This window comes from Vulpes lagopus, chromosome 13, assembly GCF_018345385.1.
Source record: "Vulpes lagopus strain Blue_001 chromosome 13, ASM1834538v1, whole genome shotgun sequence".
NCBI lineage: Eukaryota > Metazoa > Chordata > Mammalia > Carnivora > Canidae > Vulpes > Vulpes lagopus.
In genome coordinates this window covers 11,020,437-11,091,367 of record NC_054836.1, presented here as the reverse complement: position 1 = coordinate 11,091,367, position 70,931 = coordinate 11,020,437, and the positions used below count along the sequence as shown (strand labels likewise).

Genomic DNA, 70,931 nt, shown 5'->3' with positions numbered 1-70,931 from the left:
CAGCCCATCCCTGGACCCTGACACCGCAAGCCCCAAACTTGCTCTGTCTGAGGACGGGAAGAGTGTGAGGCGGCTATTCTTTGACCAAGACCTGCCTGACATCCCCAGCAGATTCGACCAGGACCCCTGTGTGCTGGCCCGGGAGCAGTTCTCTGCTGGGAAGTATTACTGGGTGGTCCAGGTGGGGCACAGGAAGGCCTGGAACTTGGGCGTGTGTCTGGACAGCTTGGATCCGAAGGGAAGGATCCCCAAGGCCCCCAAGAATGGACTCTGGGCCCTAGAACTGTACAAGCAGACATTCTGGGCACTCACCTTCCCGAGGGTTCGCCTGTACCCTTCTGAACCCCTGCATCAGGTCGGCATTCTCCTGGACTGTGAGGCTGGCAGAGTCTCCTTCTACAATGTGGGCAGTGGATCCCTCATCTACACATTCTCTGGACTCTCTTTCTCCGTACCCCTGAGGCCATTCTTCTGCCTTTGGACTCATGACCCTAACCCCCTGACCATTTGCACAGAATGCCAGGACTTAGAAGCATTGGGCTTTCCTCAGAGCCACGGACAGAAGGTGGGGAGCCTCCTCCATCAAGACCCATGATCTCTCCCCTCTGGCCCATCATAGATTTGGGGAAACCATATCCATTCTACATCCCAGCTATACCCATACAAGGGTACACCCTTCTGAATTATCCCGTCTCATCTTCCTTTTAATTCCCTGTACTATACTAAGAATATATTATGGGCTGAACCATGTCCCCTCAAATTCACATGCTGAAGCCCCAACCCCCAGGACCTCAGAATGGGGCTGTATTTGGAAATGGGGTTTTTACACAGGTTTTTGAGTCATAAGGAGGTCTCTAGGATGTGCCTTGATCCCATATGATGGGAGTCCTTTTCAGAAGAGTGGATTAGGGTACAGACACACACTGGTGGATGACCATGCAAAGACACAGTAAGGAGATAGTGTTTACATGCCATGGAGAGAGACCTCAGAAGGAGCCAGCCCCACCCACAGCTGGATCTGAGACTTCCAGTCCCAAGGATTAGGACACGATAAATATGTGTTGTTTAAACAAACCTCCCTGCCTGTGGTATTTTTTACACAGCCCAAGCTGACTGGGATATATTAATATGCACAGTGTGGTGCTTTTCTGAAATATACTTGGGGTATTTGGAAAGCACTGAACCCAGTGCCAGATGTGAAGTAGTTGCTCAGTAAATGCTAGCCGTTCTCATTCCCTTCTCCTCTCTCCTTCCCCTCCTTTAGCCATTCCTTTCTTCTCTTTTCCCTCCTCAATCCACCTTACCCTCCTCCAATATCTCCTTAACTACCTACCTCTCTCCCCCATTCTCCCTTTATCTCTCTCTTCCCTCCCTACCTCCCCCCTTCCTCTCCATCTTCCCCCATCCACCTTTCCTTCCTATGAGTCTTCGTTACCCTTCTCATTCTCTAACCCATCCTCTCCTTCCTCTTTCCCCTCCTGCTCTTCTACACCCAACTTCTCTTCCTACCCCCTTTCCCCTCTCTCACCTACTTCCTTCACATTCCTCCCTACCCACTCCTCTTTCTTCCTCCCCATGTCCCCCTCACAATACCCAGGACATCTGGTCTACCTTAGCACCACCCACTTCTTCACTATGGTGGGTCAGTGCAGATCTAGCTGAGGGTAAGTCAAAGATTCCAGGGCTCCCCAGATCAGCCATGGAAGCAAATGAAGATGAATACATGACAGTCCAAAACCTTTGGGGTTCAGCAAAGGCAGTCCTAAGAGGAAAGTAGATAGCAATACAGGCCTACTTCAAGAAGCAGGTCTCTAATACGAAACCTAACCTTACACCTAAAAGAGCTAGAAAAAAGACAGCAAATGAAGCCTGAATCCAGCAGGAGAAGGGAAATAATAAACATTAGAGCAGAAATAAGTGATATAGAAATGAAAAATACAGATCAAAAAAACAAGGAGCTAGTTCTTTGAAAGAATTAACAAAATTGTTAAGTCCCTAGCCAGACTTATCAAAAAAATAAATAAACAGAGAAGAAAGAAGAAAGAAGAAAGAAAGAAAAAAAGAAAGAAAGAAAGAAAGAAAGAAAGAAAGAAAGAAAGAAAAAAGAAATGGGCCCAAACTATAAGAGAAAATTATAAGCAATTATATGCCAACAAATTAGGTAAACTGGATGAAATGAATGCATTGCTAGAAACATAAACTCTCATATAGAAAATCTGAACAGGGGAGGGGCAAGATGGCGGGAGAGTAGGGTCCCCGAGTCACCTGTCCCCACCAAATTACCTAGATAACCTTCAAATCATCCTGAAAATCTACGAATTCGGGCCGAGATTTAAAGAGAGACCAGCTGGAATGCTCCAGTGAGAAGAGTTCGCGCTTCTGTCAAGGTAGGAAGACGGGGAAAAAGAAATAAAGATACAAAAGGCCTCCAAGGGTGAGGGGCCCCGCGAGGAGCCGGGCTGAGGCCGGGGCGAGTGTCCCCAGGACAGAAGAGCCCCATCCCGAAGGAGCAAGAGCTGCACCAACCTTCCCTGGCGGAAAGGGGCCCTCAGGGAGGTGGAGCAGGACCCAGGAGGGCGGGGATGCCCTCGGGCTCCCTGGGACACTAACAGGCACCTGCGCCCTGGGAGAGTGCGCCGAGCTCCCTAAGGGCTGCAACAAGCACAGCGGGACCCAGAGCAGCTCGGAGGGGCTCGGGCGGCGGCTCCAACAAAGGGGCTGCGGGGCGGGAGGGCGAATCCAACAGCGCAGGCCCCGGAGCACAGGGCGCCGGAACACAGCCCAGGATCCGGCCTCCCCCGGACAGGCAGAGGCCGGGAGGGCCCAGGACCCCAAGGAAACTCCTGCCCCGAGCTGAGCAGATCAGCAGCCCCGCCCCGGAGCCTCCAGGCCCTGCAGAGGGAGAGCCCCGGAGTTACTGCGGGAGCTGACTCCAGGGATGCAGAGCTGCCGCCGCCACTGCGGTTGTTCCTCCTGGGGCCTCACGGGGTAAACAACCCCCACTGAGCCCTGCACCTGGCAGAGGCAGAGCAGCTCCCCCAAGTGCTAACATCTGAAAATCAGCACAGCAGGCCCCTCCCCCAGAAGACCGGCTAGACATACAGGGGAAAAACAAATTATTCACCAAGCAGCACTGGAAAGTTCCAGGGGAAGACAAGGGACTTACAGTATACATAATCAGAGGACACTTCCCCGTGTTTTTGTTTTTTCTTTTTGCTTTCTGTTTGCTTCCCCCACGCTTTTATTCCTTTCTTTCATTTTTATTTCTCTTTTTCTTCTGTTTTTTTCTTTTTTCTTCCTTTTTTCTTTTTTCTTTTTCTCTTTTCTTTCCTTCTTTCTCTCCTCTCTTTTTCTCCTTTTCTCAATAAAACTTGTTTTTGGCCACTCTGCACTGAGCAAAATAACTAGAAGGAAAAACTAACCTCAAAAGAAAGAATCAGAAACAGTCCTGTCTCCCACAGAGTTACAAAATCTGGATTACAATTCAATGTCAGAAAGCCAATTCAGAAGAACTATTATAAAGCTACTGGTGGCTCGAGAAAAAAGCATAAAGGACTCAAGAGACTTCATGACTGCAAATTCAGATCTAATCAGGCAGAAATTAAAAATCAATTGAATGAGATGGAATCCAAACTAGAAGTCCTAACGAAGAAGGTTGACGAGGTGGAAGAAGGAGTGAGTGACATAGAAGACAAGTTGATGGCAAAGAGGGAAACTGAGGGAAAAAGAGACAGGCAATTAAAAGACCATGAGGATAGATTAAGGGAAATAAATGACAGCCTGAGGAAGAAAAACCTACGTTTCATTGGGGTTCCCGAGGGCGCCGAAAGGGACAGAGGGCCAGAATATGTATTTGAACAAGTCCTAGCTGAAAACTTTCCTAATCTGGAAAGGGAAACAGGCATTCAGATCCAGGAGATAGAGAGATCCCCTGCTAAAATCAGTAAAAACCATTCAACACCTTGACATTTAATAGTTAAGCTTGCAAATTCCAAAGATAAAGAGAAGATCCTTAAGGCAGCAAGAGACAAGAAATCCCTGACTTTTATGGGGAGGAGTATTAGGGTAACAGCAGACCTCTCCACAGAGACCTGGCAGGACTGAAAGGGCTGGCAGGATATATCCAGGGTCCTAAATGAGAAGAACATGCAACCAAGAATACTTTATCCAGCAAGGCTCTCATTCAGAATGGAAGGAGAGATAAAGAGATTTCAAGATAGGCAGAAACCAAATGAATATGTGATCTCAAAACCAGCTCTGCAAGAAACTTTAAGGGGGACTCTTAAAATTCCCCTTTAAGAAGAAGTCCAAGGGAACAATCCACAAAAACAGGACTGAATAGATACCATGATGACACTAAACTCATATCTCTCAATAGTAACTCTGAACGTGAATGAGCTTAATGACCCCATCAAATGGCGCAGGGTGTCAGACTGGATAAAAAAGCAGGACCCATCTATTTGCTGTCTACAAGAGACTCATTTTAGACAGAAGGACACCTACAGCCTGAAAATAAAAGGTTGGAGAACCATTTACCATTCAAATGGTCCTCAAAAGAAAGCAGGGGTAGCAATCCTTATATCAGATACACTAAAATTTACCCCGAAGACTGTAGAGAGAGATGAAGAGGGACACTACATCATACTTAAAAGATCTATCCAACAAGAAGACTTAACAATCCTCAATATATATGCTCCAAATGTGGGAGCTGCCAAATATATCAATCAATTAATAACCAAAGTTAAGACATACTTACATAATAATACACTTATACTTGGTGACTTCAATCTAGCGCTTTCTACACTTGATAGGTCTTCTAAACACAACATCTCCAAAGAAAGGAGAGCTTTAAATGATACACTGGACCAGATGGATTTCACAGATATCTACAGAACTTTACATCCAAACTCAACTGAATACACATTCTTCTCAAGTGCACATGGAACTTTCTCCAGAATAGACCACATACTGGGTCACAAATCGGGTCTGAACTGATACCAAAAGATTGGGATCATCCCCTGCATATTCTCAGACCATAATGCCTTGGAATTAGAACTAAATCACAAGAAGTTTGGAAGGACCTCAAACACGTGGAGGTTAAGGACCATCCTGCTAAAAGATGAAAGGGTCAAGCAGGAAATTAAGGAAGAATTAAAAAGATTCATGGAAACTAATGAGAATGAAGATACAACCGTTCAAAATCTTTTGGATGTAGCAAAAGCAGTCCTGAGGGGGAAATACATCACAATACAAGCATCCATCCTAAAACTGGAAAGAACTCAAATACAAAAGCTAACCTTACACCTAAAGGAGCTAGAGAAAAAACAGCAAATAGATCCTACGCCCAGCAGAAGAAGAGAGTTAATAAAGATTCGAGCAGAACTAAATGAAATCGAGACCAGAACTGTGGAACTGATCAACAAAACCAGGAGTTGGTTCTTTCAAAGAATTAATAAGATAGATAAACCATTAGCCAGCCTTATTAACAAGAAGAGAGAGAAGACTCAAATTAATAAAATCATGAATGAGAAAGGAGAGATCACTACCAACACCAAGGAAATACAAACGATTTTAAAAACATATTATGAACAGCTATGCGCCAATAAATTAGGCAATCTAGAAGAAATGGACGCATTTCTGGAAAGCCACAAACTACCAAACCTGGAACAGGAAGAAATAGAAAACCTGAACAGGCCAATAACCAGGGAGGAAATTGAAGCAGTCATCGAAAACCTCCCAAGACACAAAAGTCCAGGGTCAGATGGCTTCCCAGGGGAATTCTATCAAACGGTTAAAGAAGAAACCATACCTATTCTACTAAAGCTGTTTGGAAAGAGAGAAAGAGATGGAGTCCTTCCAAATTCGTTCTATGAGGCCAGCATCACCTTAATTCGAAAACCAGACAAAGACCCCACCAAAAAGGAGAATTATAGACCAATATCCCTGATGAACATGGATGCAAAAATTCTCAACAAGATACTAGCCAATAGGATCCAACAATACATTAAGAAGATTATTCACCATGACCAAGTAGGATTTATCCCCGAGACACAAGGCTGGTTCAACACTCGTAAAACCATCAATGTGATTCATCATATCAGCAAGAGAAAAAACAAGAACCATAGGATCCTCTCATTAGATGCAGAGAAAGCATTTGACAAAATACAGCATCCATTCCATCAAAACTCTTCAGAGTGTATGGATAGAGGGAACATTCCTCAACATCTTAAAAGCCATCTACAAAAAGCCCACAGCAAATATCATTCTCAATGGGGAAGCACTGGGAGCCTTTCCCCTAAGATCAAGAACAAGACAGGGATGTCCATTCTCACCACTGCTATTCAACATAGTACTGGAATTCCTAGTCTCAGCAATCAGACAAGAAAAAGACATTAAAGGCATTCAAATTGGCAAAGAAGAAGTCAAACTCTCCCTCTTCGCCGATGACATGATACTCTACATAGAAATCCCAAAGGACTCCACCTCAAGATTGCTAGAACTCATACAGCAATTTGGCAGCATGGCAGGATACAAAATCAGTGCCCAGCAGTCAGTGGCATTTCTTGACACTAACAATGAGACTGAAGAAAGAGAAATTAAGGAGTCAATCCCATTTACAATTGCACCCAAAAGCATAAGATACCTAGGAATAAAGCTAACCAAAGAGGTAAAGGATCTCTACCCTAAAAACTATAGAACACTTCTGAAAGAAATTGAGGAAGACACAAAGAGAGGGAAAAATATTCCATGCTCATGGGTTGGCAGAATTAATATAGTGCAAGTGTCAATGTTACCCAAGGCAATTACACGTTTAATGCAATCCCTATCAAAATACCATGGACTTTCTTCAGAGAGTTAGAACAAATTATTTTAAGATTTGTGTGGAATCAGAAAAGACCCCGAATAGCCAGGGGAACTTTAAAAAAGAAAACCATAGCTGGGGGCATCACAATGCCAGATTTCAGGTTGTACTACAAAGCCATGGTCATCAAGACAGTGTGGTACTGGCACAAAAACAGACACATAGATCAATGGAACAGAATAGAGAATCCAGAAGTGGACCCTCAACTGTATGGTCAACTAATATTCGACAAAGCAGGAAGGACTATCCACTGGAAGAAAGACAGTCTCTTCAATAAATGATGCTGGGAAAATTGGACATCCACATGCAGAAGAATGAAACTAGACCACTCTCTTTCACCATACACAAAGATAAACTCAAAATGGATGAAAGATCTAAATGTGAGACAAGATTCCATCAAAATCCTAGAGGAGAACACAGGCAACACCCTTTTTGAACTCAGCCACAGTAACTTCTTGCAAGATACATCCAGGAAGGCAAAAGAAACTAAAGCAAAAATGAACTATTGGGACTTCATCCAGATAAGAAGCTTTTGCACAGCAAAGGATACAGTCAACAAAACTCAAAGACAACCTACAGAATGGGAGAAGATATTTGCAAATGACGTATCAGATAAAGGGCTAGTTTCCAAGATCTATAATGATCTTATTAAATTCAGCAGCAAAGAAACAAACAATCCAATCATGAAATGGGCAAAAGACACAAACAGAAATCTCACAGAGGAAGACATGGACATGGCCAACAAGCACATGAGAAAATGCTCTGCATCACTTGCCATCAGGGAAATACAAATCAAAACCACAATGAGATACCACCTCACACCAGTGAGAATGGGGAAAATTAACAAGGCAGGAAACAACAAATGTTGGAGAGGATTTGGAGAAAGGGGAACCTTCTTACACTGTTGGTGGGAATGTGAACTGGTGCAGCCACTCTGGAAAACTGTGTGGAGGTTCCTCAAAGAGTGAAAAATAGACCTGCCCTACGACCCTGCAATTGCACTGTTGGGGATTTGCCCCAAAGATTCAGATGCAATGAAACGCTGGGACACCTGCACCCCGATGTTTCTACCAGCAGTGTCCACAATAGCCAAACTGTGGAAGGAGCGTCGGTGTCCATCGAAAGAAGAATGGATAAAGAAGATGTGGTTTATGTATACAATGGAATATTCCTCAGCCATTAGAAACGACAAATACCCACCATTTGCTTCGACGTGGGTGGAACTGGAGGGTATTATACTGAGTGAAATAAGTCAATCGGAGAAGGACAAACATTATATGCTCTCATTCATTTGGGGAATATAAATAATAGTGAAAGGGAATATAAGGGAAGGGAGAAGAAATGTGTGGGAAATATCAGAAAGGGAGACAGAACATAAAGACTCCTAACTCTGGGAAAGGAACTAGGGTTGTGTAAGGGGAGGAGGGCGGGGGGTGGGGGTGAATGGGTGACGGGCACTGAGGGGGGCACTTGTCTGGATGAGCACTGGGTGTTATTCTGTATGTTGGCAAATTGAGCACCATTAAAAAATAAGTTTATTATAAAAAAATAAAATAAAATTTTTAAAAGGCATAAAGTTTTAGTTACTCAAGATGAGCAGGTCCAGAGGACTACTGTCCAATGTTCACAGCTAAGAATATAATTAACACAGTTAATTGTGCATGTACAAGAGTGTCAGGTTCACTTGAGTGTCTCAATCAGGTAAGCCTCTGACTCGATTTTGGCTCAGGTCATGATCTCAGGTTTGTGGGATCGAACCCCACATCAGAGTATATGCTGACCATGTGGAACCTGATTTAGATTCTCTTCTCTCCCTCCCCTTGCTGTCCCCAATAACCTCTCTCTCTCTCTCTAAGAAAAAAAGAGAAAGTGTTTTAAATGAAGTAATGTACACTTGTTTAGACATAATGCTATTGCACTCAATAACCTATAGCATAGTGTAAACATAATTTTTACATGCACTGAGAAACCAAATAATCTCCTTCATAAACCAAAGATTTATTGGACCCTCTTCTTTGCAATATTTGCTTTATTGTGGTGGTCTGACACCAAATCTGCAGTATTTCCAAGGAAGGTATTATCATATTACAAAACTTTTAAAAATATATTGCTGATGAGGATGTATCTCAATACAACTGATTTCTCTTGAAATCTTACAAATTTTACTGTAAGCATTTCCACATCCTTTTTCAGAAAGAGGTCTACAGGAAGCACATGAATGCCAAAGGGCCCATCACACAAATGGAGGGGAACCCTGCATAATGCCAGCTGGTGAGCCACACTTTTGCACTTTGGCTCACCTGGATCTCCCTAGAATGGGGACTTTCTATACTAGAGAGGGCTCCCAACCCTGATGAGCCACCTGAAACAGGGCACTACTCTGTTCCCATGACATCCTGTCTCACACCTGCTGCTGTACCCAAAACAAAATGTTCAACCTTGTTTTTTTCATTAGGAGATGGAGACCATCTTAACCTTAAACGTTATAGGCGAGGTATTTTAATGGAAGTTACAAATTGACGACAGAAAGTGAGTAAACTTCAAAGGAGAAGTACACATGGTGCTATCAGTGGTGACCTCAAGAAGATTTAAATTCCCTGGTCAGTTTCCTATGAAAGACCAACAATAAATACTCTCAATGGCAGCCCATTTGGGACCAGGGGTGCTGTTCCAGACAGGTGTCTTTTTTTTTCTTTACTTTCCTGTCTGTTCTCACTTTCACTTATAAACTTTCACTTCACTTCACTTCACTTCACCCTCTTGTGTCCCCAAGATTCATTCTTTGACTGAGACAAGAACCCTGCAACCCTGTAACCCTGCTCTTCCTTCTTTGTCTTTAAACATCCAAAACCCAGACTCAGGCTGTCATATCATAAGTGTTGAGTATTTGATGTTAGCTGGCAAAAGGGTGCTCCATTGCAGATACAGAGCAAAGCACCCAAGAGGTTCCTGTAAATGTATGGATCACTAACAGTAATGAAAGGACACGCAAGTCTGATTCAGGGCATGAAGTTATGCTTGGCTCAGTCAGAATGTTGAGCTAAACTTTAGGAGATTGTCTTAGCCTATTCATGCTGCTATTATGAAATATAATGAAAATACAGACTACACAGATTATAGACAACATAAGCTTATTTCCCTTAGTTCTGGAGGCTGGAAGTTCTTGTTTGAAGAATGGGCATGATCAGGTTCTGGTGAGAGTGCTCTTGCAAGCAGCAGATAGCTGTCTGTCTCCCATGTCCTCACATGGTGGATGCGACAAGTGATCTGTCTGGAGTCTCTCTCTCACTCATGAGGGCTTCACTTTCATGATCTGGTCCACTCTCAAAGTCCCCTCCTCCTAATACCATCCATCCCCTTAGGGGTTAGGATTTCAACATATGAATTTATGAAGGCACAAATATTAAGAGCACAGCAAAGGTGACAAGTGAAAATTGGGTACCCAGGCACAAAAGGCAGTGAGTGACTCAGACAAAAAAGCCTGAGAGGGAGGCATGCACATCCCAGATGTGGCCACAGATCCAATAGACAGCCTGAGAGACGGGCTATAAAGAGAGGGCTCTGTGTGCCAAAATAATAGCCCTTGTTCTGTAAGACTTGCATTTTTGGAAAAAGCCCTCTCTGCTGTGTGGACTAGGTGGATGCAAGATAAGCAAGGATAAGAAGAGTCAGAAGGACATTACAGTAGCACAGAGTGTTCACAAGGTCCCCAAACGAAATGGTACCAGAGGGATGCCAAGCCAGGAGGGAGCAAAGGGGAAGTCACTCCATGTAGAATAGCTCTAGAAAACTGTGTGTGGTGGCTGATTGCTGTCACTTTGTCTGGGCCATGGTGCCTGACGTTTGGTCAAACATCACTGTGGATGTTTGAGTGAGGGTGTGTTTAAATTAGATTACCATTTAATGACAAATACCCACCATTTGCTTCAACGTGGATGGAACTGGAGGGTATTATGCTGAGCGAAGTAAGTCAATTGGAGAAGGACAAACATTATATGGTCTCATTCATTAGGGGAATATAAATAATAGTGAAAGGGAATAGAAGGGAAGGGAGAAGTGTGTGGGAAATGTCAGGAAGGGAGACAGAACATAAAGACTCCTAACTCTGGGAAAGGAACTAGGGGTGGTCGAAGGGGAGGAGGGCGGGGGGTGGAGGTGAATGAGTGACGGGCACTGAGGGGGGCACTTGACGGGATGAGCACTGGGTGTTATTCTGTATGTTGGCAAATTGAACACAAATAAAAAATAAATTTATTATAAAAAATAGATGACCATTTAAATCAGTGGACATAAAAAAACAATAATTAATAAATAAATCAGTGGACACAGTACAGCGAAGTGTTCTTCCCAATGTGGGTGGGCCTCATCTGTCAGTTGAAGGCCTAACTAAAACAAAAGGTGGACCTCTTGGGAGCCAGAATTTCTCCAGCAGACTGCCCTTGGGTTCCAAGTGCAACTCTCTCCAGTCCCCAGCTAGCAAGCCTTTCCTCTCAAAGTTTGGTGACTCCAATCACACGAGCCAATTACTTTGAAAAACTCTTTCTTTCTCTCCTTCTGATAAATAGATAATAGATTAGATTGATGATTTGTAAGATACATAGGTCAATAGATTGATGAGTAGATGGATAGATATACATAGAAATGTCAACCTGGGGGGGAGGGGCAAGATGGCAGAAGAGTAGGGTCCCCAAGTCACCTGTCCCCAACAAATTACCTAGAAAACCTTCCAATCATCCTGAAAATCTAAGAATTCGGCCTGAGATTTAAAGAGAGACCAGCTGGAATGCTACAGTGAGAGGAGTTCACGCTTCTATCAAGGTAGGAAGATGGGGAAAAAGAAATAAAGAAACAAAAGGCCTCCAAGGGGGAGGGGCCCCGCGAGGAGCCGGGCTGAGGCCAGGGCGAGTGTCCCCAGGACAGGAGAGCCCCGTCCCGGAGGAGCAGGAGCTGCACCAACCTTCCCGGGCGGAAAGGGGCTCCCGGGGAATTGGAGCAGGATCCCCAGAAAGGCGGGGATGCCCTCGGGCTCCCTGGGACAGTAACAGAGGAACTGCACCCCGGGGAGATGCGCCGAGCTCCCTAAGGGCTGCAGCGCTCGGCGGGGCCCGGAGCAGCTCGGAGGGGCTCGGGCGGCGGCTCCGTGGAGGGGGCTGCGGGGCTCCGGGAGCAGCTCGGCGGCGGCGGCTCGGGCGGAGGAAGAAGCTCCGCAGAGGGGGCGGCGCGGCTCCGGGAACAGCTCGGAGGGGCTCGGGCGGTGGCTCCGCAGAGGGGGCTGCGAATCCAACAGCGCAGGCCCCGGAGCACAGGGCGCCGGGACACAGCCCAGGATCCGGCCTCCCTCCGGGACAGGCAGAGGCCGGGAGGGCCCAGGACAGCGAGGACGCTCCTGCCTGGAACTGAGCAGATCAGCGGCCCCGCCCGGGAGCCCCCAGGCCCTGCAGACGGAGAGCCCCGGAGCTACTGCGGGGGCTGACTCCAGGGCTGCAGAGCTGCCCCCGCCACTGTGGCTTCCTCACGGGGTAAACATCCCCTCACTGAGCCCTGCACCAGGCAGGCGCTGAGCAGCTCCCCCAAGTGCTAACACCTGAAAATCAGCACAGCAGGCCCCTCCCCCAGAAGACCAGCGACACGGACCAGTTCCAGGCGAAGTCAAGGGACTTAAAGTATACAGAGTCGGAAGATACTCCCCCGTGTTTTTTTGTTTTTGTTTTTTTTTGTTTTTGTTTTGTTTTGTGCTTTTTTTTCTTTCTCTCTTCTTGATTTCTGATTGCTTCCCCCACCCCACCCCCCTTTTTTTCTCCTTTCTTTTTCTTTCTCTTTTTCCCCTTTTTTTCTTCTTTCTCTTTTTTCTTTTTCTCTTTTCTTTCCTTCTCTCTCTTTTTCTCCTTTTCCCAATACAACTTGTTTTTGGCCACTCTGCACTGAGCAAAATGACTAGAAGGAAAAACTCACCTCAAAAAAAAGAATCAGAAACAGCCCTCTCTCCCACAGAGTTACAAAATCTAGATTACAATTCAATGTCAGAAAGCCAATTCAGAAGCACTATTATACAGCTACTGCTGGCTCTAGAAAAAACCATAAAGGACTCAAGAGACTTCATGACTGCAGAATTTAGATCCAATCAGGCAGAAATTAAAAATCAATTAAATGAGATGCAATCCAAGCTAGAAGTCCTAACAACGAGGCTTAACGAGGTGGAAGAACAAGTGAGTGACATAGAAGACAAGTTGATGGCAAAGAGGGAAACTGAGGAAAAAAGAGACAGGCAATTAAAAGACCATGAGGATAGATTAAGGGAAATAAATGACAGCCTGAGGAAGAAAAACCTACGTTTCATTGGGGTTCCCGAGGGCGCCGAAAGGGACAGAGGGCCAGAATGTGTATTTGAACAAGTCCTAGCTGAAAACTTTCCTAATCTGGAAAGGGAAACAGGCATTCAGATCCAGGAAATAGAGAGATCCCCCCCTAAAATCAACAAAAACCGTTCAACACCTCGACATTTAATAGTGAAGCTTGCAAATTCCAAAGATAAGGAGAAGATCCTTAAAGCAGCAAGAGAAAAAAAGTCCCTGACTTTTATGGGGAGAAATATTAGGGTAACAGCAGACCTCTCCACAGAGACCTGGCAGGCCAGAAAGGGCTGGCAGGATATATTCAGGGTCCTAAATGAGAAGAACATGCAACCAAGAATACTTTATCCAGCAAGACTCTCATTCAAAATGGAAGGAGAGATAAAGAGCTTCCAAGACAGGCAGGAACTGAAAGAATATGTGACCTCCAAACCAGCTCTGCAAGAAATTTTAAGGGGAACTCTTAAAATTCCCCTTTAAGAAGAAGTCCAAGGGAACAATCCACAAAAACAAGGACTGAATAGATATGATGACACTAAACTCATATCTATCAATAGTAACTCTGAACGTGAACGGGCTTAATGACCCCATCAAAAGGCGCAGGGTTTCAGACTGGATAAAAAAGCAGGACCCATCTATTTGCTGTCTACAAGAGACTCATTTTAGACAGAAGGACACCTACAACCTGAAAATAAAAGGTTGGAGAACCATTTACCATTCAAATGGTCCTCAAAAGAAAGCAGGGGTAGCCATCCTTATATAAGATAAATTAAAATTTACCCCGAAGACTATAGTGAGAGATGAAGAGGGACACTATCTCATACTCAAAGGATCTATCCAACAAGAGGACTTAACAATCCTCAATATGGGATCCCTGGGTGGCGCAGCGGTTTGGCGCCTGCCTTTGGCCCAGGGCGCGATCCTGGAGACCCAGGATCGAATCCCACGTCGGGCTACTGGTGCATGGAGCCTGCTTCTCCCTCTGCCTGTGTCTCTGCCTCTCTATCTCTCTCTCTATGACTATCATAAGTAAATAAATAAAAAATTAAAAAAAAAACAATCCTCAATATATATGCCCCGAATGTGGGAGCTGCCAAATATTTAAACCAATTAATAACCAAACTGAAGAAATACTTTGATAATAATACACTTATACTTGGTGCCTTCAATCTAGCTCTTTCTATACTAGATAGGTCTTCTAAACACAACATCTCCAAAGAAACGAGAGCTTTAAATGATACACTGGACCAGATGGATTTCACAGATATCTACAGAACTTTACATCCAAACTCAACTGAATACACATTCTTCTCAAGTGCACATGGAACTTTCTCCAGAATAGACCACATACTGGGTCACAAATCGGGTCTGAACTGATACCAAAAGATCGGGAGAGTCCCCTGCATATTCTCAGACCATAATGCCTTCAAATTAGAACTTAATCACAACAAGAAGTTTGGAAGGACCACAAACACGTGGAGGTTAAGGACCATCCTGCTAAAAGATGAAAGGGTCAAGCAGGAAATTAAGGAAGAATTAAAAAGATTCATGGAAACTAATGAGAATGAAGATACAATGGTTCAAAATCTTTGGGATGCAGCAAAAGCAGTCCTGAGGGGAAAATACATCGCAATACAAGCATCCATTCAAAAACTGGAAAGAACTCAAATTCAAAAGCTCACCTTACACATAAAGGAACTAGAGAAAAAGCAACAAATGGACCCCACCCCCAGCAGAAGAAGACAGTTAATTAAAATTCGAGCAGAACTAAATGAAATCGAGACCAAAAGAACTGTGGAACAGATCAACAGAACCAGGAGTTGGTTCTTTCAAAGAATTAATAAGATAGATAAACCATTAGCCAGCCTTATTAACAAGAAGAGAGAGAAGACTCAAATTAATAAAATCATGAATGAGAAAGGAGAGATCACTACCAACACCAAGGAAATACAAACGATTTTAAAAACATATTATGAACAGCTGTACGCCAATAAATTAGGAAATCTAGAAGAAATGGACGCATTCCTGGAAAGCCACAAACTACCAAAACTGGAGCAGGAAGAAATAGAAAACCTGAAAAGGCCAATAACCAGGGAGGAAATTGAAGCAGTCATCAAAAACCTCCCAAGACACAAGAGTCCAGGGCCAGATGGCTTCCCAGGGGAATTCTATCAAAAGTTTAAAGAAGAAATCATACCTATTCTACTAAAGCTGTTTGGAAAGAGAGAAAGAGATGGAGTCCTTCCAAATTCGTTCTATGAGGCCAGCATCACCTTAATTCTGAAACCAGACAAAGATCCCACCAAAAAGGAGAATTACAGACCAATATCCCTGATGAACATGGATGCAAAAATTCTCAACAAGATACTAGCCAATAGGATCCAACAACACATTAAGAAAATTATTCACCATGACCAAGTAGGATTTATCCCTGGGACACAAGGCTGGTTCAACACTCGTAAAACCATCAATGTGATTCATCATATCAGCAAGAGAAAAAACAAGAACCATATGATACTCTCATTAGATGCAGAGAAAGCATTTGACAAAACACAGCATCCATTCCTGATCAAAACCCTTCAGAGTGTTGGGATAGAGGGAACTTTCCTCAACATCTTAAAAGCCATTTACGAAAAGCCCACAGCAAATATCATTCTCAATGGGGAAGCACTGGGAGCCTTTCCCCTAAGATCAGGAACAAGACAGGGATGTCCACTCTCACCACTGCTATTCAACATAGTTCTGGAAGTCCTTGCCTCAGCAATCAGAGAAGAAAAAGACAATAAAGGCATTCAAATTGGCAAAGAAGAAGTCAAACTCTCCCTCTTCGCCGATGACGTGATACTCTACATAGAAAACCCAAAAGCAAATGGTGGGTATTTGTCGTTTCTAATTGCTGAGTACTGGAGGGTATTATGCTGAGTGAAATAAGTCAATCGGAGAAGGACAAACAGTGTATGTTCTCATTCATTTGAGGAATATGAAAAATAGTGAAAGGGAATATAAAGGAAGGGAAAAGAAATGTTGGGAAATATCAGGAAGGGAGACAGAACATAAAGACTCCTAACTCGGGGAAACGAACTAGGGGTGGTGGAAGGGGAGGAGGGCGGGTGTTGGAGGGGAATGGGTGACGGGCACTGAGGTGGACACTTGACGGGATGAGCACTGGGTGTTTTTCTGTATGTTGGTAAATTAAACACCAATAATAAAAAAAAAACATCCTAGATTAAACAATTTGAGAAACCTGCAAAAAAAAAAAAAAAAAAAAAAGAAAACCCAAAAGCCTCCACCCCAAGATTGCTAGAACTCATACAGCAATTTGGTAGCATGGCAGGATACAAAATCAATGCCCAGAAATCAATGGCATTTCTATACACTAACAATGGGACTGAACAAAGAGAAATTAAGGAGTCAATCCCATTTACAATTGCACCCAAAAGCATAAGATACCTAGGAATAAACCTAACCAAAGAGGTAAAAGATCTATACCCTAAAAACTATAGAACACTTCTGAAAGAAATTGAGGAAGATACAAAGAGATGGAAAAATATTCCATGCTCATGGATTGGCAGAATTAATATTGTGAAAATGTCAGTGTTACCCAGGGCAATTTACACGTTTAATGCAATCCCTATCAAAATACCATGGACTTTCTTCAGAGAGTTGGAACAAATTATTTTAAGATTTGTGTGGAATCAGAAAAGACCCCGAATAGCCAGGGGAACTTTAAAAAAGAAAACTATAGCTGGGGGCATCACAATGCCAGATTTCAGGTTGTACTACAAAGCTGTGGTCATCAAGACAGTGTGGTACTGGCACTAAAACAGACACATAGATCAATGGAACAGAATAGAGAACCCAGAAGTGGACCCTGAAATGTATGGTCATCTAATATTCGATAAAGGAGGAAAGACTATCCACTGGAAGAAAGACAGTCTCTTCAATAAATGGTGTTGGGGAAATTGGACATCCACATGCAGAAGAATGAAACTGGACCACTCTCTTTCACCATACACAAAGATAAACTCAAAATGGATGAGAGATCTAAATGTGACACAAGAGTCCATCAAAATCATAGAAGAGAACACAGGCAACACCCTTTTTGAACTCGGCCACAGTAACTTCTTGCAAGATACATCCACAAAGGCAAAAGAAACAAAAGCAAAAATGAACTATTGGGACTTCATCCAGATAAGAAGCTTTTGCACAGCAAAGGATACAGTCAACAAAACTCAAAGACAACCTACAGAATGGGAGAAGATATTTGCAAATGAGATATCAGATAAAGGGCTAGTTTCCAAGATCTATAAAGAACTTATTAAACTCAACACCAAAGAAACAAACAATCCAATCATGAAATGGGCAAAAGACATGAAGAGAAATCTCACAGAGGAAGACATGGACATGGCCAACATGCACATGAGAAAATGCTCTGCATCACTTGCCATCAGGGAAATACAAATCAAAACCACAATGAGATCCCACCTCACACCAGTGAGAATGGGGAAAATTAACAAGGCAGGAAACCACAAATGTTGGAGAGGATTGGAGAAAAGGGAACCCTCCTGCACTGTTGGTGGGAATGTGAACTGGTGCAGCCACTCTGGAAAACTGTGTGGAGGTTCCTCAAAGAGTTAAAAATAGACCTGCCCTATGACCCAGCAATTGCACTGTTGGGGATTTACCCCAAAGATTCAGATGCAATGAAACGCCGGGACACCTGCACCCCGATGTTTCTAGCAGTAATGGCCACAATAGCCAAACTGTGGAAGGAGCCTCGGTGTCCATTGAAAGATGAACGGATCAAGAAGATGTGGTTTATGTATACAATGGAATATTACTCAGCAATTAGAAACGACAAATACCCACCATTTGCTTCAATGTGGATGGAACTGGAGGGTATTATGCTGAGTGAAGTGAGTCAATCGGAGAAGGACAAACAGTGTATGTTCTCATTCATTTGTGGAATATGAATAATAGTGAAAGGGAATATAAAGTAAGGGAAAAGAAATGTTGGGAAATATCAGGAAGGGAGACAGAACATAAAGACTCCTAACTCTGGGAAAGGAACTAGGGGTGGTGGAAGGGGAGGAGGGCGGGTGTTGGAGGAGAATGGGTGACGGGCACTGAGGCGGACACTTGACGGGATGAGCACTGGGTGTTTTTCTGTATGTTGGTAAATTGAACACCAATAAAAATTAATTTAAAAAAAAAAAGAAATGTCAACCTCAAAAACTAAACACTAACATTTGTAAGGCAGCAAATGAGTTCATTTGGAAACAGCAGAGGAATTGCAATTCAGGACACACAAAGTGGGAGCAAAGTACCTGTTACATGCGGGAAGAGGGGTCGAACAAATGCTCATTGGAGGAAATGAAAGTTCAAAGTGGAGGTGGCGGGATCCCTGGGTGGCGCAGCGGTTTGGCGCCTGCCTTTGGCCCAGGGCGCGATCCTGGAGACCCGGGATCGAATCCCACGTCGGGCTCCCTGCATGGAGCCTGCTTCTCCCTCTGCCTGTGTCTCTGCCTCTCTCTCTCTGTGTGTGTGACTATCATAAATAAATTAAAAAAAATTAAAAAAAAAAAAAAAAAAAACAAAGTGGAGGTGGCTTCTCATTGGCTACAGGTCATTGAGGACGTGGTGGCTTCTCTTTGGCTTCAGATGAGGGCAGGTTGCTGCTATCTGGCCAAAAAGTCTTCCTTCTTCCCTGGGGACTATGTAAGGTATGAGGAGTGGTAATGTGTGAGAGCTTCCCCTTCATGGAGGATGTTATTTTCAATGAGATTTCTTTCTTTATTGTCACAGGCATGAGATGATAGGTAGGTAGGTAGGTAGATGGATACATAAATGATAGATGGATAGATAGATAGATAGATAGATAGATAGATAGATAGATAATAGATAGATAATTTCCTATCGGTTCTGCTTCTCTGGAGTACCTGAACACAAATTGCCCAAAGAGAAAGAGGCAGCATGTCCACTCACTCATTCCATCCAGTGTACACAGAAGGGCACAGCTGAGTGATACCAGGTAAATGACATGGGAAAAGCCAGGGACACCGCAAAGGTGTGCATGATGACAAGTATTAACCCCTGGTCGGCAGATGATGACGTACAGAATGAAGACTACTCTGTGCTTCCATGGCTTTTGTTCTTCTGCAAAGAGTTTGGGGGACGGTGAAATGGAAATACTTAAATAAGAATCCCTCCCCACAGGCAGGATCCTGGGCATGATGATGACATCGTCAGTGAGGTTGGCACATAGGCGAACACTGACCTCATGCAGTAATTTCCATCCTCTCCCTCTCCCCGCCTATCACTGTAAATCCCTACTTGATTTTTGGGTTTTTTTTAAGATTTCTTTATTTTAGGGAGGGAACAGCTGTGGAAGAGATTCCTCAAGCAGACTCTGCGCTGAGCAGATTGACTTATTTCACTCAGCATAATACCCTCCAGTTCCATCCACGTTGAAGCAAATGGTGGGTATTTGTCATTTCTAATGGCTATTGTGGATATTGCTGCTAGAAACATCGGGGTGCAGGTGTCCCAGCGTTTCACTGCATCTGTATCTTCAGGGTAAATCCCCAACAGTGCAATTGCCGGTCGTAGGGCAGGTCTATTTTTAACTCTTTGAGGAACCTCCACACACTTTTCCAGAGTGGCTGCACCAGTTCACATTCTCACCAACAGTGCAAGAGGGTTCCCCTTTCTCCAATCCTCTCCAACATTTGTGGTTTCCTGCCTTGTTAATTTTCCCCATTCTCACTGGTGTGAGGTGGTATCTCATTGTGGTTTGGATTTGTATTTCCCTGATGGCAAGTGATGCGGAGCATTTTCTCATGTGCATGTTGGCCATGTCTATGTCTTCCTCTGTGAGATTTCTGTTCGTGTCTTTTGCCCATTTCATGATTGGATTGTTTGTTTCTTTGGTGTTGAGTTTAATAAGTTCTTTATAGATCTTGGAAACTAGCCCTTTATCTGATACGTCATTTGCAAATATCTTCTTCCATTCTGTAGGTTGTCTTTGAGTTTTGTTGACTGTATCCTTTGCTGTGCAAAAGCTTCTTATCTGGATGAAGTCCCAATAGTTCATTTTTGCTTTTGTTTCCTTTGCCTTCATGATGTATCTTGCAAGAAGTTACTGTGGCCGAGTTCAAAAAGTGTGTTGCCTGTGTTCTCCTCTAGAATTTTGATGGAATCTTGTCTCACATTTAGATCTTTCATCCATTTTGAGTGTATCTTTGTGTATGGTGCAAGAGAGTGGTCTAGTTTCATTCTTCTGCATGTGGATGTCCAATTTTCCCAGCACCATTTATTGAAGAGACTGTCTTTTTTCCAGTGGATAGTCTTCCTGCTTTGTCGAATATTAGTTGACCATAGAGTTGAGGGTCCACTTCTGGGTTCTCTATTCGTTCCATTGATCTGTTTTTGTGCCAGTACATTGTCTATTGTTGTGCCAGTACCACACTGTCTTGATGACCACAGCTTTGTAGTAAAACCTGAAATCTGGCATTGTGATGCCCCCAGATATGGTTTTCTTTTTTCTTCTTTTATTTTTTTAATGATTTTATTTATTTTTTCATCAGAGACAGAGAGAGAGAGAGAGAGAGAGAGAGAGAGAATGGGAGAGAGAGAGAGAAAGGCAGAGACACAGGCAGAGGGAGAAGGAGGCCCCATGCAAGGAGCCCGATGTGGGACAATATCTGGGGAAGCCAGCATTGCGCCCTGGGCCAAAGGTAGGTGCTAAACCACTGAGCCACCCAGGGATCCCCTGGTTTTCTTTTTTAATATTCCTCTGGCTATTTGGGGTCCTTTCTGATTCCACACAAATCTTAAGATGATTTGTTCCAACTCTCTGAAGAGAGTCCATGGTATTTTGATAGGGATTGCATTAAACGTGTAAATTGCCCTGGGTAACATTGACATTTTCACAATATTAATTCTGCCAATCCATGAGCATGGAATATTTTTCCCTCTCTTTGTGTCTTCCTCAATTTCTTTCAGAAGTGTTCTATAGTTTTTAGGGTAGAGATCCTTTACCTCTTTGGTTAGGTTTATTCCTAGGTATCTTATGCTTTGGGGTGCAATTGTAAATGGGATCGACTCCTTAATTTCTCTTTCTTCAGTCTCATTGTTAGCGTCTAGAAATGCCACTGATTTCTGGGCATTGATTTTGTATCCTGCCACACTGCCAAATTGCTGTATGAGTTCTAGCAATCTTGAGGTGGAGTCTTTTGGGTTTTCTAGGTACAACATCATGTCATCTGCAAAGAGGGAGAGTTGGACTTCTTCTTATGGCAATTCTTTTCTGTGAGAAAGAAACAAACTAAGGACGAGCCAGTAAGTGGACTCAGGGATCAACACCATGACATGTTTTGCAGGGCGGCAAGTCAACAAAGTCAACTCACTTGGTTGGTGAATAATTGATGGGCTAGCAAACAAAAGTCACAAGGACTGGAACTCATCACAGAACTCAGGATACAGACCTCAAAGGAATTCCAGGTAGGAGGTAACATAGCCCGGGCTCTTCCTGACTCCATCGCAAACAAGCTTCTTCCTCCAGGTAATACTTACAGATTCTACAAACCAGAAGTGCGATCCAGTGGCACCAGGCCTGGGGTTCACTGATCCATCAAAGCAAAGGTGCTGGTCATCCAACTGCCCGCAGCTGCGGGGGCGGGGGGGGGGGGGTCTGACGCTGGCTCTGGCCACATCCGTCCCTAACCAGGAGTACAGGAGAGAAGGGAGTCAGCATGCCATGTGTCTCTACTGCAACAATTTGCCATGTCTCCTGCCTGAAAACCTGGTGGGGTCCTCATTTTTTTTTTAAAGATTTTATTTATTTATTCATGAGAGACACACAGAGAGAGAGAGAGAGAGACAGAGGGGCAGAGACATAGGCAGAGGGAGAAGCAGGCTCCATGCAGGGAGCCTGATGTGGGACTCGATCCCAGGACTCCAGGATCATGCCCTGGGCCAAAGGCAGACACTCAACCGCTGAGCCACCCAGGGATCCTGGGAGTCATTTGTGAAGGGCTCCTCTTAGGTTAGGAGCACCATCCCTCAGTGGCGCATGGCTGCAGGAGGCCAGGCCTGCTTGCAGGCCGAGCCCCACTCTGGGTGAGAAGCTAATAAGACCTCAGAAGGCTCCGGGAAGGGATCCCTGGGTGGCGCAGCGGTTTGGCGCCTGCCTTTGGCCCAGGGCGCGGTCCTGGAGACTCGGGATCGAGTCCCACATCGGGCTCCCGGTGCATGGAGCCTGCTTCTCCCTCTGCCTGTGTCTCTGCCTCTCTCTCTCTCTCTCTGTGTGCCTATCATAAATAAATAAAAAAAAAAAATTTAAAAAAAAAAAAAAAAAAAAAAGAAGGCTCCGGGAACCGGCAGTGTGCCTTCGCAAGGGCCCACACAGTGGGTTCTGCAGACATCCCTTGGCCTCTGGGAACAAGGGGAGGGTGTGGCTCACCCCAGTGAGAGACAGAGCTGCAGGGTCCCTTGTTGTCTGGACAGTGGGATTCCAGTGCACTCCCATCACTTAGGAAGCATATGGACATGCGCCCAGGCCCTTCTCTATTCCGGAAACAGCCTTCCTTTACCCCTCCTGTTATCAATAGGTAGCTATTTTTACTCTCCACAGGGACCTTTCCCCACATTCCTGCAGACAGGAAAAAGCCAGCAGCCTCTTCTGGACACAGAGAGGTGCATAGGCCCCTGGAGACTGCATGGTGGGACTTAATTGCTTGTCCCCGGCCTGCTGCCAGGCGACCTCACAGTCCACCCCATCTCCTTCCCCCCACTGCGGGGAGACCAGCAGGAGGCAGATGAGGATTCTCCCGCCCCAAGGTGTGCGGGGCGGAGGGGAGCCCGCAAGCACTGTGGCCCAAGAGCACTAGGTCCTCCCTGGCTTGGGCCCCTGCTCCATCTGGCTCACGCACGCCCTGTGCAGGATCAGCGAGCACCGGAGGGTCTTGTGCGTGCTTCACCTGCTTTGAGGTCGCCTCCCTGAGCCATGCATGCAGGGTTTTCCTGCTCAATGAGTTAGCACACCTCATTTGCATGGTTGCTCCTCTCTGTAGGCGGGAAATCTAAAACCGCCTTCTGCTTCCCGGTTATTTAGAGCACAGCCCTGGAACAAACACGTGAAGTGATACTATATCATTGTTTCTAGCTTCCTACAATGTCTTGATTTCTCAAACACATACTGTGGCCATCTGTCCTGCTTTCCTGTGACTGTGGGTGTACTCATAATGTAAATCATACACACGCAGCAGTAAGGTTGAAGGTCATGTGAAATGATACTGAGTTTCTTGAGAATGCATGGCCCTGGTAACTTGCAAAGATTAAAAACAACATTTTTAGGCAAATCGAACATGAGTCCATGGAGATGGGATCGGCACGCCACACGTGTGTGTGCATGTGACAGGGTGGCCTCTGAGGCCATCAGCCCAGTAAGCCTGGGACAGTTTCTTCAGGCAGGAGCCACTGAGCAGACAGGTGCAGGCCAGCAAGTAAGTCACTGCCGCCAATTCTCCTTGGGCTCCCAACCAAGGTCCAAAAGACAGCTTTTGTCCCGCTCATGCTTTGGAAATAATTCTGTCCTCCCTGGCACGGCCACCCAGGACTCATCAGCAGCGTGACAGAAAGTTACCTCATCCACTGCGATGCGCATCTAATATATAGGGTAGGCTGTCTTTTCATCCTTAGCTGGCAAGTGGAGTGACTTCACAGTTTTGTAGTGGAATCCTGCCTGTCATTTCCTCTCCAGCCCTTGCTAACAATGTGAAGTGTGGGACTTCCTGCCCATGCATTACGATGCCCCCTGCCCCCCAGAAGCCTGTCCTAAAGCCACACCCTGCAAAGACATACTGGACCCTCACAAAGCAGCTTCCCCTACAACAGCTCAGAAAGAATGCTAGCACTGTCCCCACTTCTCCAAGACCGAGAAGTGTGCTGGAAAGGAGCTGGGGGGCAGTGGGCTGTGGGCATGGAGATCCCCCCAATCTCAGAGGCCTATTTCCCACCATATGTGTGGCCAAAGGGATGAAGCTGGGTGTCCTCCTAAACAGGCTCCATTAAACAGGAGTCCTGAGCCCACCCTAAGTATATGACTTCCTGGACCTTGGCATCCGCATCGGTAAAGGAGATGGATCTCGAACACTTCAATTACGACTATGACGTTTTTGTGCTGCGTACATGAAGCCTCTTCAGCATGGCAGGCACCAGGGACAGAGCAGAAAACAGAACAGGACAAAAAATAAAATCCTTGAAGCCCAACCCCCTATTCTATAAGTGGGGAATTTTCACCATTGAGTTTGTTCATAAATAAGGTGTTCTCTGGTGGTAACTGCTATGAAAATACCGTGGAAGGGGGAGGGGCTGATTTTCAGCGGGGAGGTCAGGGGAAGCCTTGCTGGCAGCAGCTGGGCACACACCTGCCAGAGGTAACCCCAAAATCTGCCAGGCGGAATAGAGCATAAGAGAGCCTCGAGAGAGCTTGAAATCCCATAGGATCTCCCGCAGGGCCGGAAGGGGCTCCCTGAGGTGCCGCAGGTTCTGACCAAGGCTGGCATGTTCCCACTGCTTTGTCAGCTAATCAACTATAATGACACTTCCTGAATCCTGCAGCCTCAGCGCACCTTCTCCCCACTTCTGGCACATGGGGCAGGCTGTGCACCTGAGGAACCAAATGCCCCTTCCTCGCCCTGACCCTCAGACCCCAAGGGCCCCTCCGTGGGGCTGTGTCTTCTGCCCAGAGGAGGCTGAGCACCTGTATCCCATGTCCTGAGTCTTCAGGCCAGCTCAGTGCTGGCCCACCCTCCACATCTTCCCTGACGTCCCTTGGGAGGTCCAAGGACGACAGCGAGGATGATGCCCACTGGGTCTATGGGAGGCAGGGGCAGGGGAGGGGTCTGTGCACAAGTAGGTCTCCTGAAGGCCCCCTGGGGGGGGGTGACGCTCAGGATGACTGGATGGAGTGTGCGGGCTGGATGGCCAGCTCTGTGTCCCACCATGCCGTGCACCCCTAAACAAATGGTGGACCTCGGGATCCCCCAGGAGGCTGGCCTGCCATCACTGCCATGCAAGGTTGGGTGTGGCCCACTGTCCGAGCAAGTGTGGCAGAGTATGGTATACTAGGGCACACAGGAGACGATCCTGGAAAAGACTTGGGCACCTCTGTCCATGGAGCAGCACCAGCCCCTGCAAGGACAGGCTGGGGCCTCCACCTCGTTTCTGGGCTCCTGGTCCAGACATGGTCTGTTGTGACATGTCCCTTGGATTCTAGGTCTTAGCTCTTCCCATTCTTTCTAAATGTACTTGTTTGTTTCCTTCCAATGGGTAGACAATAGAACCTCGCAACGATGGAAGTCTGGGCACAGCCCTTGCCTTAGTTGTCTTCCATCCTCTTCCCAGCTTTCCGATAACTGAGGCCTTATAACCTCCTTGACTCCTTGTGATAGCTAATTTCATGTGTCGGCTTGGCCACAACACAGTGCCCAGAAATTAAGCCCAACCCCAGTCTAGATATCGCTGCTGAGATCTGTTATGTTGTTGGGGTTTTTTTAGACTAATGTCTAAATCACTAGACTCTGAGTAAAGCAGATTACCCTCCATAACGTGGGTGGGCCTCACCCAGTCAGTCGAAGGCTACAGGAGCAAAGACTGAGGTTCCTGAGAAAGAGGGAATTCGGCCTCAGATGCTCTTTGGACTCAAGTCCCAACATCAGCTCTTCCTGGGGCTTCAGCCCATTAGTTTGTGCTGAATTCAGACTTAACCAGCCCCACAACTGAATGAGCCAGTCCCTCAAGATACAATTAATCTCTCTATATATATTTCTATTTCTGGTAATATATTGTATATAAATCACATTTCTATATTTATATTTAGTAACACACATCCTACTGGCTCTGTTTCTTGGGAGGACCTCTAAGAGCAACACACTCTTAGAGGCAACATACATATCCCAAGGCTAGATTGAGGATCAGCGTGTTAGTGCTACCATCTCGGGGGACCCTAGACAATGCTCCGCTCGGCCCTCATGGTCCCACATGACCTGGGACAGCACAGACCTGCTGGGAAAGGCTGGGATGGGATATTTGTCTCTGTGTGTGTCCAGGGCTCTGCTTCCACGTTCCACGAGGCCTGGTGAGCCCTTGGCATAGGGACATGCCAACAACATCCCAGAATTTTGTGCAAAGTTCCGGGCTTATCCTGGACGTCACAGCAGACTAGGTTTTCTGTCAGTGGCATCCCTACAGGGACCTTCCGTCTTCCTCTCTGCCCTGCTGTGAAGCAGTATGGAGTGAGCACTGGCCTGTGCCCCACATCCTGGGCAGCTGACCTGTGCAGCCCCTAGGTGGCCAGAGCATGTGAGGGAGCTCCTGGCCCCCTGGGAAGGCCCTGGCAACAGCAGCACCCCACACTCTAAGCAGGCCACTCTGGGTAGGCTCCGGGGTGACGGCTGGTCACCAGGAGGGTGAAGCTGGACCAGAAGCCTGGAACTTCCAGCCCCACATCCACCCCAGGGGCAGGTTCCTTATCCTTCATGCCTCCTTGATAAAGCTCCCACAGGAATCCCAGGAGCAGGGCATTTGGAGAGCTTCTGGGTTCACACCTCCCAGTGCAGGGAGGAAGGAGCACCCCGAGTCCACAGGGAAGGACGCTCTCATGCTCCGGGCCTCCCAGACCTGGCCCGCATTCTTGTCCACATGACTGCTCATGAGTGTCCTGCATCACGTCCTTCATTGTGTAAGAAACTGATATGCGCCCATGACTGTGTCCCTGGAATCCACGAGCTGCTCCAGCACGTGATGGAATCCGGGGTGGGGGCCATGGGGACTGCTGACCTGCAGTCAACTCAGGCAGTAGTTTTGGGTCCCCAGAGGAACTGCTCCCTGTGCAATTGGCATCTGAATTGGAGGTGGTCCCTTTTGAGCTGTGAGAGTGATGCCTACTCCAGCTCCGCTCAAAACAGAGTGACCTGGAAGACACCAATCTGGTGTCCCAGGGCCTTGCCTGGAGGGGGGTCACAAGCAACCAGTTTCAGAGTACTGAGTGGGGGGCACATAGGGCTGGTATCGCAGCAAGAAGGGTGAGAAACATGAGGCAGGTGTCAGAGTGCAGAGCATGGGTCACATGGGGCCGATGTTGGAGTGCTAAGGGTGGGTCACAGGGGTCAGGTGTCGCGGAGTGCTGAGGGTGGGTCACAGGGGGTAGGTGTCTGAGTGCTGAAGGTGGCTCCTACGGGGCAGGTGTCACAATGCTGAGGGTGGGTCACACGGGGCAGGTGTCGTAGTGTTGAGCATGGGTCACAGGGGTCAGGTGGCAGAGTGCTGAGTGTGGGTCACAGGGGTCAGGTGGCAGAGTCCTGAGCGTGGCTGCTGGGGGAAGTGAAGCTGACACCTAGCACCTGCCTCTTGTGGGTGCTTTCCGCCTGGTGCTCTGAACGGTCCTGCACCCCCATCCCTGGGCTCACCCTCCTGTGACCTCCATGTCAGGCAACCTTGCTCTCCTCCTGCCAGTCCCCTATGCCGGCCACGGCTGCCCGCTTGGCTCCGTGAGCAGCACTAGTGGATCGGTTGAAAGGATCCAACATGCATGGGCGCGTGAGTTCAAGAGTACACTCGCACCTGTGTACATAAACATGTAGAACAGAATGTCTGTAGTTCCAAACACCTACGTGTTGAAACCTAACTGCCATGGGATTGTGGTGGCTCTGGAGGAGACAGGGTCCTGATGGTGGAGCCCTGTGATGGGGTCAATGTCCTCGGGGACCCTCAGAGCTCCACCCACATTACCACCCTGTGTGCCGCTCTGAGAATATGCTGGGGCAGGTCCCCCAAACCCTGTGTCGGCCACACCTTGGTCATGGACACTGGCCTCCTGAACTTGGAGGAACATGTGCTGTGTTCATGCCCTGAGTCCGTCATGGCGTCCCACGCAGGCTGACACATGCATGTGCCTCCACAGACTCATGTGCATCTGGATTCCAGGTCTTACACTTGGTACACTGTGCGCACCTCCTGCTGCGGCCCCTCCAGACCAGCGGACTGGTCCCACAGAGGCAGGACACAGAGCCTGGCCCCAGGTGGGTCCTTACACACGCTGAGGGCCTCCTAGGGTGTGGGGATGTTGGGTGCAAGGAGCTGCCCCCATGCACATGCTGCTCCCTCTCCCTTCCACAAGGCCAGGGCAGACATCCTCATCCTAGGGCCAGGAGCAAGGACCAACTGGCAGGTCTGGTGGCTCTGCCTCAGCCTGAATGACAATGCCAGCACAGGACACTTGGGGAAGGGGCTGAGCCCAAGTCACACCAGGATCTCACCCGAGTAGGACGAAACCAGGATGTTGGCCACACTGGCACATGCTGACCGACTGTGGAGACCATGTCTCTGGCAGTGGTTGTGCTGTTGTCATCACTGGCTTTCAGGTGGGCCTGAGGGTGCCGTCCGGGCACGTTGGCATCGACAGCAAACCACTCCACCCTTAAGGAGAACACAGCTGAGCCCCTGAGATCAAATAGGAAGCTCCGGGTTTTCCGTGAACACACTGCACTCACTAGCGACTCAGCTCCTGGGAATGTCTCCTCCTCTGGGAACAGGGTTTCCTCTGATTGGTCCCTGAAGGAGGGGTGAGGCCCCATCCACGCAAATGCTACTGACTGATAACATTCCCACTTGGGACGTCCTCTGCAGGACACCGGTCTGCAGATTTTAAGGACCCAGGCTTTGGGGCAGCTGTAGGGCCTGATAGAGGGTTTGGCATCAGGGGGTTCCTGGAAGCCATGGAGCATGCAGTTCTCAGGGAGATTATACACAGCAGGGTGGATGGGGTGGGGGCCATGCCGTCAGCTCATGGGGGTTGGAAATGTGCAGGCCTCCTGAGAAGGCTTCAGGGTGCTGAGCCCAGGTGGGGCACGGGGCCCATGTCACCAGGACCCCTCTGTGGCTGGGCCGCAGCCTCCTGCCTCCCAGGCCCACATGCGGTGACATGCAGAGGGCTCTTTCCACCCCCAGACATGGGGAGCCTTGGATTCTTCACAGCACACGAGGCACTTGGTGATTCCCACCCCCCTTCCAGGGCAGGTCTGTGAGGTCCAGCGCTCATCCACCCTAGCAGCTGTGCACCAACCCCAGGAGACCACGTGGTGCAAAGTCTGAAACACAGGAGCAGGTGGACATCCTAAAGCCAGGGTGCAGAACTGGACGTGTCCCCACAGGACCCACAGCTGCAGCCCTAACCCTCAGCAGCATGGCTCAGGATGTGGGGCCTTCAGGAGGGCATGAAGGGTGGATGAGGTTATGGGATGGGGTCCCTATGCAGGATTGGTATCCTTATGAAGAGGGGCATGGACCAGAGAGCCCACTCTCCTTTCTTCTCTCCCACGCTCCAACAAAAAAGACATCCTGTGAGCGCTCGCCCAGGTGAAGGTCGCCTGCAAGCCAAGACAGGGGCCACAGAGGGAGACTTATTTACATCCAGAAATTAGCTTAATATTCAATGGAGACCTACTTTCAGCCTTAGAGAAAGGTGTGACAGTTCTAATTCCAGGTCACCGTGTTCCTAAACCTTTTCCACATGCTTCCCCCTTTATTTCAAATAGTACACAAATGTCCTCAGGACACAAGCCATCTTTCCTTCTTGTGCGACACATCATTGTGTATTTCCTAAAATACTTCCTTCAGGGTTGTCGAGAGATATATCACTGTGTCAGTTGAAGGCCCAGGGCATGATGGCTTCATTTACACATGTTCAGCCACAGATACCTGCTCCTATAGATGCAGTAGAAAGAGTAATAATAAGGGAAAGATGTCTCTCTTCGTGACTGGACCTCTTGGGAGCTAACTTGCCTGAATCTTCCCACATGGGTGTCAGCCACAGTCACCACAGGGCACATCACACCTTCGTCCCAACCCGGCCCCAGACCCCACCCCTGGGAACCACAAGTCTGATCTCTTTCTGAGTTGGAGTCTTTTTTTTTTTCTCTTCTGTCACATCCCACACATAAGTGAGATCATATGGCATTTGTCTTTGCATAACTTACCTCACTTAGTGTAATGCACTCGAGGTCTCCCTGTGGCTGAATACGATCCCATTGTGTGTGTGTGTTGTGTGTGTGTGTGTGTGTGTGTGTGTGTGTGTGTGTATGCACACACCATTCTCCTTTATCCATTCTCCATCCATGGGCACCTGGGCTGCTTCCTCGTCTTGGCCATTATAAACAATGGTGCCAGGAACACGGGGTGCAGATAGCCTTTCCTGTTACTGTTTTTGTTACCTTTGGATCTATTCCCCAAACTGCCATTGCTAGGTCATAGGGTAGCTCTATTTGTAACCCCTTGGGGACCCTCCACACTGTTTTCCACAGTGCCTGCACCAGCCTGCATTCCCATCAGCAGGTAAGAGTTTCCCTTTTCTCCACATCCTCACCAACACCTGTCATCTCCCAACGTGTTAATTTTAGCCATCCTGACAGGTGTGATATGGCATCTCATTGTGGTTTTGATTTGTATTTCCCTGATGGTGAGGGATATAGAGCATCTTCTCATGTGTCTGCTGGCCATCTGGATGTCTTCTGTTGAAAACATCTATTTGGGTCCTCTGCCCATTTTTTTAATTGGGTTACTGGTGGGGGGGAGGTTGTTTGTGTGTTTGTTTCTGTTTCTGCTATTGAGTTGTATGACTTCTTTGTATGTTTGGGATATTCAAAACACAGTTTGAAAATATTTTTTTCGTCTTCCATAGACTGTCTTTGAATTGTTTAAAAGTGAAGTGATTAACTTTACGTTATATGAGTTTCACCCCAATTAAGACACACACACACACACACACACACACACACACACACACTATGGCAATCCCTTACTCTACAGTTCAATGTGGGGACATTTGCAGGATGGCCCCTGAGTCCCTGTTCCATCAAGGTAGATGCCTTCAGGCTCCAATCTCACACATGTCCAGGTTCTCTACATGCTGTGACTGGGTGTCTGGGTTCCCCGTGAGGCATTTTGCCCTAGCAGGAGCTGTCATTCACAGCAATCTCCTGGCCTGTGCCTGCCCTGAGCCTTTCCAACCAACCCGTCTTCTTGGGAACCCGGCCCACCACAAAGTGGGACTCGGGATGCATCACTGGGCCTCTGTGTGTCTACAAAGTGCTTCCCCCCAGACTCACAGGGCATGAGGCGTTTGAAGACAGACACAGACATCTGGGATTCTATACACATGTGTGGCAGGCAGAGCCTTCTTATCCCCTGGATCCAGACCAGATACCTTCCCAGAGAGTCTGGTCTCTGCCAAGATCTCCTGTGAGGATTCGATTCCATTTCTGATGGATGAGAGCCCATGGTCCCATGACCCTATCATGTAAGGCAATTATCAGTGGGATCCCTGAGGGTGACAAACACGTAGCACTACCCAGGACTCACCCACCATGGACAGACGGGCTTAGTTGATGCACGTCACCCATTAGGCTCTGCGGCTCTGATGGGTCATGTAGCGCCTCCAAGCTCCAATAGCCTCTTCTTAAATGCATGAACACTTGCAGTGGTGTTCTGGCAGCAATGGACTATATAGTTCTAGAAACAAACACAGAATGCAACAAAAGCAGAACCAGTGGCAACTGGGAGAAAAAAAAATGCAGACTAAAAAAATGAAGAAATTGTTGCAAGAGAAAAGAAAGTCAGCTGAAACCTACCTACTCAAGGCAGTCTGGCTGCCTGCAGGTGAGACACACAGGTCAGCACAAACTTCTCAGGAAGTTTAGGGTCTGGGCATCTGCCTGCAAGGTGCAGAAGGCATAGCAGCAACCAGGACATAAGGCGCCCAGGAGCACCAGGCAGAAGCAAGGCCCCAGAACAATTTGGGTTCTTTTAAAACCGCTTTTTGGGGGCTGGCAAGTTGACCTGTGGACCTAGGTTTCTTATAGAACTGAGCCAACAGGCACCCATAGATTTCCCAGCCTCTGTCTCCATCCAGAACTGGCCAGTCCGTGGCCCATGTGACTAGAAGATTCTGGAAGAGCTCAGACTGTGTGTGACCCGGCCTGACGGTCGGCAGTCCAGAGGAAGGTCACCTGCAATTTCTGCATCCTGCTAAAACCAGGGGTGGCCCTTGGGCACCAAAATGTATCCTGGAAACTCACACATTTTCGGGGTTGCATGGGCCGGCCTCCCGCCAGCAAGGGCGCGCCGACTGACGGCACAGGTGGCCTGGGCCCCTCGCCCTCGCCCCTCGGAGAGTAGAGTAGGTCTCACCGCTAGGACCATTTGTGCCAGAGCGGTCCAGGCCATGGCCACGTGGGAAGACCCGGACTCCCCCCGCGCGGGGCTCTCCGCCGTGACGCTGACACCACCAGGCGAAAGCACAGGAAGAGAGTAACTGGAAGCACTCCTCCGGAGTCCCTGGCTGCGTCTCAAAATGAAACTGCCAGAGACAGTCACAGGACAAAAAACGACAAACATGTCATGTAAGTTTTACGGGACCGGCAAAGTTCCCAAGTAGAGGAAGCCCCGGAGGAGTCTTGTTGAAGAGGGGCGGCGGCCGTGGAAGACCAGGGTGGATTCCGGAGCCTGCCGTAGGGCTTGTACCCGGGGTGGGGGTAAGGGTGGGATGGGGAGCTCAGCGAGCCGCGGCCCCTGCTCCGAGACAAGAGGTCCGGGCCCAGGGCGGTTGTTAGCTCTTGCGCCAGCCCTGGCCCTCAGACTTTGGCTGCGCAAAGGCAGGACAGGAGGGGATGAGGCTGGGAGACCTCTAGCAGCGGCACTGCCTGGATCTTGCGCAGGTCTCCGCCCCGCGCGCAGGCTGAGCATCCAGAGCGAAAAGCGAGCTGCAGGCTGGGCCCCCGGCGGCCGCGGATGGCGAGCTGCAGGCTGGGCCCCCGGCGGCCGCGGATGGCGGGCTGCAGGCTGGGCTCCTGGCCGTAGCGGAAGGACCAGTACACCCTCACCCGGGCGCACGCCCGCCTCCCTGCTCCCCGCGGCCGCACTAACGCGAGCCCGGCGCCGGCGAGAGAATATATATACCGGGAGCGCCCGCTGCATGCTGCGCTCACCAATGGGGCGCGGGCCCCGCGCAGTCCGGGAGCCCCATTGGCTGCTCCGCCCTGCAGCCCTTCCAATCAGACGAGACCTGGGCAGCCGCTTAATTTGCATACAGCCCCGGAGCCGGGTCCCTCCGGTGCTGAGTGAGCTCGGGCTTTGGAAGCCAATCTGGAGCCTCCCGGACGCCGCCCTCGGCGTGCCCTGTCCTGACCCCGTGGGGAGGCCGCCTTTCTGCTGGTCGCCGTGCCACGGCGGGGGCGCGAGGGCCAGGGACGCCCGGCGCCCGGCTCGGCCTCGGGAGCTAAGGGGTGGCACTCCGGGCCTAGCCCTCAAAATAAAGCCCCTAAAACCAAGGGGAAAAAAAGAAGTCTGTGCGCGAGGCAACCCGGAGAGGTCGTCTGGGCGGAGGAAGACACCATCCCTGGTCACAGGACAAACTCCGGAGTTCGCGATGGGACCGAGAACATTCCCAAGATCTCGCTGTCCGCCGTCTGTACCTGTAGCCAATGCGCCTGTCTTCCGTGGCCTTGTATTTAAATTTGCGCTCCCACTTGCGAAGTGCCCCATAGAAACTAGACTTTGAAGGTGGCCGCCGCATCCTTTCCGACTAGTTGACCTACTCAGTTATCTGTTGTGCTGATGTTTTAACCGACATTTCTTCATTCTAAATGATTTCATACTTGTTGACTAGAGTGGTTCACTAGCATGTCCCTCTTCATAATGGACCTGGTGTGTGTGGGGGGCGGGGGGGGGACTACTTAGTCTTGGTCTCATTTAAATGAGGTCTTCAGCGTTAAGAAATGAAGTGCCTCAACTTTGATGAGCCCCAACACAGGGACCCTGGTGCCTGCAGAGCTGCTTTTCTGCTTTCTTCTGCCCAAAAGAACCTCACTTTCTGTAGCCAAGTTTGTCTGGGGCCTTGCCTGAGAAAATGCTAGGCAGGCACTGCTGCAGGTCTTCGGATGCTCTGGGAATAGCCACTGGGCTCATGCCACACTGGGGACAGCCTGGGGAGGGAGGCCCAGGGCAGGGGACTTCTGGACGCAGCAGCCGCTGGGGGCCCCTGCCTGGCTAGAGTCTAAAGACGAGAAGAAGGAAAAAGAAAAATCCTTCCAAAGTGGGAGTGCACAGCCTCCCAAAGAATGTCACAGTGGGGAGTCCAGAGGATGGTCCCCGGAAATCTGAATGGTGTGAAGCCAGAGCAGCAAGGAAGCTGCAGCACTGAGCCACCAGACTCGTTCACTGGAACCAGTATTCTTTGTTCATTTATGGAAGCCACCCACCTTCTCCAGGGACCAGGCTCCTTACACCCACCCACCCACCCACCAACCCACCCACACACACAGTGTGCCCATTACATGCCTAACTAGCCCCAGGTTACAGAAACCCCAGTGTGCCCTAAACTGCCCTGACCCCCACCGTCTTCCCTGGTGCGCAGTTCTGAGCTAGGGACCCCCATTTCCCTTTCCTACTGTGTCCCCTTGGTTCCTTTTCTCCTGCTTCACTCTTATTCCTCTTGTCCTCATTCTGTCTGTCTGCCACCGACAACAGCTTCCAATGGTCTGTCTGGAGTGTTCATGCAACCACAAATTGTCGTGTATGCATGCATTTGAAATCTAGGCAAACAGGGCTTGGTCTTATACGTCACTTTATTTTCGTGACTCACCACAGTGCCCTAAGCCACTCCTCTGTGTCACCAGGGCTGTGGACTACTCCATGGCCTCCATCCCCAGTGAGGAGCACTGGTGTCTGCCCTGCCCTCACCTGCCCCCCACCAGGACGGTGCATAGAACACCCACGCGTGCATTGCCCTGTGCCCTGGAGAGGACATCTTGGGAATGCAACACCTGCTGGTGGGGTCACTGGGTCACCAATCGTTAATGACCTAAATCCCAGGACATCTGGCAGCTGGTGCTGCAGAACCCAGCAGCAGTGCAGGGGCCGGGGGTGGGGTGGGGGGCCGCTCAGGGGCATTCTTTGGAAGCCTGAGGGAACCTCTCCAAGAGCTGGGTGGCCCCAGCCTGCCTGCCCAAGGCATGAAAGTGATGTGACCCTGCCCCACCATGGCTTGCACACCCACCATGGATGCATTGGGTGTGGGGTGAGCACACAGGTCTGCAGAGCTGGGCCCCAGCAATCCCAGTCCCTTGACCTGCCGCCTGCGAGGAGCTGTGCTTCCATCCACCATGGCACCCCCAGATTGGCCTCTCCGGGGACATCTCCACCAGCCTCGGGCAAGCACATCTGGTCAGGGCACCATGTGTGCACATATCAGCAGAACCAGCTCCACAGCCCAGCCTCCCACGCTGGCACCCAGTGGCACTTGGCCCCATCTGGCCCCACCCGTAACAGGGACCCTGGTCCCATCCAACCTCTCAACAAGGGTCAGTCCCAGTCCTGGGCACATCACCCCCCAGAACCATGCTGGCATCTGTGTCACATCAGAGTGGGGCTGGAGCACAGTGTCACAGAGGAGCACAGGGTCCATCAAGGAATTACTGCTGGGAGGTGACCTCTGAACTGGAGCCCTGGGGTCCCAAGAGCCAGAAGCCACTCCAGGTGCTCTGCCCATGTGAGGTGGGGCGGGGCTTTCTTTGGTCCTCTGCTAGATCTCCTAAGGTCAGTGCAGAGTCTGCAGTGTAGACGCCATGGACCCCATCAGGGCTCTGCACCCCAAGGCCCCAGGGCTTTCCTGGTGGGCCATGCTCCACAGGTGGGGTCATATGCCAACCCCAGGAAAGCAACACTGTTCCAACTCCATGCCTGGCACCTTTCCTGGACTCTGCCTCCTACCTCCCCCTTCAGCTCATGCTAACCCCTCTCCTCCCCCAGATAAACCATCACGGTGAGCACAGCACCTTCCACAGGCTCTGGGAGCTACTTAGGGGCGGGGTCCTTGGCATGGGGTCCCCCCCTGACCTCCCAGCTGGCCTGACTCTTTAGTCCACAGCCCCTCACCACATCTTGACTCCCAGCCCCTGGGTTTCTCACTTGCGGCCTAAGGCTGGTGGAGGGTCAGGTCACCGGCCGTACCCTAGCATCTGAGAACCACAAGGCAGGGGGGCATCTCTCCCTGTGCCACTGTGCTCCACCGTGTGACCACATAGCTCCTCCACTCCCTGTGAAAGGACCCTCCAGGTGATGCCCTGCTCCCCTGGACTGGGAACCCCGAAACAGGCCACGGGTCCCTGCCACCTGCACTGGGACAGTAACAGGAGGTGGAGGGAAATGCAACAGGCCCTGAATGAAGGAGCCGGAGAGGCCCCCGGCTTGTTGCTCCTCCTCCAGGCAGAGCCCAGCCTGGTTTGCCACCATGTCGTGCTCCTGCGCCCAGCTGGAACATGCAGCAGGCCGCATGCCCAGTCAGGCAGAAAGCCACAGGGAAGCACGTGCACCTGCATCCTCAGGCAGAGCTTGTGCAGCCCACCACACGGCTCCTGTACAGTGCAGTTTGTGTGCAGGCTGGAAGGTGATGAAGCTAGCTGGCAGTGCTGGCCCCCGGAAGAGCAGTACTATTTCACAGGGACTAGGGACCCGCAGCAGAAGGGCATGTGAGGGCCAGCTGGGAGCCTTCACCCCCAGCGCCCAGAGGAGCTACTGAGGGGACAGTGGGCCTGGCAGAGTCAAGGGCCATCTGCAGTGGAATGTTCCTGGCCTGCTAGGCTCAGGGCAGGTGGCTACCTCTGGTGCCCGCCCTCCTCTCCCCCACCAGGGTCTAGAACAGGATCACCTCTAGCACTGCCCCTGTTCAGAGGAGTCAGGATTATTTATCAGGATTTCATGGCCATGGTCTTAGGCTCTGCCCACAGAGCACAGTCAGGCCTTCCAGCAGGTCTCCAAGCACAAACTAGGTGGGCAGCTGGACTAGACCTAAGCAGGTCTCCCCCTGACGTCATAGCAGAGGCACGGGGCCCATCAGGGGGGCCCCCTTTAGGCCCCAGCATGGACACAGAGCCTCCCTGGACACTGGCTGGGCTGTGAAGGAGACAGAAAGGAGGGGCGCCAGGCAAACTGGCTATAGCAAGCCCTCTTTACTGGGCTCCCTGACTGCAGACCAGTGCCGGGCTTGCCACCCCCAACATCACAGAAACCAGATGGCCGCACAGGGACGGTGATGGGAGGCCTCCTCTGGAAATGCACCTGCTGATCCTAACTCTGAGCCATCTCATAGGACACCCAGCCTCCACCGTCTTTAATGGCTCTGAGTCAACATTCCGGGATCCCTCGTCCCCACTGCCTCACTGTCACTTGCACGAATTTACATCGTGCTGCTCCCACAAGTCGTGTTCCTACTACATTCATCTACGGAAGGAAACTGAAGCAGAGGAAGCCAGGAACAGAGGGAGATGAGACACCTCATCCAGGCCTGGGGGTGACTAGCGCCCTGAACGGTTCCTATGCCCCAGGAAAAACACTCGGGTCAGCCAAGGACAGGCAGGTGGCAGGGGTCGGGGAAAGGAGGGTGAGGTTGAGGCAGGTCCAGGTCACCCAGGGGCAGGTGGCGCAGAGAAATGGGCACAGCCATGTGGACACTGGGAGGCAGAGGGGTGACAGCTTCAAGGACACAGTGCCCCAGACACGGACCCCACAAAGTTCCTGAAGACAGAGCTGGCGCTAAAGGTACAGGCTCTGTGGAACCCATGCTGTTGGGGGCTGAAGCCAGAAGCAGGTCTGAGCCACCTGCCTGCCTGCCCTCCCCACCCTGATGCCCTGAGCCTCTTTCCCTGCACATACACCTCATATGTACCCCTAGCAGGTCTGCACATCCAGTGGAACGGCCCCATGGTGGGTGGCTTTTCAATGGGGTGGACGACCCAGGCTGCCCAAGACACCGCCGGCCACGGAGACCCCAGGCCAATGAGACTCGGCGGCAGCGACAAGAGCTTTATGAAGAGTCATGATACACTGGGGTGAACGGTGCCCCTGCTATAGGTCTCCTAGGGTCACATGTGTGGAGCCTGGGGAACATGAACGCCCAGAGGAAGAGGGAACAGGGATACTCTCTGGCACAACCCATGGTGGGCACCTGTGGTATGCATCCTGCGTGTACACCTAGGAGCAGACCCTCGAAGGTAAAGGATGCTGTGGATCCAGGAGGCAGCAATGGCGGGCCAGGCCACGGTGGGTGCAGCTTCTGGGGCCTGGAGCCAGCAGGGGGGGGGGGGGCAGGAGCTCACTGCAGGGGGAGGGGAAGGAGCGGGGAGGAGAGACCCAGGCCTTGAGGCGCCCCCAGCTTCTGGCATCTCCCCCAGACTGGAGCCTCAGTGCAGCTACTCCACCCCTGGGAGCTGATTACTCAGCCGTTCCAGAATTGGAACAGCACCCCAGGGACCTGAAGACAAAAGGGCAGGGGCTGCCAGACCTGCCATAGACAAGGGGTGTTTACAGGCCAGAGTCCCAGAGTCAGTCCTCCCATCCAACCTTGAGCAGGAGCTGCCTGGCTAGTGGGAAGCCCTGTGCCCTAGTGAGCTGCCTCCTCGCCCTCCCTTGGGCTCTGCAGTAAGGGGGTGCCCACCTGGAGCAGCATGCTGAGGCCCAGGTTGCGGTGCCTATGCTCCAGCTCCGACACAGCCTGCAGCAGGGACCCAAAGCGCTCAGCCGGGTCTGAGTCCTCATACTCCAAGGACCCCTCGTCTTTATCCGCCTCCTGCAGAAAACGCGCCTCTTCCTCGGCAAAGAAGGCCCGCAGCTTCTTGTAGTCGGTGAGGGCTTTCTTCCGGCGGTCCATCACATGTCCCTGCAGGCAGGAAGCAGACGGCAGGGACACCTGTGCCCCGGGATCCACCCTGGGGCCTCCTGCCCCACTGCTACCCACCCTGGGGAGGGAGGTTTGCTGCAGTGTGCGGCACCCAGCCGCACCCCCACCGATCCAGGTCAGGGCCCACACCCACATCCTCTCCTTGGGTGCGCCCCAGGCCTACGCCACTTGCCTTCCACACAGCCGCAGCAGACTCGGCCTGGCCATGCAGGTCCCGTGCATCGTTCAGGTCTTTTCTCATGATCTCCACCGACCCCTTGTTCTCCTTGAAAGACACGCGGGTCACTGATGGTCGCAGTCAGAAGGCCCAGGGTCCCCCCAGCCAGTCCGGGGACAGGCTCAGTGTGTGATCTTGACCTGTCAGACTCCACAGAAAGGGGCTGCAGGTACCAGAGGGGGTCTCTGCAGGCCCATTAAGCTCTCTGCAGAAAGAAGCCTGACAAATGCACCTGCTAGGAATACAACCAGGCAACTGGATATGAGACTATCCTGTGGGCTCCCTAGCGTTCCTGTCACCTAGGGTCCCCAGACCCTACACCTGTAGGTTCCCTCAGCAGCATAGCCCAGCTCCAATCCACCCCCAGGGTGCTCAGGGGACCCCAGGCTGTCTTTAATGACATAATGTGACCCACCTTTAGGGGGTGTCCCCAGGCCCCAGCTACAGCCAGACTCTTCCACTGCGGGTTTCTACCTAGGGTCAGGTGCCCCATGCACTGGTCGACTGCGACACCCAAGCTTTCAGGGTGGAGTGGGGAAGCATCTCGGTGAAGGGAGGGGGCACCTGGACCACAGCAGCTGCCAGCCCACGCTTGCGGCCCACGCTGGCGGCCCGGTCCAGCCCGCGGGGGTGGGGCTGCTGCGGGGTGACGTCACACGCGGCGGCGGGGCCGACGGATGAACGCCCACCTCGACGGGGGTAGTGGTAGAGCCGCCCGGAAATGGAGCAGGGGCTGCGTGTGCGAGGTGGGGGAGGAGAACGGTCCAGGGACGGGAGCGCGCACAGGACGCCCTTCAGGGGTGCGGGACAAGGCGAGGGGGCGATGTCCAGGAGGTGGGGAGGGGGGACAGAGCCCAGCCCGGGGATGGGCGAGGGGGAACAAAGCACGTGCTGGGGGAAGGGACCCTGGTTGGAGAGAGGGCCTGGCACCTTCCGACCGGGCGGGGCGGGCTTGGATGGAGGCCCGGACACCGTGTGAAGACTGGGAGGGGAGGCAGGATACCGTCCCTCCGGGAGAGGGGGCCTGGTTCCGGATGGGGAGGCAGGGCACCATCTGGAGACGGGGACCCAGGCTCGGAACGGGCGAGGGAAGGCAGCGGAGGGCGGGGAATGGGAGGCAGGGCAGGGGACAGGGAGCGGAGCAGGCTGGGCGCACCCGTAGGAGGGGGAGCCGGGCACCATCCCAGGGTGAGGGGGGCACGGACACCGTGTGGGGCGGAGGCGGAGGGAAACGCGGCCCCGTCCGGGCGCACCTTGCCGCGCAGCGCCTTCCTCCAGCGCGGCTCCCACTCGGGCGGCTCGGGCCCCGCGGCCATGCGGCAGGCGGCGCACAGCGGGCCCGCGTCGGCGCGGCACAGCAGCTGCAGGGCCGCCTCGGAGGCCGGGCCGTCGCGCGCGGGTGCCGCGGCCGCCTCCTCGAGCGCCAGCAGCCGGCGGCTGAGGGGCGGGCGGCCGGGCTCCACCGCGCGCTGCCAGCAGTCGTCGGCGCACTCGGGGCACGGGAAGGGCCCGTCCTCCTCGGCCCAAAAGCGCAGCACGCACGCCCGGCAGAAGCGGTGGCCGCAGTCGGCGCGCACCGGCTCTCGGGGCGCGCGCTGGCACAGGGCGCAGGCGGCCTCGGCTGGGCCCGCGGGGAGCGCCAGGGCGGCGGCGGCGGGGGCCCGGCGGCGGGCGCGGACGCGGGAATGGGCTGGAGAGCGCGGCCGCACGGCGCAGGCGGGGACGAGGACGGCGACGGGGACGCGCGGGGCGGTGACGGAGGGGCGCGCCACGCAGGGTCCTGGCAGCGGTGTGCCTCACGCCCGCGGAGCCCGGCCGGCCGCGCCTCCGCACAGGGTCCTGGCAGGGGTGCGCGCCACGCAGGGTCCTGGCAGCGGTGTGCCTCACGCCCGCGGAGCCCGGCCGGCCGCGCCTCCGCACAGGGTCCTGGCAGGGGTGCGCGCCGCTCTCCAGGGTCCTGGCAGCGCCGTCCCGCCTTCTCACAGGCTGGGATCTCCCCAGGGTTATCGCTCACCCCGGACGAGAGGGAAGCTGTTTTATTTTTATTTAAGATTTTACGTATTTATTCATGAGAGACACGGCGGGGACGGGGAGGGGAGAGAGCGAGAGAGAGGCAGAGGGAGAAGCGGGCTCCATGCAGGGAGCCCGACGTGGGACCCGACCCCGGGTCTCCAGGATCAGGCCGTGGGCCAAAGGCAGGCGCTAAACCGCTGAGCCAGCCGGGCTGCCCATATTTCTTTTACGAAATTTCATTATAAAAGTGTCTTGTAAGCTGCTAGGACCTGAGCTGCGAGCTCCCCGCCCACGCTGGGTTGGGGCCGGGCCGGGGCTGGGCTGCAAACGGCTGACGCGGGACCCCCGCGTGTGCAACCCCTCTGCACGCGCCGCCCCGCCTGGGCCCGCGCCGGTGCATCCTCTCTGCATGCGGTTCCCCGAGTGTTCCCTCTCCTGCTGCATCCGCTCTGCACGCGCCTCCTCGCGTGAACCGTCCCGCACGGGACCGCTCCTGTCCCCGGGAGAACAGGCTCCAGCCCACTGTCCCGCGCGTCCCTAGCGGAGGAATCCGGAGGCAGGGAATGAATATGTCCCCTGAGACCCAAAGCTCCAGGATCCCAGACATTTGTTAGCATTTCTTTAGAGGGAAAAATCTGGAGAGAGGAGCAATCTGGTTGGTTGTGTTGTACCCAACATTGCGAATCCGAGAAAACCACCAAGGAGCCGACACCGATGCAAGTACCCGAGGGTTTATTAACAAGCTCCAGCTTGGGTCCAAGTACACCTGACACAGCGGAGCAGGGGCTTGGACCCCAGGTGGGTTACAGCTGGGTTTTATGGGCTGGCCTAGGGGTAAGGTAGGATGTTTCAGTAATGGTGGGGGTGTGAGAATCTCCAGTAAAGAGGTCTCACAAGCTCTTGCTTCCTTATTCTGATAAGGGTGCGCTTTGTGGGCTTTTTTTTTTTTTTTTTTTTTTTTTTTTTTTTTTTTTCTGTAGCGGGGGTAAGGTAGAGTTCAGTACCTGGTCACAGTAGTCTGAGACGGCTACCAAAGCTACAATGTGCTTGTGCCAATGTTAAACTGGAATGGCCCTAATTTTCTCAGCCTCCACAGTTATTTTCAAAACAAGCAAGCATGCAGTTGAAATAAAAAATTACTGTGATTTAGCACTACATAATTTTTAAGTGTTAAAAAATGTTTGTTATTCCATACAGATGCAGATTGGGTTACATTGCTTCCAGTTTTGTGTTATTAAAATTTGACATAGACCTGAGAATGCATGGAAAGTGTAACTAGCGAAGTAAGGTTAGTTCTGTTCCATAATGGTCAGAAGAGGGCTTCAAACCCAGCGCACCCAATTAATTGGGTAAACTAAGAACCTAATGGAGATGAGATGCCTGGGTGGCTCAGCGTTTGAGCTTCTGCCTCCCGCTCAGAGCATGATCCCCATGTCCTGGGATGCAGTCCCACATTGGGCTCCCTGCATGGGGCTTCTCCCTCTGCCTGTGTCTCTGCCTCTCTTTCTCTCCATCTCTCATGAATAAATAAATAAATAAATAAAACCCTAAACAAAAAAACCTAGTGAAGAGAACAGAGAGAGGAAGGAAGGAGTTCAACAAATTCCATGATATTCAGTGAGTAGAACAGTAAATAGGAACAGGAAAGGTCAAAAGCCAAACTTGCAAAGTTTGAACTACAAACATACAAAAGTTCATAAAATTTGGTACAGAAAAAATATAATAGAGAAATAGCCCCCCCCCCATAGGATGTGTCAGTTCACAGAAAAAAACAATTACTGAATAGATTGTTGTGTATGAATAGAGGTTTCTGTGATCTGCTCAGCGGGACTGACCACCTGCACCTGCACATGCACAGGCAGGCTAAGATGTGGTTTGTGAGACTCAGGCTGTGTGCATGATCTTGAGAGACTGGTTATATAAAATATGTCATCTGGCCTCCAGGTCAGGACTGGCCCTTCTGGTCTGGACACATAGAGCCTCAAATCTTGTCTTGCATCCTGTCCTGCTGCAGGCAGGGCTGGCCCCCCAGGATGGGTTCCAGGAGGGTAGGCAGACACACCTAGCCCAGGATCCTTGAAAATATAGTACATGTTGCAGTGAAAATGCAGCTCGCTCTTCCTAGGGGAACAGATGTCTAGCTTCAGACCCTGACATTTGCCCTATAAACATAGCCCTTTGGAGATGGTCAGTTAGAAGTCTTACCTCAGGGGAGGACATGCCACCCAGGGCTCTCAGTGTGGACTCCAGCCTGGCTTCTCCAGCGGGCTTCCTCAGCTAGTGAGGTTGGATGTCCTGGTACCTGACTTGATGTAGTTCTGTCTTATTCGCATTTGTTGCCTACTATCACCTTCATCTATGTGTAGCTTCCTTTCCTCTTCTATTAGGTTTCTATATGTGCTGCCAAAGCGAGCACTCTTCTATTAGGTTTCTATAATGTTTTCTTTCCTTTTTGAAACCAAATCACAGCTGTTATGAATCTTTTGTTCAGATCAAAGATGTGGGGGAAAAATACACTCTGGCCAAGTTAAGAAATAGGAACATAAAATAAGATTTTTCTTCACCATTAAGTTAGCAGACACCCCCCCCCCAAAAAAAAAAAACCTGGATTTTGCGAATATTGCTTCTGGGAGACAAGGTAGCAATATGTAGTCAGGACCTTCAGAATTTTAATAACCTTTGCAATTTCTTTTTCCGAAATATGTTCTATTAAAATAAACCCAAATGGAAATTAAACCTTTCCTGATTTGGCTTGGTTTAGTTTTGAGAAATGTTTGCCACATCACTATTTGGGGAAAAAAACAAAAACCTCAAATTTCCATTAATAGAGAATGAACAAGTTGTAGTAGTCATCCATCCGAAAATGTGTGCATGAGTTGCATCCCAATGTTTATAGCAGCAATGTCCACAACAGCCAAACAATGGAAAGAGCCCAGATGTCCATCAACAGATGACTGGATAAAGAAGATGTGGTCTATATACACAGTGGGATATTACTCAGCCATCAAAAAGAATGAAATCCTGTCATTTGCAATGACTTGGGTGAAACTATAGTGTATTATGTTAAGTGAAATAAGTCAGAGAAAGACAAATACCATGATTTCACTCATGTGGAATTTAAGAAAGAAAACAGATGAACATAGGAGAAGGGAAGGAAAAATAAAATCAGATGAAAATTGAGAGACAAACCATAAGAGACTCTTAATTCTGGGAAACAAACTGAGGGTCGCTGGAGGGGAGATGGGTGAGTGATGGGGTACCTGGGTGACAGGCATTAAGGAGAGTACAGGATGTGATGAGCACTGGGTATTATTTGCAACTGATACATTGCAGAATTCTACCTCTGAAACTGATACATTAAAAAGAGAAAGAGAATGTGTGCATTAGAGACTTCTGGAAATAAGGAGTAGCAAATGTTGCTTCATAGCCCCTAGATCTGCTCCGAATTCCAACGTGGGCTTTTCGCCATCAAGCAATTCTCTCTGTGACATCAACTGCATGCTCTAAAATTTAACAATCCTAGTAGCAGAATTCGAATTGTGTTGTATGGGATCCTGACTCCCCAAGACAGGCTCAAAAGTATCACCTGGTATTTGTCCCCCTCCCTCTGCACCCTCCAGGTGAGAGATTCAGGGTTGCTGTATGACAGGGCAAAGCAGCTCTGTGGGTTCTCCCTCATCTTCCTCTAGAACCATCCAGAATTTGGAAGACTCCCACTTCCAGGTCAGAGGCAGCAGCAGAGTGATGATCTGGGTATTGCTCAGAATGACATTCCATAAACACCCCCAGGACAGCAGGACAGTTGCTGGGCTTGGGGGGTCTTAGATCCCCCACACACACACCTACCCACCAAAGGGCAGAGGTCCCAATTCAGCTGGCTGGGTTCTGAACCACCTTCCGTTCTCTTGGGGTCATGTTCTCAATGGATTAACATGAAATGTGTTGGGACTAAATTGGCAGTGATGAAAAAAAAAACAGCATTGTCCGTAAGAGTGTGCCAAAGTAGTTTGTTTTTTAAGCAACAACAAAAATAGACCATGAGAACATAAGTAAAGGAATCTGTTTGTGAGCCGGCCTGTCCAGAGCCCAGACCATCCGGAGCCCAGGGACTGTCCGGAGCCTGGGGACCATCCGGAGCCGGCGATCCTCCAGAGCCCAGACCGTCCATAGCTCGGGGACCGTCCGGAGCCCAGACCGTCTGGAGCCGGGGACTGTCCGGGAGCTGGGGACCGTCCACAGTCGGGGATCCTCCAGAGCCCAGACTGTCCATAGCTCGGGGACCGTCCGGAGCCGGGGATCCTCCAGAGCCCAGACTGTCCATAGCTCGGGGACTGTCCGGAGCCCGGGGACCGTCCAGAGCTCGGGGACCGTCCGGAGCCCGGGGACCGTCTGGAGCCGGGGAGAGGCCCTGTCCGCTCGGCTGGAGGGGCTGCCCCGAGGCGGCAGGCTGTTGGAGGAGCGCTGCCCCCGCGGTCCTGAGGTCCACCTCACGTCTGGGGGACAATTTATTTTTTTTAATAAAATAATTTTTTATTGGTGTTCAATTTGCCAACACCCAGTGCTCATCCCGTCAAGTGCCCCCCTCGGTGCCCGTCACAATTTACTTTAAAACAGAAATCTGACTCGGGGCAAACCCCACAGTAGGCCTGCGGAAAAGGAATCGGAAATTAATTTTTCACTGTCAGGATACATTCTTGATGCAGCAGGCTGCGGGCGGGCGCGGGGGCGCACGGAGGGGAGCTGCGGGCCGCGGGGGGGCGGTAGACGAGAACCCGAGGCGAGGCCGAAGTTTCCAACGGCCGAGACCGGAGAGCCCTGGGGCCGCCCGCGCTCTCCGCGCACCACTGCGCAGCGGCTTCCCGCGGCCCGGGAAAGGGCGAGAACCGCGCCCCGGAGGCAGGGGCGCGGGCGGAGCTGGGGCGCCAGCGGCGGGGGGGAGCAGCGCGGAGCGGACGTGCGGCTGCCACGACACGCCTGCTTGTAAGACGGTGGCTCCGAGTTCTTCCGAGGGCGACCGGGGACGTCCGCCGGCTGTGGTCGGTGGGGCCCGGGCCCTCGGGATTGGGGGTTCGTCACCGTGCGCCCCTCTGCCGCAGCCCTGGGCTCCCCCGCGGCCGCTGGGCAGGCTGTGTTCCTGCCCAGTCAGGTCTTCAGTGGGTCTCCTTTGAAGTCCCCTGTTGAGCTCTCAGTCCGGGTCCTTGGGTGGGCATCGGAACCCCTGCATTCTCTGGCAAGAGGCCCTGTGGATCCGGAGCTTGCGGTGGGCTCTCTGTCTCCCTCCCTCCCTCTCTCTCCCTCTCACCCAACCCCACTCTTCCCCCACTTACCCTTTGTAATAGACCTTGGCTTTGGGAGCCTGGGGAGGTCCTGTGCAGCTTCCCAGAAGGCACCCGGGTTTAAGAAGAAACTTTCAGCCCTTCCCTAGGGGTCTGCACTGTTCTGAGGGTGGCATCCCCTGCAAGCCGACTTCTCGTGTCCAGGTAGTCTGGCTGCCTTGTCCCTTGAGGCGCCTCCTATGCATCTTCCCAAACCCAGTGCATGGAGACAGCATAATTTTCAAGTCTGAAATCTCTGATCACTTATATTTGATTCTGTATTTTGCCTGAGGACAAAGGGATTGCCTCCATTGCCCCTTCAGGCATTGGTGGGGAGACTTAATCATTGGCCTGGGGGGGGGGGGGGCGGGGAGTTTGGGAAGGAGAAAGAAGCGGTGGTTTGCCAAACTAGATGCTATCTTAGAACAGGAAATAGGGTTCCCCCTCTTCCAAGGATACACATCAGTGGACTGGGGTCCATCTTGGGGAGGCTTGCCAGGCCAAAGAGGTTTACAGGTTAGGGTTGCTTGTCTGATCAGAAACTACAGTGGAGGGTTCCATAGAGACATCTCTGGGTCCCAGGCTCTTCAGGGCAACTTTCAGGGTTCAGCAGGGACACCTCTAGCCCCAAAGGATTGTTAGTGTCTCTTGCCTCTAGATGGGCAAGAGGTCACAATTCCATCACCCTACCGGACAGCATGAAACAAAACCCATAAATTATAATAAAATGGCCATGGTGAGCCGAGGAAGGCTCCCAGGAAGTGCTAAGTGCCCATACCAGTTTGAACCCCGAATGTGTGGCTGGCCGGCTTGGAATGGCCAACCATTCCTCACACAATCCGCCCCACATGTCAGAAGACAACTTCAGAAGCTCCCCTGCCTCATCTAGAGGTAGCCTCTTCCGTGCCTTCTAGCAGGGATTTGGAAGAGGAAAGGGCTGGAGAGATAGGAGCAATGGGAGGACACAGGCCAGCAGCCCTACAGCCTGGCCACTGGCCTCCCTGGCCCAGGTCCTTTGGGGAAAGTCCCCCACTGGAAGCCGCTTACACTTTGGGAGACCCAGACGCTGGAGAAACGCACATCCCCAAGGGGAGAAGCCATCCACTCTCTGCCCCCTGTGCAAAGAGATGGGACACGAGGAGGGAACCTCCTCTGGGGCAGAAGGGACCCCCCTCGCCCCTTCTCCATCGCGGGCCCTGGAGTGACGAGAACCTGAGCCCCTCCTAGCTCCCTCACATGGCTTCACCATCCCAGGGATGGAACCCAAAGTGGCCACTAGGACATAATTGTCTGTTGGATATTGGAGCCCCTTCCTCTTGTCCTTGTAGTCTGTGTCAATGGGCTGTCAGTACTCAGATTATGTGCTCTTCAGAAGAGCTCTATAACTGCCAATGAACCACCAATCCTGTGAGTGGACAGCTGTTTATTCCTGTGGTTTTGCTGCTTGGTATATAACCTCCATGTCCTCTCTATTTCCACAGCGTCTAGAGCATCTCAAGTGCCCTCAGTAAGAGGGTAAAATCTTCTGGCTGCTCCTGAGTTATATTCTTTTATAATAAACTGATAATCAAGTAAGCAAAATGTTTCTTTTTTTAAGTGTACATAAAATTTAATGTTTTTTTAATTTAATTTCAGTTTGGCAACATATAAGTATAACACCCAGTGCTCATCCCAAGCAGAATGTTTCTCTGGGTTCAGAAGAGACACTGAAAATCAAGGCCATCCAGGTGATGGCCTCCACAAAAGTGGAAGACTACCTTAAATAAATATTGCCTTATTTCCCTTTGGATCTTTCTACTTCAAGAATAATTATTGCCCCACACTGGGATCAAAGAGGGAAAAAATGAGGATAGGAATTTATTAGCAATCAAACAAATTGCAAGTACTGATAAAAGAAAAAGGTGCGTAGGTAACCAATGTAAATTGCAATCATGGTATTATCTGTGGGAGTCATGCTCCAGAATTCTCTTAAGTTTTCAGAAGCATCCACTTGAAAACTCATTTCCTGTGTGTGTTTAAAGTTGCATTCAAAAAAATAATAAATAAATAAATAAATAAATAAATAATAAAGTTGCATTCACTGATAAGCTCAGGTAAGCCCAATCACATGCACTCCTATAGGTAGTATTTCTTTTTATTAGAATCTAAATATTTTTAAAAGATTATTTATTTGACAGCACAAGCAGGGGAGCAGCAGGCAGAGGGGGAGGGAGAAGCAGGCTCCCCGCTGGGACCACGAGCTAAGCCCAATGCAGGTGTTTAGCTGACTCAGCCACCCAAGTGCCCTGGAATCTAAATATTTTTTAACTCCAATATGATTTTGTTTTTAACTGAAATATTATCTAGCCATATATTATCTAGTGTCCAAATATATAGAATTTGCCACTAACCTTTGGTTGGTGACTTGTAACTTCACCACAGTAGGGACGCAGAACATGGTATCTGGGAATTTAACGAGCTGTTTCACATGACTAAACAGATGGTAAAACTCCTCATGTTCACAAATGAAGTGAGTTCCCTGCTTGCTAGCTGCAGTTCTAAAAGCTAGAGGTCCTTTGCTGCATCATTCAGCCCTTGGATTTCTAAGCTTACTTTGTATCTGATATATTAGTGTCTGAGCAACAGGTGTTCAAATCTGCAACAATGTGGATTTACCCATTCCACCGAATTTTGAGCAGCTGGTATATTTCATGATGGAATGAGGTGCCTCTGTGCTGAAGATTATAGTGTTCATTGTGCTAGAATGTGATGTCCTTCTTTGATATTTTTTTAACCAAGTTTTACCTTAAATTCTTTGTTGCCAGAGCTTAAGATAAAAACATGGGAGAAGGAGAGCCTTGGTGGCTCAGTGAGTGGAGCATCTGCCTTCAGCTCAGGTCTGAGTCCTGCATCAGGCTCCCTCTTAGCAGGACCCTGCTTCTCCCTCTCCCTCTGCTGCTCCCCCTGCTTGTGCCCTCTCACTCTCTATCAAATAAATAGATAAGATCTTTTTTAAAAAAAATTGTAGAGAGTGAGAGATACTGGAAGCACCTAGAAGTAATTTATACTGAAGTTACTGCATGTTAACATGTGGAACCCAGATGAGCTTTACTTAAAAGGAAATGTTTCTTTAAACACATACATGGGGCAGAGGGAGGAACTACCCATTTGTTATGGGTTTGTTGTATCCAACAAAAAGATAACCTGAAATGTAGAAGTCTTACCCCTGGAACCTGTCATTGTGACCTCACTTGGAAAGAAGTTCTTGGTAGACACAACCAGGTTAAGATGGTGTCCTACTGGACTCATGTGGCCCTAAGCCAATAACTGGTGTCCTTATAAGAGGGGAACTTGGACCAAACACCAGGGGGTGGGGTGGGGAGGCCACATGATGGTGGAGACAGAGCTTGCTGTGATGGCAGCCAGGAGACGCTACAAGAGGCACAGAACATGCACAGGGAACCTGCAGCACCACCCTGATCTCAGACTGCAGGCCTCCAGAACCATGACAGTCAACATGTGCTACTTCAAGGCACCTGCTTTGTGGTAATTTGTTGTGGACACTGAACATACCATCCAACTCAGTCTTGAAGGAAGAGTACACCGAAGTAAACATGAAGAATAAAATAGGTATAAATGCAGAAATCATTAAGCAGAAAAAATAAAGCAACACATTACAATGGAAACTCTTTAAATCTATGATTATAGGGAACCCTGGGTGGCGCAGCGGTTTAGCACCTGCCTTTGGCCCAGGGCGCGATCCTGGAGACCCGGGATCGAATCCCACATCGGGCTCCCGGTGCATGGAGCCTGCTTCTCCCTCTGCCTATGTCTCTGCCTCTTTCTCTCTCTCTGTGTGTGACTATCATAAATAAATAAAAAATTAAAAAAATAAATAAATCTATGATTATATTCACCTAATGGAGGAGGAATGAAGTTCTGCATTAATTGTGATTTTTTTTTTTAACAAGGAAGAAGCCAGTACTGAGATACAGAGAAAACTTAGTGATGTAAAGGTCCTGTCCTAAGTGGATATAACTCAAGATGAAGCAGTCACTGGTCACAGGACCAAATACCATGAAATTCACAGACAAAAATGTAGGACGGTATGCTTGTTACCCAGAGGCACAGAATAACTTCAGCAAACTAGGAAAGCGCAGAATGAAGGCAAAAACTGGAACAAATGACAGGAGAATTAAGGACATTCATCCTCTTAGTGATTCTATATTGAGTATCTGAAAGTTGCTAAGAGAATAGATTTTCAAAGTTCTCATCACAAGAAGATAAAGTCTGTCACCATATGGGCAGATGGGTGTTAGCCAGACATCCCGTGGTCATCATTTCGCAGTCTATCCAAACACTGAAGCACGATGTTGTACACCGAGACCGACAATGTTTCTGTCGAATATACCTCAGTGAGAAAGAATAATAAAAGTCTGTCCCATTGAGGATACTTTGACAAAGTTGACAAACTGGAGACAGATGAAAGGCAAATCTCAGGCCAAATCCTTGAGAAGGGATTAACATGGAGAGAATGCCAGAAACTCTTGTAAATCAACAAGATGGGAACAAGAGTGAAAAAATAAGCCAAGGGCAGGACTTCGGTTTGCAGACTAGGATACTCTAAAGGATGTGGGTGCAGATGGTCATGCTTGCTCCGGTACTGAGGTCACCAGAGAAATGCAGACTTATGCGACAATGAGAGACCAGCTTGTACCTTGATAAGAGCAACAAAAATAGAGAAACTGTATGATGTCAGGATTGGCAAGGCTATATGGATGGAGGAGAGAGGATAGCCTGGGACAGTGCTTCCTCCCGGGTCCCCCTGAGTCTCACATGACAGTGACACACGTTTCTGAGAATGTGTGGCTTCCCTGACTTCAAGCAAGGCTGCAACACCAGCTGGAGCTCCTACCGCACACTCAATTCTGACGCTGTCTATATGGACTCCACAGGTTCAGGGCTAGTCCCCCAAGGCCATCCCCATTCCAAATGGCAAGTCCAAGTGTCACATGTGCTTCTGACCAATGGGCAGAGGCTCCCACAGCCCCCTCCTTGGGCTCCAGTCATTTGCTGGAGTGGTTCACAGAGCTCAGGGGAATATTTCACTTGCTAGCTTCCTGGTTTATTATTTTAAAAAGTGTGACTTGGGGACAGCCGGATGGAAGAGACACAAGGGCTAGGCAAGGGGGTAGGAGCACAGAGCTCCCATGCCTCTCGGGGCACGTCACTGCTGTAACCTGCATGCTGACAAGCATATGGACTGAAGCTCAAAAGGGGCTGCCTTGGACCTCGCTCCTCCTCCAGACTCAGATCCACCTGCCAAATTTCTTCTAAAACTCCTAAAATTTTGTCTCACACACAAATACAATGGCCTGTGTAGGTCAAAACAGACATTTATTGTCTTCAGTTCCCGGCGGCTAGGAGTCTGCACTCTGGGCATGGGCAGGGCTCATTCCTCTTGAAGCCTCCCTCCCTCGGCATGTAGATGGCCCTCTGCTCCCAGTGTCCTCACCTGCCATCCCTATGCGCATCTGCATCCTGATCTCACAAGGACACCAGTCCTGTAGGTTAGGACCTACCATAGTGAGCTCGTTTTACCTTCATCACCTGTTTCAGGATCCACTTACCAAGCATAGTCACTCCAAGGTCCTGGGGCTGGGCGGGGGGATTTGGGGGGAACAGTATCAGCTGCTGTCACACTCCAGCCCTGATGGCGGGCAAGAATACCAACATACTTCCTTCCCAGCTCCATTTGGGAAAGGGGGATTCTTACTCCAAGGATCACATGCTGACCCATGTGGATAATAGTTATATCTCCAGAGACAGCACACCTGAGGGACACGCAGGTGGACAGCTCAGCTGTAGACCGGGAGACCCAAGGAGCGGTGGGTCACGAGCACAGGCCTCCAGTTCTGATCTGTTCCTCAAGAACCAGGCCCTGGGCTGCATGCCCCAGACCACCCATCTCTTACCACCACCGTCCAGCACAGGCTTGACCTCCTGGGTCACCTTCCCAGAGCACAAGGACTCCTGGACAAGCGTGAAGAGAAGAGGGAGACCCAGGGTGGACTAGACCCTGGAAACCCCCAGAAGTAGCCCCCAAGTGCGGGAGAAGGAGGACAGGGAGCCCTGGAAGGAAGAACACCGCAGGTACCAGGAATCACAGCGCCCCGAGTGCCCACAGCCTGGTGCCCTGACATCTGCAAGGACTGCTGGGTGGGGCTGGCCAGTTCTCCAGACTGGAAACCTAAATCCAGGACCATGCCTTCTGCCTGCACACTCACCCACGCAGAGCCCACGTGCTCACTGGCTGCCACCTCGGCCCACATCGCCGCAGACAGGTGCCAGATGGTGGGGCAGCCGTGCTCCCCAGAGCCCCTGACATACCAAGCTGGCCACCCGCCACCTGGCCAGCTCTGCCTGCTTTCACCATCCTGGTAGAAACCACAGGGAAGGCCTTGCCTACACTTCCCCAGCCCTCTGCCTCCTGGGCCCGGAGCTGCTCCACTGTGTGGCCCTACGTGTGCGTTGGGCACCTTCCTCTGCCTCTGCTGGCCTGGGCACACCTGAGTGACAGCAGTAAGACCCCTGTATGTTCAAGCAGCAAGGAGAGGCCCAGCAAGAGTCAGCAGAGACCACAACTGGCTTCTAGCTCAGGATTTTGGGCAGATGTCCAAGGGCCATGGGGATAGGCAGGGCTCACACAGGAGGGGGTTGTGAGCAGGCTCTGAACACGAGGTGGCAGGGAGGCCAGAGGACAGGTTTTTCTACCTTTCTGGCTGTGGCAGCAGAATGCAGCCCCTTTGTGTGATCGGAGGAAGTTGCAAAAGGCATTAAAACCACTTACCTGTAAAGACAGTGACTGGTTGTGGGGAAGAAACAAGCCATTGAAAGAAAATGAGTATCAACCTGCAGACAGAGGCAAGTTGGAATCAACAGAGCATTGGTTTCCTTGGGAAAGAACTGGAGTTTCCCGTGAAGAGGTACCAGGAAAGCTAGAGCTGCTGGTGGTGTTAGAATCACGGGTGGGAACAGTGGCCAAGCAACCAATGGAAAGGAAAGCCTGCCTGCCTAAGGGGGAAGAAACCATGGGGGTTCTACAGGCGGGCAGGCCGTCCAGGCCCAAAGGGGGCAGAGGATGCTGGCAGGTACCTGCCGGGCCCATACAGGTGGGATGGCAGCAGGGACCCGAAGGCAACCAAGGCAATAACCGACAGCCACCGGGCCCCTGTGCTCCCAGTGCCCCTGAAAAGCCACTTGGGGAGACCGTTCCCACCGCGGAGAAGTGACAGAAGGTTCTCTGTTCAGTATGAGAATTTACTGGGTGTTCCAGCAGAGGGCTGACCATGGATGCAGGACACAACCCGAGCCTCTGAGGGCCACCTGGTGGCAGCCCGGTGCTCAGTCCAGGCTGACCTAGCATCCAGAATTCCAATCCTGAACCTCCGTCGGCACCCACTCCCCAATGTGTCTGAGAAGCTCCATCTCTCCAAAGACGATGAAAGAGGAGCCAAGATCGTCGGGAAAACCATACAAGTCACTTAATTGGTGCCACCAGTGGCTCTCAGAAGAGAGTTCCAACCTGGGTGACCCTCTCCAGCTGGCCACCCATGGGTGCAGCACGTGCTGGGGGCCCCTGGGGGGACAGGGACCCGCTGGGCGACGATGCAGGGGTGCAGAGGTGTGGGCTGCAGGGCTACCTGGCACAGGCCTCAGAAGTGTAGGCGGGGCGGGAGGCGCAGAGGTTGGGGGCAGGTGTGCAGGTGGGGCAAGAGGCGCAGAGGTGGGGGGTGGAGGACCCCCTCACGGCCCCCCGGTTCATGCAGTCCCGGGAGCCCCCCACCCCTCCCCGGAGCAGGAGATTCATTGGAACAGCCCATCTCCATCGATGAGTGCAAACTTCCTCCTCCTGGATTGGCCAAGGCGCCTTCTGGTGCTTTCCGAATCTTCCCTTGATGCCATTGCCTTTGCTGCACCCCCCCCCCCACCCAGTTTGGTTTCTGAGCTTGGAATTGTTTGTATGTTATTCACCTTTGCGCCGTAATGTTTTCACCCCGTCTTTGGATCCTCTCGTGATTCCCAGGCAGTGGGTGACATGGGCTATGTGGCTGTCCAGGAGGGAAGGGGGGACCTAGGATGGAGCCGTGGGGGCCTGGGGTCCCCAGGGAGGTCTTGTGGGGGAAGTTGGGGCATGCCCAGACCCCTCCCTGCACCCTCCTGGCCTCCCCCACCCAATCTCCCTTATGACCCCTCCCACCCTCCACCCTCCCCTCCTAGACCCCCCCACCCATCCACCACCCATCCTCACGACCCCGCACCCCCAGGTCCCCTCCCATGCCCCCATCTCCCTTTCCTACCCCTCTTGCCCATCCCTCCACAGCTTTCCCTGATCCAGACCACATCTACCAAAAACTCAAATGTATAAATATATATAAAGTATGGAAAATCATTCTCATAAAATCTCAAGTTTTGTGAATTGACACACGTGTGTTCTGTTTTCTATTTGTCCTCTGTTAAAAGGTAAATTGAGGCCTATTGAAAATGTTAAGAATTTACTTGAGCAGGGACACCTGGGTGGCTCCAGGCATGATCCTGGGGTCCTAGGATTGAGTCCCACATCGGGCTCCCCATAGGGAGCCTGCTTCTCCCTGTGCCGGTGTCTCTCATGAATAAATAAATAAAATCTTAGGAAAAAGAAAAAAGAATTTACTTGAGAAAACACTGATTGGAACTGGGGGGTATCCAGTCTAGCAGAGAGCCCTAGAAGATCAAGGACTCAGAGGACAATGGGGTGGGAACTAGGAAGTCATCCTGGGCCAGAAAGCAGGACATTGCAAGGACATCTTCCTCTGGAGAGGGACCTGTGTGGCCTATCTTTAAGTCTCAGTTTGGTGACCTGGGGCTGGGCATAAGGGACTACACCTGAGGCCTGCTGTCTTGTTTTCACAATCAACCCCCCCAGACCCCAGCCTAACTGAGAGGCCCAGTCAGAATGCAGGGCAGGAGCACCACTCTCCCTTCCAGAAGGTGTCTTGTGTTGGGGTTTTGTTTGTTTTTTCTGATCCTCCGTGATATCCCCAGGCCACTATTCTGGGCTCACATTTTTTTAAATTGCTCATTCTCTTTGTCCTTTTCTGACATTTAAAAAAAAAGATTTTATGTATTTATTCACGAGAGACACAGAATGAGGAAGAGACATAGGCAGAGGGAGAAGCAGGCTCCCCATTGGGAGCCCAATGTGGGACACGATCCCAGGACCCCAGGGTCATGCCCTGAGCCGAAGGCAGATGCTCAACCGCTGAGCCGCCCAGGCATCCCTGTTTCATAGTTAGAAGACATGTATTCTCCTCATATCAGCTTTCCCATGTGGCACCAAACATGTTTACTACGAGACCCAAACAGCCTTCATCCCTCTGTAAAGAGAAGCCAGAAGTGGACAAATCTATGTTCAGTAATTCACATCTCTGTGGTTTCTCTTTAAAAAAAAAAAAAAAAGATTTTACTTATTTATTCATGAGACACACAGAGAAGGAGAGAGGCAAAGACAAGCAGAGGGAGAAGCAGGCTCCTTGCAAGGAGCTCAACATGGGACTTGATCCCGGGTTTCCAGGATCAAGCCCTAGGCTGAAGGCGGCGCTAAACCGCTGCGCCACCCAGGGTTGCCCTGTGGTTTCTCATATTTAGAAATGATCTGGATTTTCAGTGAACGCCCATCATTCAACTTATCTCAGTATCACTGTAAGGTTTCTGACTGCTAAAAAAGACTTGGAAGCTATTTTTAAGTAGATGTACCATAAAGTGTAATAAGTGTTGAAAAGCTCATTTATAAAGCTTTGTCTTATTTGCATCCACTTGCTCTTAAGCATTATGGTTGGATTAGCCATGACAACCTTACAAGATATTCAGCAGCTCCCCATTATCTAAATTCTGTAAAAGAAATAACATGAGCATATTTAGTAAACCGAGGTAGAGTAAAAGTATCATATTTAATGCCGTCAACTCTAAAGAAATGCCTTTTTAAGTGAAAGCAATAAAATTTAAGCTGGCTTGTAATTACCAATGATGATCCTGGATCGCATGAAGTTGAAAAATACATGGCTTAGTTTGTATATTTTTGAGAGTGTACTTCATCTCTATCAACGCTTGTTTGCTTTTCGGCCCATTAACCAGAGCGGCTTATAAACTGACTTTGGCACCATTCTCCAGAAGTAGAGATCCATCACATGTTTGTAACATGCATACACAGACGTACATAAACGCACACGCATATACAAACAGATCTTATGGTTTTCAACTTAAAATTTTAACTATGAAGTAGGTAGGATCATGTAAACTCACTAGTTGATAAGGGAACAGGTGTTTCTGGCAGATGTTGGGCTTGTGGGCTCGGAGGGCAGATTGCCAATGCTTTACACTAACACCTGCGGGAGAGACTTCCAAGGTTTATATTTGCCCTAGACAAGTAATCTCAGGGCAGCTGTGGACTTGGTTTGGGGCAAGAGAATGTTTATAACGGTTTGTGTTTTATTTTTTTTATAAATTTATTTTTTATTGGTGTTCAATTTGCCAACATATAGAATAACACCCGGTGCTCATCCCGTCAAGTGCCCCACTCAGTGCCCATCACCCCACCCACCCACCTCCCCTTCCCCCACCCCCTAGTTCGTTTCCCAGAGTTAGGAGTCTTTCATGTTCTGTCTTCCTTTCTGATATTTCCACTCATTTTTTCTCCTTACACCTTTATTCCCTTTCACTATTTTTTATGTTTTTTAAACAGCTCCCTTCCCCTCTTTCCCTTTGAGTCTCTGGGCTTCTGTAGGCAGCGTTTGGATAACCTCCTGGGGTGTCTCTGTTTCAAGGACAAGGTAAGACTGTCATCTCAAGGGACAGAAGACAGAAAGGAAGTTTCCTCCTAGGAGTTTGGGGTGTGTTTGCCTATTATCAGAACTCTAGGGTAATGATTATTTTAATTTTTCCTTCAGAGCAGGACAGTTCTGCTTCCAAAGTCCTGATCTTTTACAGTGTCTGCATCTGCAGGCTTCTTGAGACGAACAGAGGACATTCGGGAATCATAAAGGCAGGTGGTTCCTGAATTGTTTCTAGAGGTATATTTCTGGTTTTGCAAAGATTTGTCAGATAAGGAGAGTGGCTTTTAGTTCCCCAAAGAGGTGTGTTACAGCCTGAGTGACATCAAGGGGCTGCCTCAGCCATGCAAGCAACTGCACTACCCTCAGTTTGCTTGTTGATGTCAGGGAGATCCCCAACTACAATGGGAAGCAACAGACCCCTATGTTCAGGATTTACAGCTGTGAGTCTTTGGAACATTTCAGCAAATCCTTCCCTAAAAGGCCTCCAGACAAATAGACTCCAAGCTGAGCTCAAGCCCAATGCAGGACTTGATCTCAGGAGCCCAAGATTGTGACTTGAGCCTGAATCAAGAGTTGGTCACCCAAACAACTGAGCCAGCCAGGTGCCCCTAAAGTTCATTTCTCTATAGTCCTATCCTCCCAATGAGAATTCAACTAGTCTCACTATTTCAACTATTTGCTTGACAAAGATTTCCCAGGCTGGCATAAGGGTTTAGACTAGGTAGTAGTAAAATACATTTGGAAAAACTGAACAAGGTCAAATTTGAAAATCTTTGCATTTGCCTGTACAGTTATATAACAATAAAGGAAGGCATTTAAAGGTTAGCCCAGCTAGCAATGGACTAAAATGGGAAGAAAAAGGATCAATGGCAGGAAGGTCATCTAGATGTTACCAAAGCCAACTTTTGATTATTCTTCCTTGCTGCTTTTAGGACCTTTATTATGGAAACTAAAACCCCCACAGTAACGACCAAATTTGTAAATATTTTACATCTAAATCTAATTCATATTCCAAATTTTACTATCTCTGACCATCCACCTCTTCTCTCCCACTCTGATGCTCCAAGGATCAAAGAGCCATTTAAACAGGAACATCACTCTGAGCTAAGTGTCCAACTCCTGGGTTCAGATCAGGTCACGAGCTCAGGGTCCTGGGATAGAGACCCTTGTTGGGAAAAAAAAAATCCCTGCTCAGCAGGGGGTCTGCTTCCCCCCCCCCTCACTAGTGCACTCTCTAAAATAAATAAATCTGTAAAAAAAAAAAAAAAAAAAACCCAAAACAACTTTTTAACCCAGTTATAAAATAAATCATGGAGACAATATATAATATGATGAACTACAGTTAACAACACAGTAGAGCATATTTGTTTTTGTTTTTGTTTTTTAAGATTTTGTTTGTTTGTTCATGAGAGACACAGAGAGAGAGAGGCAGAGACGCGGGCAGAGGGAGAGGCAGGCACCATGCAGGGAGCCCGACATGGGACTCGATCCCAGGACTCCGGGATCATGCCCTGGGCCGAAGGCAGGTGCTAAACCACTGAGCTACCCAGGCGTCCCAGTAGAGCATATTTGAAAGTTGCTAAGAGAGTTGTTGTAAGTTCTCATCACAAGAAAAAAAAAATTGTAACTGTGCGGTGACAGATGATATCTAGACTTATTGTGATCATTTGCAATATATACAAACATTTAAAAAAAAAAAAAGGCCTCCAGATGATCTTCTTTCTCTCTGGGTATGTGGTTTTATTTTAACTTAACAGAGAGAAGTCCTAAACAAAAATTCCTCCCAGACTCCAAATATCAGCTTCCAGTTTGGCCAACCTGGGACCACAGAGCCATGTGAAAAAGAAAAATCTTTTTAAATATCATGTCAGCTATATCATACTTAAAGGATCTATCCAACAAGAGGACCTAACAATCCTCAATATATATACCCTGAATGTGGGAGCTGCCAAATATATCAATCAATTAATAACCAAAGTTAAGACATACTTAGATAATAATACACTTATACTAGGTGACTTCAATCTAGCACTTCCTACACTCGATAGGTATTCGAAGCACAACATCTCCAAAGAAAAAAGAGCTTTAAATGATACACTGGACCAGATAGATTTCACAGATATCTACAGAACTTTACATCCAAACTCAACTGAATACACATTCTTCTCAAGTGTACATGGAACTTTCTCCAGAATAGACCACATACTGGGTCACAAATCAGGTCCTAACCGATACCAAAAGAATGGGATCGTCCCCTGCGTATTCTCAGACCATAATGCTTTGAAATTAGAACTAAATCACAACAAGAAGTTTGGAAGGACTTCAAACACGTGGAGGTTAAGGACCATCCTGCTAAAAGATGAAAGGGTCAACCAGAAAATTAAGGAAGAAATAAAAAGATTCGTGGAAACTAATGAGAATAAAGATACAACCATTCAAAATCTTTGGGATACAGCTAAAGCAGTCCTGAGGGGGAAATACATCGCAATACAAGCATCCATCCAAAACTGGAAAGAACTCAAATACAAAAGCTAACCTTACACCTAAAGGAGCTAGAGAAAAAACAGCAAATAGATCCTACGCCCAGCAGAAGAAGAGAGTTAATAAAGATTCGATCAGAACTCAACGAAATCGAGACCAGAAGAGCTGTGGAACAGATCAACAAAACCAGGGGCTGGTTCTTTGAAAGAATTAATAAGATAGATAAACCATTAGCCAGCCTTATTAACAAGAAGAGAGAGAAGACTCAAATTAATAAAATCATGAATGAGAAAGGAGAGATCACTACCAACACCAAGGAAATACAAACGATTTTAAAAACATATTATGAACAGCTCTATGCCAATAAATTAGGCAATCTAGAAGAAATGGACGCATTTCTGGAAAGCCACAGACTACCAAAACTGGAACAGGAAGAAATAGAAAACCTGAACAGGCCAATAACCAGGGAGGATATTGAAGCAGTCATCAAAAACCTCCCAAGACACAAAAGTCCAGGGCCAGATGGCTTCCCAGGGGAATTCTATCAAACGGTTAAAGAAGAAACCATACCTATTCTACTAAAACTGTTTGGAAAGAGAGAAAGAGATGGAGTCCTTCCAAATTCGTTCTATGAGGCCAGCATCACCTTAATTTGAAAACCAGACAAAGACCCCACCAAAAAGGAGAATTATAGACCAATATCCCTGATGAACATGGATGCAAAAATTCTCAACAAGATACTAGCCAATAGGATCCAACAATACATTAAGAAGATTATTCACCATGACCAAGTACGATTTATCCCCGAGACACAAGGCTGGTTCAACACTCGTAAAACCATCAATGTGATTCATCATATCAGCAAGAGAAAAAACAAGAACCATAGGATCCTCTCATTAGATGCAGAGAAAGCATTTGACAAAATACAGCATCCATTCCTGATCAAAACTCTTCAGAGTGTACAGAAAGAGGGAACATTCTGCAACATCGTAAAAGCCATTTACGAAAAGCCCACAGCAAATATCATTCTCAATGGGGAAGCACTGGGAGCCTTTCCCCTAAGATCAGGAACAAGACAGGGATGTCCATTCTCACCACTGCTATTCAACATACTACTGGAAGTCCTAGAGTCAGCAATCAGAAAACAGAAAGAAATAAAACGCATTCAAATTGGCAAAGAAGTCAAACTCTCCCTCATTGCCAATGACATGATACTCTACGTAGAAAATCCAAAAGCCTCCACCCCAAGATTGCTAGAAATCATACAGCAATTTGGCAGCATGGCAGGATACAAAAACAATGCCCAGAAGTCAGTGGCATTTCTAGACACTAACAATGAGACTGAAGAAAGAGAAATTAAGGAGTCAATCCCATTTACAATTGCACCCCAAAGCATAAGATACCTAGGAATAAACCTAACCAAAGAGGTAAAGGATCTATACCCTAAAAACTATAAAACACTTCTGAAAGAAATTGAGGAAGACACAAAGAGATGGAAAAATATTCCATGCTCATGGATTGGCAGAATTAATATTGTGAAAATGTCAAAGTTACCCAGGGCAATTGACACGTTTAATGTAATCCCTATCAAAATACCATGGAATTTCTTCAGAGAGTTAGAACAAATTATTTTAAGATTTGTGTGGAATCAGAAAAGACCCGAATAGCCAGGGGAATTTTATTTTATTTTTTTAAAATTTTTTATTGATTTATGATAGGCACACAGTGAGAGAGAGAGAGAGGCAGAGACAGAGGCAGAGGGAGAAGCAGGCTCCATGCACCGGGAGCCCGACGTGGGATTCAATCCCGGATCTCCAGGATCGCGCCCTGGGCCAAAGGCAGGCGCCAAACCGCTGCGCCACCCAGGGATCCCCGCCAGGGGAATTTTAAAAAAAGAAAACCATAGCTGGGGGCATCACAATGCCAGATTTCAGGTTGTACTACAAAGCTGTGGTCATCAAGACAGTGTGGTACTGGCACGAAAACAGACTCAGAGATCAATGGAACAGAATAGAGAATCCAGAAGTGGACCCTCAACTTTATGGTCAACTAATATTCGAAAAATGAGGAAAGACTATCCACTGGAAAAAAGACAGTGTCTTCCATAAATGCTGCTGGGAAAATTGGACATCCACATGCAGACGAATGAAACAAGACCACTCCCTTGCACCATACACAAAGATAAAGTCAAAATGGATTAAAGATCTAAATGTGAGAGAAGATTCCATCAAAATCCTAGAGGAGAACACAGTCAACACCCTTTTTGAACTTGGCCACAGTAACTTCTTGCAAGATACATCCACGAAGGCAAAAGAAACAAAAGCAAAAATGAACTATTGGGACTTCCTCAAGACAAGAAGCTCTTGCACAGCAAAGGATACAGTCAACAAAACTAGAAGACAACCTACAGAATGGGAGAAGATATTTGCAAATGACATATCAGATAAAGGGCTAGTTTCCAAGATCTATAAAGAACTTATTAAACTCAACACCAAAGAAACAAACAATCCAGTCATGAAATGGGCAAAAGACATGAATAGGAATCTCACAGAGGAAGACATAGACATGGCCAACAAGCACATGAGAAAATGCATCACTTGTCATCAGGGAAATACAAATCAAAACCACAATGAGATACCACCTCACACCAGTGAGAATGGGGAAAATTAACATGGCAGGAAACCACAAATTTGGAGAGGATGCGGAGAAAAGGGATCCCTCCTGCACTGTTGGTGGTAATGTGAACTGGTGCAGCCACTCTGGAAAACTGTGTGGAGGTTCCTCAAAGAGTTAAAAATAGACCTGCCCTACGACCCAGCAATTGCACTGCTGGGGACTTATCCCAAAGATACAGATGCAATGAAACGCCGGGACACCTGCACCCCGATGTTTCTATCAGCAATGGCCACAATAGCCAAACTGTGGAAGGAGCCTCGGTGTCCATCGAAAGATGAATGGATAAAGAAGATGTGGTTTATGTATACAATGGAATATTACTCACCCATTAGAAATGACAAATACCCAGCATTTGCTTCGACGTGGATGGAACTGGAGGGTATTATGCTGATTGAAATAAGTCAATCGGAGAAGGACAAACATTATATAGTCTCATTCATTTGGGGAATATAAAAAAATAGTGAAAGGGAATAAAGGGAAAGGAAAAAAAACAAGTGAGAAATATCAGAAAGGGAGACAGAACATGAAAGACTCCAAACTCTGGAAAACGAACTAGGGGTGGTGGAAGGGGAGGAGGGCTGAGGGTGGGGGTGAATGGGTGGCGAGCACTGAGGTGGGCACTTGACGGGATGAGCACTGGGTGTTATTCTGTATGTTGACAAATTGAACACCAATATAAATAAATTTATTAAAAATAATAATAATTAAAAAATAAATATCTTGTCAGGTTCCAGGTGAGCCAAAGAATAGATATTCTTGCTGATATTAAGTAACCCTTGGGATTGAAGATGGTTCCCCGAAAATAGGCGAAATATGCTGCCCTCCCGATATGCACTGCCACTCCCAACGAAAGGAAGATTTGGACAATGTTCATGGAAGCTGCGGACAGTAGGCAGTACCCCAGCTGCAAGTGGTACACAACCCACATTTCTGGGAGGCCATTTTTTGGGGTCCCCAACCTGCCAGTTGTCAAACTAAGTTCCCAGGGCACAACAGAAGCCAAAAATAAGGCAACAGCTGTCCCTGGGGAGAGAAAGGATCAACAACCCCTGGGTACCCAGAAGGAAACCCATAAGTCACCATTCAGAGTTCTAATTTTTACAAATGTTTTCTCCTCAATGTGAGTTTGGGAAGTAAGAAACAATGTGAGATTTTACCTTCCTTCCTGGACCATGCATCCCAGAGATCTGGTAAGTCTTCTCACCCTGGGCCAGCATCTACCTTTGCTCCTGGGACCTCATCAGCAGGTTCTGGAATTAGCCGAGTGTCCCAGCAGCCTCATCCTGGTCACCAGAAGCTGTAAAGGAGGAAAAATAATTTTCTGTCTAGCGTTTGTGGTGAGTACTTCACTGAGACCCCTTTTGCTCTGGGACACCTCATAATGGACAAGCTCATCCAGGATAAAAGTTCTGTGTCTCAAGATTATCTTTCAGATCCAGGTGGCCAACAGGCACATGAGAAGATGATCAACAACACCCATAACCAGGGAAATACACATCCAAACCACAAGATACCACCTCATACCTGTCAGGATGGCTAAAATTAACAAATCAAGAAACAACAGGTGTGGCGATGTGGGGGAGGGGGAACCCTCTTGCACTGTTGGTGGGAATGTGAACTGGTGCAGCCTCTTGAAAACAGGATGAAAGTTCCTACAAAGTTAAAAATTGAACTACCGTACAATGCAGCAGTTGAACTACTGGGCATTTACCCGAGGATACAAAAATACTGATGTGAAGGCACATTGCACCCCGAGCAATGTTATCAACAAGAGCTAGACTATTCGGCCCAGACATCCATGGGCTGATGAATGAAGAAAGCACACACACACAAGGGAATATTATTTAGACATAAACAAAAGGTGAGATCCTGCCATTTGCAACAACGTGGATGGAGCTAGAGTGTGTGATGCTGTGACTGACATAAGTCAGTTGGAGAAAGACAAATACCATATGACCTCACTCATAGGTGGAATTTAGGAAACAAAACAAAGGAGCAAAGGGCAAATAAGAGAGAGATAAACAAACCAAGAAACAGACTCTGAACTACAGAGAACACAATGATGGTCACCTGAGGGGAGGTGGGCAGGGGGATAGGGAAACAGGTGATGGGGATGAGGGAGGGCACCTGTCATCATGAGCACCAGGTGACGTGTAGAAGTGCTGACTCACTACATTGTGCACCTGACACGATTATCACACTGTGTGCTAACTAACTGGGATTAAAATAAAAACTTTAAAAAAGAAAGAAGACTGTCTTTGGTGACGTTTACTGTTTTTTTCAGCCTTTAAACAAAATCTGACTCACCTGAGGCCTCACGTCGGAGCCCATCTGTTTTTCAGCCATTTCCCATCCGGAAGCTCAGACCAGGACCTGAGTGGGCCTCAGCCATGGCCAGCAGAGGTGGCAAGAGGGCAGCAGGGTCAGAGGGGCTCAGCAGGGACCCACACCTGGTTGCCTGCTGCTCTGCCAGCCATCAGGGCCTTCCTGGAGGGGGGGGAGGGTCCCATTTCTGACACTAGCACCGTGGAAAGAGAAACTGAGGCATATTAAACATCGCAAGAGTGTATTTGAGCACAGATGGATTCAACTCAGGCAGCATGCAATCCTGCACATGGGAAGCCATTTGGAGGAGCCGTACAAAATGCAGGACTTCTGTAGGCAGAAGAGAATGGAGACAAGGAAGTCATACATGCAAAAAACCAGTGGTTACTACACGGTCACTTTTCTCTAAGGAGAGGATGGCAGGGATCCACCAGCAGATTTCCTCCCAGTGCCAACCACATGATTCCTGATCCACTGGTTTAAGAGTCCATTCTGGGAGAGCCAACTCGGTCATTGACCTGTGTGGGTTGTGCAGAGAAAGTAAGTGCAAGTGGACAGCATCTATAGGGCGTAGAGCTTGCACACAGAGCTGCAAGTCAGCAAGTCAGAAGGACTCCTTTGTAAGACTTCACGAAGGTCATAAACTAACACGCAGACAGAAATCACACGTTTTAACATCCAGGAGTGCTGGGAGTGAGAGCATTGATCCACAGCTTCAGGACAGAAATAAAGTTCTCTTTATGCCACTCATCCATGAAGCAGGTGCACAGTGCATGCTTGGTCTGAGCAGTCATGCCCACCTACAAAGACATGGGACCTGGACTTGTAAGTCCGGATGGTAGAGGGTTTTTCTCTTATCACTCTGCCTCCCTCCCCTTCCCTCCTCCCTCCATTTCTTTGGGAAATCTCAGCTTGCCCTCCTGTGTTCCATCTGCCAATATGCGGTGGTTCCTGACCCCAAACCAGCTCTCCCAGTCAGCACAGGCTGCTGTGACAAACAGCACTGACCAGGCCACTGGACCAACAGGCATCTATTTACTCATCCTGGTTCCAGGGGCTGAAAGTCCAAGATCAGCCAGTTGGGTTCCTGATGAGGTCTCTCTCCCAGGCATGCAGAGGGTTCCCTTCTCACCATGTCCTCACATGGAACACACACGGAGAAAAGCAAGGGCTGTCCTGCCTCTTCTTATAAGGACACTAATCCCACCACAGGGGCCCCCAGCACCAGGACCCCACATAACCCTACTCTCCTCCCAAAAGCCCTGCCTCCTGACACCATGCCACTGGGGATTAGGGTTTTGAATACAAATTTGGGGAAGACACACATTCATTCCATGGTAGCAACCCAAGAGAGTCAGGTCCTGATTTTCCAGCCACTCTGTGGGGGTAGAGCAATTCCCAAATCTTAGCACCAACACAGAAACACAGCTTCTTACTCAAGGCCATTTCTACAAATGTTCCCCTCCTATTCCACTGCAAGTCTTCCTCCAAGGCTTCCCAAACCACAAGGAAGCCAAGAAACCCCAGCCGGACCTGGTGGGGGGACCAGCATTCCCAGGGTTCAGAGAACCAGGGCGGGTGAGGGGACTGCGAGGGGCACATGTGGCTAGGAACCCCCTCCCCCTTACATGGGGCCTGCAGGCCTAGGGGCACCTGGGCCACCTTCAAGGGCCAGCAATGTGGGCCAACACCAGGGCTGCCCTGAGAAGCGTCCCATGCTTGCTCCAATGCTCTGCTGGACCCCTCCTAAAATCCTCAACAGTCCTGGCCCAAGATGCCAAAATTCTCATTTTGCACCAGACCCTGCAAATCGTGTCACTGGTGTTGTTACATACTCAAAGCACGTCATCCCCAGAACTCCCACTCCTTGGTCACAGGTTCTCTGAGCCACATGTCTGGGACTGAAGATGTTCAGGATGTGCCACCCCAAAGCACATGCCTTTGGGATACTGATTACTTGGGCCTGAGGATGCTCGAAAAATAACACAGGCTGGTAGAGCCTTTCTCTGAACCCCCCTTATCTGCCTAAAGACAGTTCCTCCCAAAAGTCCCTAATGGGCATCAATCCCCTCCAGGAATCATCACAGGAGACAAGAAAGAGGTCCAGGCTACAACCACAGACTTTATTACAAACTAGCACACCTGCCATCTGGTCTCCAAAGAGCCCAGTCATCTTTCCTACAAACTGGTCACTGCCTCTCAGAGGCCCACACCCACCTCCCCTGTGAAGATGGTGGATAAGCTCTCCAACCTCACTTTCCACCCCTGTGATGCCTCCACGCAGGTAATATTAAAAATTAGTAAATTCATGTACCTTTTCTCCTGTTACTCTGCCTGTTGTCGACTCACTTCATGGAACCAGCTATCGAAGCCTAGGAGGGTGGAGGTAAACTGTCCCCTCCCCAATATCGCAAATGCATTCACATCTGCTGCCAGTGAACCTCAGCTGACACCGAAAGACTGCTTCTGAACGTTGTTTCGAGAATGTCAGAGAAATTTGTGCCAACTAAATCCATAGGTGAAAGGGAAGTGATTCCTACTTGGACTGCACCTCCTGTGCAAGATCAGGCTTCAGACATCTTCCAAGGCTGCCAGGAGGCAAGATGAATCATTTCTATATATTACTCATTAAGTCTCTCGGGGAACAAAATAATGATGTCCACAAAAGTGCTTTGGATAAATGATCCAGAAACAAGCTCTTCTATTGTCTTAAGGCTCTTGTATTCAAAGACTCTTTTTTTTTTTTTAATGGAGTCAGCAATTGTGGAAGTGAGTGCAATTTCATCTATAGCACTTCCATCTTTCTACGGCATTAGAAGTTATAAGATTTCTGACTTTTTAAAAAAAGGTTTTATTTATTTATTCATGAGAGACACACAGAGAGAGAGGCAGAGACATAGGCAGAGGGAGGAGCAGGCTCCCTACGGAAGCCCGATGTGGGACTCGATTCCAGGACCCTGAGATCATGCCCTGAGCCTGAGGCAGACGCTCAACCACTGAGCCACTTAGATGCCCCTCTGACTTTTTTTTGCCAGAAACTTGAACACAGAGCAACACATTTGTGTTTTAATATTTTTCTTCTACACACCACATCATAAATGGTGGTCTTTCCTTGTTCAAAATGAAATGAAATTCACTATCCAAATATTTTAAAATTCTAGGTTGCACTTGTCTTGGTTCTTGGTGCCAATCTGCCTGATTTCTAGGGTCAACCCCCGCCTGACAGGCTGTTTAACTTGGGACATGTTTTCCTCAGCCTTTTACTAATCATCTATAAAACAGAGTTGATAATAGTGCATGCCTGAAAAGGCTGTTATGGGCACTACATTGAATTAAGGATTTATTAAGTGTTTCCTGGCTTGTAATGAGCTCTATAGAAATGTTTGTTAAGTTAACTACCTATTTTTAAGGTAAACATAAAATGGTTAATGCTGAGTATGTGTAAAGCCTCTCAGGGCACCCACAATGCCAAGAGGCCCAGGGATCTCAGAAGACATATTTGCATGTGGAGGGCATTTGTGTTGGTATCTTGAAGGCATCTTGTTAACTCTCTGAAGCTGAAAGCCATCTCGACTTGTGGGCATCACCAAGTCTCCTGGTCTGCTTGGATAATGCCCTGGATGGTTAAAGTGGCCGGGGGAAGGACCCCCAGACCAGAGCTGTTTAAAATATAGAGTCTGAGTTAATACCCCAGGATTCTGCATTTCTAACAAACTTCCCAGGTGATGCTGAAACAAGTGAGAAATGTGAATGTCTAACCCCCTTTTTTTTCTCTCTTGTCATTTAACATATAGGAAAACTTAACCTGTGTTTATAGGAATTAATTTAATGAGGAAGCAACTGATGACTTCTGATAAAAACAAGACAACAGGTCCAAAATGGAGTGCCTTATGCTAAGCGCCAAGACTTAATTTACTCAAAGTGTCAGCTGTCCCAGAAATGGAGTCAGTCAGGAGTCCCCTCATCAGCACTAGTGAGGTCATTGGTCTGATGGGCTCTTGCTGTCCAGGTAAAGGAAGGTGACCTTTCAGTAACGCTTTCTTTGCTTTGTTGGAAGCTCAGTTCATGCTCAGTTCTTCTTATATAAGATTTTCATTTTGTGCAGCTCCTTGGAGCTCCTATCTGTTAAATGAGGTGCTTCCCGATTCGAATCAATTTTGACTGATAAATTCTTAATATTTTTAATAGGCCTCCACTTTTCCTATAACAGATCAATGAGCCGGTGTTCTGATGCCTGGTTAGAGAGTAATACTATTTAAGTGTAGTAAGTATGTATGTATTATGTATTTATATTGATTGATTGATTGATTAAAATAGAGCCTAAGCATGCCTGCAAGTGGGGAGGGAGGGGCAGAGGGAGAGATTCTTCAAGCAGAGTCCCTGCTGAGCGAGGAGCCAGATGACTCAACCCCACCAACCGAGGTCATGACCTGGGGTCACGACCCCAGATCAGCACCTGAGCAGAAACCAAGAGTGGAGTGCAACCCTGTGCCAGGCAACCCTCTGTGCCAGGCAGGTGCCCGTAGCCGAGGCTATTTCAGTAGAGTAGGTGATATCATGTGCCCCTTCAAAGGGGAGTAGTCAGAGCTGAAACACAACACCAAGGACGACTGTTGCCCTTGAATCCCACTTGTTTCCTGCCTCCAGCTGAGAATTGGCTCCCATGCTGCACTTCCAATCCGAGTACCTTAACGCAATCTTGCGTTTCCTAAAAAGTTATTAGGATTTACTCACGAATTCTGATATAGCTCTGGGGGGGAGGGGGATGATGGAAAATAAAGAAGTTAGCATCATTCTGCTCAATAAGCTTCAGCTTCTCCTACCTAGCCCTCGGCCTCAGAAATGTGTCTGCCCCTCGCCCAAAGGAGATGCAGGCGGGGGATTACACCGGCTTCTAATCCCTTGTTTCAGCATCCGTGTCCCTATTCGCATTTTGCCCCACGCAGGACCTACGATGAACAAAGGCCCCAGCTCTCCCGGCTCTAACAAAGATGCTCCAGCCACCTCCCTGCGCACCGCACAAGCGCCTCCGGATTGGTTGGATTACCGTCCAATAGGAAAGAAGAGCCGGCGTCCGCTATTTACATAAATCCCTAGCCGCCCACGCGTGCGGCCGGCCGGCCAATCGGATCCCAGAGTTTGGAGCCTTCATTTGAATATGGAGATGATAGATAAATATCGCTGCCAGCGAAGCTGCTAGCATCTCCGCGCCGCCTCCAGGGCCGGTGTCCCCGCCCCGCGGTTTCCCCGACCCCCGCCGCCTCCGCCCCTCCCTGCCCTGCCGAGCCCTCCCGATCGGCCCCCGCGCCCAAGAAAGGCTCCAAGAAGGCCGTCACCAAGGCGCAGAAGAAGGACGGCAAGAAGCGCAAGCGCAGCAGCAAGGAGAGCTACTCCATCTACGTGTACAAGGTGCTGAAGCAGGTGCACCCCGACACCGGCATCTCGTCCAAGGCCATGGGCATCATGAACTCGTTCGTCAACGACATCTTCGAGCGCATCGCCAGCGAGGCCTCCCGCCTGGCGCATTACAACAAGCGCTCGACCATCACGTCCCGCGAGGTGCAGACGGCCGTGCGCCTGCTGCTGCCCGGCGAGCTGGCCAAGCACGCGGTGTCCGAGGGCACCAAGGCCGTCACCAAGTACACCAGCTCCAAGTGAGGCGCACCGGCCACCCCGGAACACAAAGGCTCTTTTCAGAGCCACCTGTGCTCACAAAGGAGCGTGCCACCCGGGCTGGTTGTGACGGCCTGGGGGAGCGGACGGCGGGACCTGGCCCGAAGCCCAGCTCCTGTACAGGGGTGTCTCCCCCAGCCAGACCCCGGAGACGGGGCCCGGTGAGGTGAGGACGCACACCACCTCCAGGAAGGCCTCGGGCGACCTCCCCACCAGCACCCACCCCCCCCCCGTGTCCCTTCGTGGGTGAGACCAAGGTTCGCTGCGCGCCACCTCCGCTAGGCCCTGAGTGCTGTCGTGTGGCCGTAGCCCCTAACCCGGCGATGAATTGAAGCAGCTATTCTCGGGCGTTGCGCGCTTCTGTTGAAAAGAGCAGG

At 49.4% G+C, this 70,931-nt stretch overlaps 3 protein-coding genes and 1 long non-coding RNA gene across 4 annotated transcripts in view; 2 read left to right on the top strand and 2 right to left on the bottom strand.

The window, feature by feature from the left end:
- Positions 1–677, top strand: part of BTNL10 (butyrophilin like 10) — a 14,110-nt gene extending 13,433 nt beyond the window's left edge. The window contains exon 8 of the mRNA XM_041728152.1: positions 1–677. This exon is cut by the window's left edge and continues 1 nt beyond it. Coding sequence (XP_041584086.1) covers positions 1–595 — 595 coding nt within the window. The 3' untranslated portion in view covers positions 596–677.
- Positions 678–29,773: 29,096 nt separating this feature from the next.
- Positions 29,774–32,657, bottom strand: LOC121474787. Its single transcript, XR_005983528.1, has 3 exons — positions 31,902–32,657; positions 31,633–31,782; positions 29,774–29,979 (listed from the first exon to the last, which is right to left on the bottom strand). It is a non-coding gene; the product is annotated as an uncharacterized LOC121474787 (long non-coding RNA).
- A 5,459-nt stretch (positions 32,658–38,116) lies between these two features.
- Positions 38,117–52,860, bottom strand: RNF187 (ring finger protein 187). The gene is made up of 9 exons (XM_041728151.1): positions 52,816–52,860; positions 45,966–46,265; positions 45,327–45,623; positions 43,297–43,396; positions 40,475–41,016; positions 39,786–40,013; positions 39,177–39,269; positions 38,762–38,983; positions 38,117–38,387 (listed from the first exon to the last, which is right to left on the bottom strand). The coding sequence occupies exons 1-9, from the start codon at positions 52,858–52,860 to the stop codon at positions 38,190–38,192; spliced, it is 2,025 nt and encodes a 674-aa protein (XP_041584085.1). The 3' UTR covers positions 38,117–38,189.
- Positions 52,861–67,111: 14,251 nt separating this feature from the next.
- LOC121475010 (histone H2B type 1-F/J/L-like) lies at positions 67,112–70,572 on the top strand. Its single transcript, XM_041728150.1, has 2 exons — positions 67,112–67,165; positions 70,102–70,572. Exons 1-2 carry the CDS (start codon positions 67,112–67,114, stop codon positions 70,537–70,539), a joined length of 492 nt encoding a protein of 163 aa, XP_041584084.1. The 3' UTR covers positions 70,540–70,572.
- The last annotated feature ends 359 nt before the right edge of the window (positions 70,573–70,931 follow it).

Excerpts from the sequence above, each read along its gene's own strand:
- RNF187 (XM_041728151.1), bottom strand. The coding sequence starts at position 52,860 with ATGTGGGCCGAGGTGGCAGCCAGTGAGCACGTGGGCTCTGCGTGG. Across the intron at positions 45,624-45,965 it reads GCGGCCCGCAGCTCCCCTCC|ACGGTCCCCGGGCTCCGGAC; the intron begins GTGCGCCCCCGC and ends CCCCGGCTCCAG. Across the intron at positions 41,017-43,296 it reads TTTCAAGGATCCTGGGCTAG|GCACACCGCTGCCAGGACCC; the intron begins GTGTGTCTGCCT and ends CGCGGGCGTGAG.
- LOC121475010 (XM_041728150.1), top strand. The coding sequence starts at position 67,112 with ATGGTGGATAAGCTCTCCAACCTCACTTTCCACCCCTGTGATGCCTCC. Across the intron at positions 67,166-70,101 it reads CCTGTGATGCCTCCACGCAG|GGCCGGTGTCCCCGCCCCGC; the intron begins GTAATATTAAAA and ends CGCCGCCTCCAG.